We start from the raw sequence: 60,948 nt of genomic DNA, 5'->3' as shown, positions 1-60,948 counted from the left end.
CTGCACTCCAGCCTGGGTGACAGAGTGAGACTCCATCTCAAAAGAAAAAAAAAGAATAAAATTACAAACTCCCGTCCTTCGCCACCCCACCCAATCCCCTCATATCTCTGCTCAGTTTTTCCCTATAGTCATCACATTTAGCAAACTATAGAATGTATATATTATGGTACCACCACCACCACCCCTGCCCCCAGCTTCCCTCCATTATGGGGATTCTCATAATCTAACCCTATATTTCAGCTCTCCAATTATTTTGCTATTGTGAATCTTGCTACAGTAATATCCTTATATTTGCCTCTTTGTGCATATCTGTGTGTATTTTTGTAGGACCCATTCCTAGAAATAGAGTTGCTTGGTCATTAACAGTATGCCCATGTAAGAACTTTTAATGGAAACTGCCACACTTCCTTCCATTAGCACTGCCCCCAACTGACATTTCTAACAGCAGTTTTTCAGATGTCTGTTTTCTACCCCTTCACCAAACGGTAGATGCTATTGATCATTTTCATTTTGCAAATCTTATGGGGAGAAACTGTGTTCTGTTTTAATTAGCACATTTCCTCCCTTTTCCTTGATGTAACACATAGTTTTGTGTGCTTATTGGCTCTTGTATTTCCTCTTATGTGAATTGCCTTTTTACTCTCTTCCTTCCTTCTTTCCTTCCTTCCTTCCTTCCTTCCTTCCTTCCTTCCTTCCTTCTTTCCTTCCTTCCTTCCTTCTTATTTTTTATTATTATTTTTGAGACAGGGTCCTGATCTGTCACCCAGACTGTAGTGTAGTGGTATAGCTCACTGCAGCCTCAAAATCCTGGGCTTTAGCAATCCTCCCACCTCAACCCCCGCAAGCAGCTGGGACTACAGGTGTGCACCACAACGCCTGACTAATTTTCCCATTTTTTGTAGAGATGAACTCTCACTGTGTTGCCCAGGCTAGCCTTGAATTCTTGGCTTCAAGCAATCCTTGCACCTTGGCCACCCGAAGTATTAGAATTTCAGGCATGAACCACTGTGCTCGTCCTGTTTTGTTATTGGGTATGTAAAGTTATGCTCAGTTCTTAGGTGGGTAAATGGAGGCTTAGAGAGGGGCCGTTACTTGCCCTGGTCACATAGCAAGGGGAATCCAGGGCTAGGACCCAGCCCCCACCTGATTCCACAGTCAGAAGGATGGGTGTTTGTTGCTGCTTTGACCTTTGAGTCTAGATGGGTAGATCTACCTCCCTTTGAGCTCGGAAAGGGCAGGGACCAGGCCTGCTGTGTTCACCTGTATCTTCAGCACCCAGCCAGGCACTGGGGTTAGAGCAGGGGACAAAACAGAAAGCAAACCCCTGCCCTACGGATCTTCTATGGTGGGGGTAGGGTAAGGGATAAACCTACGTTTTACTTAGAATAATAATGAATAAAAGTTATTTTTAAAAGTTTTCCAGGAAAAGCTATTGCTTGGCAGGCCCTTGGGAACCATTACTCCAACTTCATTCCATAAAACGGGCAATGGAAGTCAGAAAGGAGAAGAGACTTGTCTAGGGCTACACAGGTCACTTAGTGGCCGAAATGGTTCAAGTAAATATGGATGGGCTTTTAAGATTTTAGTGCTTACAAAAAAATAACAGCTAACACTTATTTGAGCACTTATGGCATGCTGGACTCTATTCCCACCACTTTACACACATTGACTCATTTAATCTTTTCCACCTGTATTAGTCTGTTTTCATGCTGCTGATAAAGGCATAACCTGAGACTGGGTAATTTATAAAGAAGAAGAGGCTTCATAGACTCACAGTTCCATGTGGCTGGCGGAGGGGGGCGGGCTCACAATCGTGGTGGAAGGTGAAAGGCACGTCTCACGAGGTCAGGAATTCGAGACTAGCCTGGCCAACATGGTGAAACCCCATCTCCACTAATAATTTAAAAATTAGCTGGGGGTGGTGGTGGGCACCTGTAATCCCAGCTACTTGGGAGGCTGAGGCAGGAGAATCACTTGAACCTGGGAGGCGGATGTTGTAGTGAACCGAGATCGTGCCACTGGACTGCAGCCTGGGTGACAAGAGCAAAACTCCATCTCAAAAACAAACAAACAAAAATGTATCTGAAGCTCATAGGTGGCAAAGCCAGGATTCACATTCAGGCAGACTATTTTCAGAGTTCATGGCCTTAGTGCCCTACATGGTCTGTTTGCTGGACCCATGATCTTAAAAAGGATACACCAGGAATGAGTCACAGGGAGGGAAGCTGGGGGCGGGGTTGGTGGTGGTGGTACCATAATATATACATTGTATAGTTTGCTAAAGGTGATGACTATAGGGAAAAACTGAGCAGAGATATGAGGGGATTGGGTGGGGTGGTGAAGCAGGGGAGTTTGTAATTTTATTTATTATTTTTTGAGATACGGTCTCACTTTGTCACCCAGGCTGGAGTGCAGTGGCATAACCATGGCTCACTACAACCTTGACCTCCTGGGTTACAGGGATCCTTCTGCTTCAGCCTCCCGAGTATCTTGGACTACAGGCACACACCACCATGCATGACTAATTTTTAATTTTTTTGTAGAGACAGGGTCTCGCCATGTTGCCCAGGCTGGTCTCCAACTCCTAGTCTCAAGCAATCCTCCTGCCTAAGCCTCCCAAAGTGTTGGGATTACAGGCATGAGCCAGTGTGCCCAGCCAAGGGAGCGTGTAATTTTAAGTAGAGTGATCAAGAATGGTCTAATTGAGAAGTTAGTGGCTTACGCCTATAATCCCAGCACTTTGGGAGGCCAAGGCAGGTAAATCACCTGAGGTCAGGAGTTTGAGACTACCCTGGCCAACATGGGGAAACTCCATCTCTACTAAAAATACAAAAGTTAGCCAGGCGTGGTGGCATGTGCCTGTTGTCCCAGCTACTTGGGAGGCTGAGGCAGGATAATTGCTTGTACCCAGGAGGCGGAGGTTGCAGTGAGCCGAGATCGCGCCATTGCACTCCAGCCTGGGTGACAGAGCGAGACTCTGTATTAAAAAAAAAAAAAAAAAAAAAAAAGATCTAATTGAGAAGATAACATTTGAACAGAGACCTGTTGACAAAACAGCAAGGAGGCCAGCTGGAGTGGGGAGGTGAAAAGGAGGGGAGGTAGGGACTGTCACATCGTGGGGGCTTCATGGGCCATGGTGGGAATTTTGGTTTTTACTTCCTGGCACCCATGGGAGAATTCTGAGCATAAAAAAGACTTAGTTTTTAAAGTTTTTTTTTTTGGGGGGGCGGGGGAGGGTTAATAGCTGTATTGAAATATATTCACCTACCATAAAATTTACCCATGTAAAGTATACAGTTCAATGGTTTTTAATATATTGAATATAAAAGACATTCAGTATTTTAGTGGCCAGGCTTGGTGGCTCATGCCTGGAATCCCAGCACTTTGGGAGGCTGAGGTGGGCAGATCATTTGAGGTCAGGGGTTCAAGACCAGCCTGGCCAACATGGTGAAGCCCCATGTCTACTAAAAATACAAAAAAAATTAGCTGGGCGTGGTGGTGCACACCTGTAGTCTCAGCTACTCAGGAGGCTGAGGTGGGAGATTCGCTTGAACTCGGGAGGCGGAGGTTGCAGTGAGCCAAGATCGCGCTACTACACTTCAGCCTGGGCGACAGAGCAATACTCAGTCTCAAAAAAAGAAAAAAAAGGTATTTTAGTATATTCACAGAGTTGTGCAAATATCACCACAATGAATTCTAAAACATTTCCATCACCACCTAAAGAAACCGTGCCCCACAGCTGCCATCCTCCAACCTTCCCAGCCCCTGGCATCCAGTAATCTACTTTTGCCTTCTATAGATTTGCTAGTTCTGGACATATCATATAAATGGAATCATACAATATGTGACCTTTAGTGACTGGCTTCTTTCACTTAGCCCAAGTTGGAGAGTAGTGGTGCAATCACAGCTCCCTGCAGCCTCTACCTCCTGGGTTCAGGTGATCCTCCCACCTCAGCCTCCTGGGAAGCTGAGACTGCAGGTACATGCCACCACGCCTGGCTACTTTTTTGATATTTTTTGTAGAGAGAGGGTTTTGCCATGTTATCCAGGCTAGTCTTGAACTTCTGGGCTCAAGCAACTTGCCCGCCTCAGCCTCCCAAAGTGCTGGGGTGACAGGCGTGAGCCACCGTGCCCAGCCAGCATACTATTTCCAACTTTCATCCATGTTGTAGCAGGTATTAGTACTTCATTTCCTTTTATTGACAAATGATTGATAGTCCATTGTCTGGATAGACCACATTCCATTTGTCCATGCATCAGTTGATGAACGTGTGTTGTTTCCACTTTGGGCTATTACGAAAATTGCTTCTGTGAACATTTTTATATATGATTTTGTATGTTTTTATTGCTCTTGGGTATACACCTAGGAGTGGAATTGCTGGGTCATATGTTAACTCTATGTTTAACCTTTTGAGGAACTGCCAAGTTTTTGTTTTGTTTTGTTTTTTTGAGACAGAGTCTTGCTCTGTCACCCAGGCTGGAATGCAGTGGTGCAATCTTGGCTCGCTGCAACCTTCACCTGCCAGGTTCAAGCGATTCTTCTGCCTCAGCCTCCTAAGTAGCTGGGATCACAGGCGTGTACCACCATGCTCGGCTAATTTTTGCATTTTTAGTAGAGACAGGGTTTCACCATGTTGCCCAGGCTGCTCTTGAACTACTGACCTCAAGTGATCTGCCCACCTCGGCCTCCCAAAGTGCTGGGATTACAGGCATGAGCCTCGGCACCTGGCCTGCCAGGTCGTTTCCTAAAGGGACTTCACCATTTTACATCCCCACCAGCATATGAGGGTTCAGATTGCTCCACATACCCACTTGCTATTATATGAGGACAGTTTGAAACAGGGTCCTTTTGGCTGCTCTGTGGGAATAGGCTGAGGGGGACAGGGAGAAGATAGGATGTCAGTGCAGAGGTCACTGTAATAGTCCAAGCAGGAGGGAACGGTGTCTGGACCCAAGTGGGGACAGCGGAGGAAGTGAGAGGGATTGGATTCTGGAGTTGCTTTGAAGATAGAGCTAACAGGATGTCTTGATGGCTGACTCATGGAGTGTGAGAGAAGGATGGGAGTCAAGGATGACCCCAGCCCGGGTGCAGTGGCTCACAGTTCAAGACCAGCCTGAGCAACATAGTGAGACCCTGCCTCTAAAAGAAATAAAAAGTTAGGCAGGGCACAGTGGCTCACGCCTGTAATCCCAGCACTTTGGGAGGCCAAGGCGGGTAGATCACTTGAGGCCAAAGTTTGAGACCAGCCTGGCCATCATGGTGAAATCCCGTCTCTACTAAAAATACAAAAAAGTAGCTGGGTTGGTGGCACATGCCTGTAATCCCAGCTACTCAGGAGGCTGAGGCATGAGAATTGCTTGAGCTTGGGAGGCGGAGGTTGCAGTGAGACAAGATTGCACCACTGTACACCAGCATGGATGACAGAGTGAGACTCTGTCTGGAAAAAAAAAAAAAAAAAAAGCCGTTTGTGGTTGTGCACGCCTGTAGCCCCAGTCACTGGGGAGGCTGAGGCAGGAGGATCACTTGAGCCCAGGAGTTCAGGCTGCAGTGAACTATGATTGCACCACTGCACTCCAGCCTGGGCAACAGGCAAGACCCTGTTTCAAAACAACAACAAAAATTCAAAGATTTATCATCACTTGAGATGGGTAAGCTTGAAGTAAGAGCGAATGTGGTCGATGGAATCAGCTCAGTATTGGATGCGTTGAGTTTGAGAGACCTTCTAAACGCCCAGGCGGTTGGGTATTGGATTCTGGAATTCACTCTTGCCATTTGTTGATTATTTCTTGAAAAAATAACCTCAGAACGGAATCCAAATCCAGGGCCTCAGTTTCATCCTCCTCCAAAAAATGGGGACCGTAATGCCTTCAAGCGCTAAGTTGTCATGAGGCTGGGGCACAGGGCAGGGACTGAGGTCATCTGCTGCGGTCTGCAGCTCGGGAGAGGAACGGAGGCTGCGCTCGCGGCAGGCAGTGTCTGTCTGTCCGTCTCCCCCACCCCCCAGCTTCTGGCCGCGGTGGAGGAGCAGGAGGGAAGACTGGATCGTCACCCTGTCTTCCCCCCGCTCTGAGCTGGGTTTCCTCCTCAGGGGCTACCCAGGCCAGACTGCTGATGGAAACCAGCTGCGAGAGGCACAGAGGCCCGGCACACGCCCAGGCCCCTCCTCGGCGCCGGCGGACCCCGATGGCGGGGCGGGGAGCGCCTTGGCTCCCCTCCCCTCTTCCGCAGCCGGGCCTGGGGCCCTGGCACGTCCGGCGCGCCTGATGCTTTCCAGATGTGGGCTTGATTTCTCTCCTCTATCTGGCTCCGTTGAGCCCGCAAGGGGAGGGGGGAGGGGAGCTAGGGTCCGAGACCCAAATCTCTACCAGGGACTCGGGTCGGGGTCCCCTTCCCGCCCGACTCCCTTCCCTGTCCAGGCGGTGAAAACCGAGTTAGGGTGGGCTGACCACAGTAAACACGCTCCTCCCCACCTCCACCTCTTCCTAGGGCTCCCGCCTTGTCCAGGTCCAGAAGGAACCCCAAGCCCCATCCATCGGGACACGCCCTCAGGTACACCTAGGGACACGCCCCTTAGAAACCCCGCCCCGGACCCCTCCCCTTCGGTCGCGCCTCTGCAGGCCCCGCCTCCGTCGTCGGGTCCCCACTGGAAGGCGCCCTCTGCGCATCTCTTTGTCTCTCTGGCCGCCTCTGCCTCCATCTCTGTGTGTCTGTGTCTTCGTCCCTGTCTCTGACTCTGCGTTTCGGCTTGGGTGTCTCTCTCCTACCCCCTGTCTCTCTGTGTCCTGTCTGTCTCTGCCTCTCGTGTCTCTCTCTCTGCAGCGCCCTCCCCGTCTCTGCCTCTCTGAGTCCCTAGCTCGCTCACTCTCTTAATCTGTGTCCCTATAGCCCCCTGCGTCTCTCTGACTCTCCCTGCATCTCCCTCCCCTGTCTGTGAATTTCTCAGCGTCCATTTCCTGTCCTCTCCCTCCGGTCCCTGGCTCCCTGCCGTGCTTCCTCTGGTCCCGAGTCTCCCCTTCATCTTCCGCCGGGCCCTCCTCCCTGTGGCCACCTCCTCCTGTAGTCTCGCGGGGCAGGGTGGGCGCCTGGGCGTGCTGCGCGCGCCCTCATGTGGCCGGCAGGGGCTGCGTGTGAGCGCCGAAAGGGGAGTGCTGGGGAGCGGGGGACGCTGGTGTTCGCGGTGACACTGGGAAATGGCGTGTGACACCTGGAGGCTGTGTGAGTGTGGACTGCAGGGAGACGGCGCGTGACATCTGGAGAGTGTGTGAGTGTGCACTGCCGTGATGGTGTGTGACTCCAGGAGATCTGCGAGTGTGTACTGCTGTGAGATGGTGTGCGACGCCAGGACACTGTGTGAGTGTGGACTGCCGGGAGATGGTGTGCAATGGCAGGAAACTGTGTGAGTGTGGACTGCCGGGAGATGGCGTTCGACATCTGGAGAGCGTGCGAGTGTGTACTGCCGTGATGGTGTGTGACTCCAGGAGATCTGTGTGTACTGCTGTGAGATGGTGTGTGACGCCAGGAAACTGTGTGAGTGTGGACTGCTGGGAGATGGTGTGTGATGCCAGAACTAGGACACCATGAGTGTGTACTGCCGTGGTGTATTGGTGAGATGGTGTGTGGTGCTGGGAGTCTGTGTGTGACTGATTGATGTGAGATTATGTGCGACAAGGAGAGACTGAGTGGGACTGCGTATGTCAGAGATGACATGTCGCTGACAGTGACACTGTAAAATTACTGGTGATGCTGAGAGATTGTGGGTGACTGTGTGTGCTGATGAAAGGTTGTGTGTGATCGGGTGTGGGAGAGACACTCTTTGGGGCTCTGTATGGGACATTGAGAGACCATATGTGGGAGTGAGAGATTGTGTGTGACGGTGTGTGTGAGGGGGCAGTGTGTGTGGCTGTGTGCAACATGGTGAGCATATGGTGCTGTGTGTGTCACACAAGCAGATTCTGTGTGAGAGGGAGTGAGGCTGATGACTGGCATACACTGAGAGGTGGTGGACAGGTGTCATGGGAGGCACACAGAAGGCGTCTCATGAGATGGGACAGACGGAATGAGCGTCAGTCTTTGTCGGCCGCACTGTGTGTGGCTTGTGAAAAAGTGCATGATCCGGGCACATTGCTGCAATCCCAGCACTTTGGGGGGCTGAGGCAGGAGGATCCCTTGAGGCCAGGACTTTGAGACCAGCCTGGGCAACATACGGAGACCCCTCCCCACGCCGTCTCTACCGAAAAAAAAAAAAAAAGAAATTCGCCAGGCGTGGTTATGCACCTTTGTGGTCCCAGCTACTCGGAGGCTGAGGTGAGAGGATCGCTTGAGCCTGGGAGGTGGAGGCTGCAGTGAGCTAAGATCATGCCACTGCACTCCATCCAGCCTGGGTGACAGAGAGAGACCCTGTCTCAAAAAGCAAAACAAAACTGTGTGACTATGTGTGACACTGAGCTCGTGAGAGATGGCAGCGTTGTGACAGTGCATGCGAGTGTGCGGCTGTGCAGGGCACTCAGAAGCGAGAGTGTGAGGGAGGCCTTGTGTGTAGAAGGCAAGAGATGATGGAGAGGCGGGAGTGAGTGTGTGAAATGCTGCAAGATTGTGTGGGACTCTGTGAGACACTGAGCCATCGTGGGTAGCTAGGTATGACACCAGGAGATGGGGCGCGTGTGTGTGACAGGGACAGACTGTGTATGGAGGGAATGTGTCAGATGCGTGTGACACCAGGAGACTGTGTGAGAATGTGTGTGGCCTTCCATGGGTGTCACTGGACAGGCAACTGGGTGTTACTATGAAATACTATAAAACAGTGTGTACTTGACAGGTTGCATGGGTAACTGCATGCCATTATGAGACACAGAAAGTGTGAGACTGGGACAGGGTGTGAAACTGAGAGAGAAGTTTAAATGGCATGCAAGGCCAGGCGCGGTGGCTCACACCTGTAATCCCAGCACTTTGGGAGGCCGAGGCGGGTGGATGACCTGAGGTCAGGAGTTCGAGACCAGCCTGGCCAACATTGTGAGACCCTGTCTCTACAAAAAATGCAAAAATTAGCCGGGAGTGGTGGCAGGCACCTGTAATCCCAGCTACTCAGGAGGCTAAGGCAGGAAAATGGCTTGAACCCAGGACGCGGAGGTTGCAGTGAGCCGAGATCACATCACTGCACTCCAGCCTGGGCAACAGTGAGACTCAGTCTCAAAAAAAAAAAAAAAAAAAAGGCATGCAAATGTGTGTGACATTTGGAGACATTATATGTGACACTGTGGCAAACTGCTGGTACGTTTGGGGCTCTGAGATAATTTATCCCATGTGTAGCCCTTGGGGCTGCCATTGGTGGTGGCTGTGTGTGGCATTTGGGGCGACCGTGTGAGGTTGTGTTGAGCAAGGTCATTTGTGAGGTTGTGTGGTGCTACCATGTGACAGGGCAAGACAGTTTGTGTCTGTGTGAGGGACAGTGAGCATGAGGCTGGGGGGTAACACTGAGGTGGTGAGTGTGGCTGAGTGAGAGGCTCTGTGGGACACACTGGAGAGGTTTGTGTGACTGTGGATTAAATGCACCCAGGCCGGGGACCCACCTAGACAGACTGTCTTTTCTAGTGAAGGTGAGAGAGGCACAGAGTCCCACAAGAGGACAGCAGCGGCAGAGACACAGGGAGAGGGACAAAGATAGGACTGACAGACAAGAGAGAGGGCCCAGAGAGGCAGCCCCAAGGCGGCGGGGCGGCGGGGCGGCGGGGAAGGTGGCTCCCGGAGGAGGCGGGTCCGTAGGGCCTGCGCCCCAGGGGAGGGGGCGGGGCGGGCCGGAGGGACCCAGACGCTGCCTCCCAGCCTCTGTCACCGCCGCCAGCCCGGCCCAGAGCAGCAACAGGTAGGAAGCTCCGGTCCCGGCCCCACAGCTGGTCCCTTTGCCTGCTCCGTGGCCACCGTCTCTTCGCCTGAGAATGATTGAATGAATGAGTGAATGAGTGAGTGAATGAATTCTTCTACGTCTTCATCAGCCTGTCTCTCGCTTTGTTCCTCTCTCCCACTTTCTGGTTCCATCTCTCCCCAACCCCTCCATCTCCCTCTCTTTCCTTCCCTTCTTGCCTCTGTCCCTCTATCTCCTCGTCTCTGTCCCTTTATCCCCTTGGTGTCTCTCTGCTCTTTCCTCCATCCCCCCTTCCTCCATTTCCCCTTCTCTCTCCTTTCTCCCTCCCTCCATCACCCCATCCTCTCCCACCCCATCCGTCCATCTCCTCCATTCTCTCCCATCCCACACCGCCTCTCTCCATCTCTCCATCCTCTTCCACCCCATCAGTCCATCTCCTCCATTCTCTCCCATCCTACCCCACCTCCCTCCATCTCTCCATCCTCTTCCACCCCACACCTCCTCCCTCCATCACCCCATTCTCTCCCACCCCATCCGTCCATCTCCTCCATCCTCTTCCACCCCACACCCTCTCCCTTCATGTCCCCATTCTCTCCCACCCCACACCCCCTTCCTCCACCTCCCCTGCTCTGTCCCCTCGGTCCCTTTGTCCCCTCGGTGCCAGTTGCCTTGTATCACCCTGTTCCTTGCTCCCCCCTTCATTTGTCCCTCTATTTTCTCCTCCATCACTTCATTCCTTCCCCAGTCTCTTCCTCTCTCTATTCCTCCCCGTTTCTTCATTTCTCCAGTGCCTCAGTCTCTCCCTCCATTACTTTGTCTCTGTCTCTGCGCGCCCCGTTGTCCTTCTGTCCATCCGATAGGCCTCTCCTCGGTTGGGCTCCCCCAACCCTCTCCCCTGGCTGCTAATGAGCAGAGGAGCCTTTGAGGTGGCCAGGGCTGGAGTGGGGGGGCTCCCTGAGGGGGGCGGAGGGGGCAGCTGCTGCCAAGGCCCTAATGAGTCCCCCTCTGTGCCCCTCCCGCCGCGATCTTAATTCCCAGTTCTCCCTGGAGCCACTGCTAATTGGCCTGAGGAGGGGCCCCCCTCCTGGCTCTTGCTCTGCCCCCGGGGGGTGAGGACACCTGGATTCTGATCCAGCACCTGTGGCCCTGTCCTTCTGTCTCAGCCTCCCATCTGTGCGCCCCTCCTTCCCTCCCTCGCCCCTCCCCGTTCTCTCCCACCTGCCTTAGGTACCTCCATCCGTGCACCCCTGCATCGCTCCTCTTGTTCCTGTCCCCCTCATCTGTCCCTCCCTCCACCAGCCCCTGGCCACCCCATTCGCGCGCCCTTCCACCCTCGCACCTGTTACCGGGTCCGTCTCCTCACCCCTGCCTCGGGACCCAAACGTATCCTAACCTACTCCCACAGCCTCAACTCCTGCGCGTCTTTTAACCCCTTCCCCGCCGCAACCATGTCCAACAACATGGCCAAGATTGCCGAGGCCCGCAAGACGGTGGAACAGCTGAAGCTGGAGGTGAACATCGACCGCATGAAGGTGCTGGGTCAGGGTAGGGAGCAGGGCGGGGATTCTGGGCCTGCGGTCTGTCCCGGGCTGTGTCGGCCGGGAGCCATAGTGCAAGGATGCACCTGGGAAGAGGGCTGGGCAAGGGGCGGGGCAGGGCAGGAGGAGGGGCCAGGACGAGGGGCGGGGCAGGACAGGGGAGGGGCCAGGACGAGGGTCGGGGTAGGACAGGGGGAGGGGCCTGTATGAGACGGGGCAGAGTGGGAGGAGGGGACCGGGCAAGAGGCGGGGCCTAAGTGGGCGGCTCTGAGGAGCCGAGCAGGGCGGTGACATCTCCACCCGGGTGCTCGCAGGTGTCCCAGGCAGCAGCGGAACTCCTGGCTTTCTGCGAAACGCATGCCAAAGATGACCCGCTGGTGATGCCAGTACCCGCCGCGGAGAACCCCTTCCGCGACAAGCGCCTCTTTTGTGTTCTGCTCTGAACCCTCCAGACAGCTTACCCTCCCCTGCCAAAGTATGGATCCAATAAACTTGGTAACTGTGGTAGTGCCTGTGCTTTCAGGGAAACTGAGGTACGCACAGAGCTTGGGGCCACCGTGGGGGAAGCTGTGTCCGTTCTCATTCCTTCTGAGTGTGTGTGTTGGGGGTAGGGGTGGACGTGGAGTATGACTCCACCAAAGCCTCAGAGGAGATGAGTATTCAGTGCTGTCTCCTCCACGATCGATCCTGAACTTAATGGTCCCGACGGCCCCAGAAGGCAGCTGACTACTTGTATGATACCCATGAGGAAACTGAGCCAAAGGAAGTCCTTTATTCAGAGTCGCAAAGCTAGGAGGTAACAGAGCGCTGACGGGGGTACTCCAGTACTCCCTGAACCCCTCCACTAGCCTCTCTCCTCCCCACTGGGTTGGGCATTCTTAGGGTCCCCAGTCCCCATCCCACACTTCTCACCCCCTGAACGACTTCTTTTTTCACACCTGGTTTCCCTGTACCGCAGGCCCGCTTCTGTCCTAAAGTCCTGCACTTTTTCTCTGCTCACTCGTTCATTCATTCATTCATTCACTCATTAACTCTTCCAAACACTCCCTGATACCTACTTTCTGACCAGCGTTGGGCAATGCTAGGGACATGGCTGTGACCAAGACAGCCCTGGCTCTGCCCTGCCCTCTTGGGGCTCAGAGTCCAGTGGGAGAGAAAGACCTGTCCCCAGATGGTAAAAACCCAGAGTGGGCAGTGCTGAGTCGGGGAGTGCAGAGGGAACTCCTGACTCAGCTTGGAGGTAAGTGTGCTTCCTGGAGGAGGTGACATCTCAGCTGGAACATGGTGGTAATAAAACTTGGGGACTCAGAGAAGAGAGAAACATGGCTAGAGGGAGGGAGAGGAAATAAAATAATGAGTACATTCCTTCATCCTTCCTTTATTTTGTCATTGTTCTGGAGATACAGGGGTGACTGTGACGGCCCTGGTTCTTGCCCTCTGTTTTCCAATTCACATACTACTGGCCTGCAGGACATATGTAGCTTGCAGATATATATATATGTAGAGAGAGAGGAGATAAAGAGAAAGACAGACAGAGAGAGTCTCACTCTGTCACCCAGGCTGGAGTACAGTGGCACAATCTCGGTTCACTGCAACCTCCGCCTCCCAGGTTCAAGCAATTCTCCTGCCTCAGCCTCCCAAGTAGCTGGGATTACAGGCATGCACCACCACGCCCAGCTAATTTTTGTATTTTTAGTAGAGGCGGGGTTTCACCATGTTGGCCAGGCTGGTCTTGAACTCCTGACCTCAAGTGATCCGCTCGCCTCAGCCTCCCAAAGTGCTGGGATTACAAACATGAGACACCTGCCCGGCCACAGTTAAATTTTTATGGCTTTACATGATGTTTAAAGATGTTCTTGACTTGGCTGCCAAATTGAAAAACACAGATATTTGACATCAAAGTCCATATTTCTCTGGAATTGCAGTCTTCTCTGAAATTGTAAGGTCTGGTGACTCACAGGCTGTAAGACAGGGCCTGGGTTTTCCAGCTCACCAAAATCCCCACCATGCCCTATTGTCTCCTGGTCAAGGAAGCTGGGGACCAGTCGCCATTTAACCTGAAGCCTGTGTCGGGGGCTTCTTACAGAGGAATGAGAAATAAAATGGCCGGGCGCAGTGGCTCACGCCTGTAATCCCAGCACTTTGAGAGGCCGAGGTGGGCAAATCACTTGAGGTCAGGAGTTCAAGACTAGCCTGGCCAACATGGTGAAACCCCATCTCTACTAAGAAGACAAAAGTTAGCTGGGAATGGTGGCACGAACCTGTAATCCCAGCTACTCGGGTGGCTGAGGCAAGAGAATTGCTTGAACCTGGGAGGTGGAGGTTGCAGTGAGCCAAGATCACACCACTGCACTCCAGCCTGGGCAACAGAGCAAGACTCCATTTCAAAAAGAAAAAAAGAAAAGAAAAGAAAAATAGGCCGGGCGCGGTGGCTCAAGCCTGTAATCCCAGCACTTTGGGAGGCCGAGACGGGTGGATCACGAGGTCAGGAGATCGAGACCATCCTGACTAACACGGTGAAACCCCGTCTCTACTAAAAAAATACAAAAAACTAGCCGGGCGAGATGGCGGGCACCTGTAGTCCCAGCTACTCGGGAGGCTGAGGCAGGAGAATGGAGTAAACCCCGGAGGCGGAGCTTGCAGTGAGCTGAGATCCGGCCACTGCACTCCAGCCCGGGCGACACAGCGAGACTCCGTCTCAAAAAAAAAAAAAAAAAAAAAAAAAAAAAAAAAAAGAAAAATAAAAAGTTCTGTGTCTCCATTGAAAATGGGGAGGGCTGGGCGCGGTGGCTCATGCCTGTAATCCCAGCACTTTGGGAGGCCGAGGTGGGCAGATCACGAGGTCAGGAGATCGAGACCAACCTGGCTAACACAGTGAAACACTGACTCTACTAAAAATACAAAAAAAATTAGCCAGACATGGTGGTGGGCACCTGTAGTCGCAGCTACTCAGGAGGCTGAGGCAGGAGAATGGCATGAATCTGGGAGGCGGAGCTTGCAGTGAGCCGAGATCACGCCACTGCACTCCAGCCTGGGCGACACAGCAAGACTCCGTCTCAAAAAAAAAAAAAGAAAATGGGGAGAATGCAGGCCAGGGAAGCTGTGGGTTTGGCCAATTATTTTATCTGGTTGGTCCAAGGGCCTGAGGATCACTCCCTCTCCTCTCCCTCATCTCCTCTTATCTTGTCTAATACTCAGGCTCCCCAGCTCGTGGCTGGTGGAGGCTGGACCCTGGGTCTGGCTGGAGGTGGCTTGCTGGGCCTCCCCTCCACAGGGGAAATGTGCACAAGTCTGCTCCATTATTCACACTGGATTAGGGTCCCCCGGGTGCCTAGTCTGAGTCTCCTGTAGGATCCAGGCAGGAGCGTCTGTAATTACATCTCCCTCCTGCTTCCCACCGCCGAGCCTGCTTGGCTCGGGCCTGGTTGCATCATGTCTGTGGGAGCCCCGGGGGAGACGGGGGACAGGGAGTGAGCCAGAGATGAGCTAGGGTGTGGAGGAGGAGCGGGGAGAGAAGCTGGGCAGGAAGGAGCTAGAAGGATTCCAGAATTCACAGATCCTGCATCCTCATAGCTCAGAACCTGAAATGCAAAGGAATCTAGGATCCCAGGACCTCCGAGGGCTGGAATTCCAGCATCTTTCAATCCTATGGGGCCAAGATCCTGGGGTCCCGCGCCCTAGGATTCCAGAGCTCGGCATATCAGGAGAAGTGTAAGGAGTTCCTGAGCCTAGGCTCTTGGGAGCTAGATCCTTCGAGCGCTGGAATGTCGGAGCTGCGTAGTGCAAACCCTTCCTCCTTCCCATCCCTGGTCTTGGGGGACAGAAACTATGGAGATGTAAGCGGTTGAATGGGACCTGGGTTGGGGGAAGGGAGGGCCGGCGGGAGTGGGACACAGAGGGGACCAGCAGGAGGTGTCTTTCTGGAGGAAGAGGAGGATGGGGAACTGGGGCTGGGGGAAGGAGAAGCCAGGAGTCACAATCCAGAAGGGACAGGGCAGGTCCCCGTGTGCCCATCCTCCATGAGAACAGATCCGAATAATCTTATTAGATTTACCGCCTCGTAGCAGCACCAGCTTCTGGTCACCAGCTGCTGCTTCCTGCCACCCCCAGAGGTGAAGTCAGCTCTGGGGCCAGGCCCAGGCTGGGGTCAGAGACAGGCCAGAAGGTAGAGGTGGCTGCAGGGCGAGGTGCTTGTTCCTCCAGACCCCAAGGGCTCTCAGCTGCCCTATTCCAGGCTGTCTTCCCTCTGCACCCCCATCGCAAACTGCACCTCAACCCAGGGGCTCAGAGCAGCGCATGGCCTGGCTGAAGGGGTAGGGCAGGGGACGGAAAGCTCAGAGCCAGCAGGAGCTGCAGTCTTGGCCATCACTTCCTAGGGGAACGGTTCAACAGTCCCATCTTGCTCAATGCTCACAGTAGCCCTCAAGGGGACTCTGTTTATCCCCATTTTACAGACAAAGAAAACAGGCCTGGGGCCCAGCGCAGTGGCTTATGCCTGTAATCCCAGAACTCTGGAAGGCCAAGGCAGGCGGATCATTTGAGGTCAGGAGTTCAAGACCAGCCTGGCCAACATGGTGAAACCCTGTCTCTACTAAAAATACAAAAATTAGCTGGGCATGGTGGCGCGCACCTGTAATCCCCGCTACTCGGGACAGTGAGGCACGAGAATCGCTTGAACCCAGGAGGCAGAGGTTGCAGTGAGCCGAGATTGCACCAGTGCACTCCAGCCTGAGGACAGAGCAAGACTCCATCTCAAAAAGAAAGAAAGAAAAATAGGCATGGAGAGGTAACCAGCTGGGGTTTGAGACTGGAATGGGAGGATCGGATGGATGACCACTCTGGACAGGTTCAGGGGGTGACAAGGAGGCCTTGAAGACTGGGAAATGAGGGGATCCCCAGGTGAGGGGCATGGCCCATTCAGAGGCAGGAGACTGGGTTATGCCCCCTGGAGCAAGGTGAGATGCAGCCACAAGAAGGTAGGCTAGGGCCTGTTTGCGGTGGAGGGCGGTGAGTGGTTAGAGAAAGGAGGCCTCTGGCTCTGGATGCTGGAATGAGTCAAGGCGAGACAGGTCTGGGACACGTAGCAGTTTCTCAAAGCAGTGAGAGGGCACAGCAGGCCGACGGCAGGCCTGGCAGGCACGAGCAGCTGGTGGTGCGTGTGTGCAGAACATGAGATAAGGCCTGCCTCCTCCCAGGGCCAGTGCCAGGAAGACGGAAACCAGGGAGTCCGGAGAGGGTCAGGCCCAGGGCAAGCCAGGATCTTAGGTCTGCGGCACTTCCAGATGCAGGCCTGGGCCGGGTGTGGTGGGTCAAGCTTGTAATCCCAGCACTTTGTGAGGCTGAGGTGGGGTGGTGGGGGGGGGGGGGAGATCACTTAAAGTCATGAGTTCGAGACCAGCCTGGTCAACATGGTGAAACTCTGCCTCTACTAAAAATACAAAAATTAGTCAGGCATGGTGGCGGGCACCTGAAGTCCCAGCTACTCAGGAGGCTGAGGCAGGAGCACCGCTTAAGCCTGGGAGGTGGAGGTTGCAGCAAGCTGAGATCTTGCCACTGCACTCCAGCCTGGGTGACAGAGTGAAACCCTGTCTCTAAAAAATTAGGTCACACACAGTGGCTCATGCCTCTAATGCGAGAACTTTGGGAGGCTGAGGTGGGCAGATCACCTGAGGTCAGGAGTTCGAGACCAGCCTGGCCAACATGGTGAAATCCCATCTCCACTAAAATACAAAAATTAGCTGGGCGTGGTGGCGAGTACCTGCAATCCCAGCTACCTGGGAGGCTGAGGCAGAAGAATCACTTGAACCCGGGAGGTGGAGGTTGTGGTGAGCCGAGATCGCACCACTGCACTCTAGCCTGGGCAACAGAGTGAGACTCCGTCTCAAAAACAAAACAAAACTACAACATAGCTGTGTGCCCATGTGGACGCACAGAGTCCCACAAGCTCACAATACACACATACACACAATACTCACACACACAAACACAATCACAGTGCTGAGAAAAATGCTCACTTAGGTCACGTGGGCCACACTAACTATGCAGAGTCACAATCCAGTTACACACCCACAGTTCCCCAGCACATTAGCCTCGATGTCTCTCCCCTCCTGGGTGCTGTGTGTCACTTGGTCCGTCCCTAATCTCGGTGGTCTCTGAGCTGTCCTTCCTCTTTTTCCCTGCTGCCTCGGGGTCCTCCCCAGGGAGGCCTGGTTCTTTTCCTCGCCATGGGTGGAGAGAGGGCGAGAGGAGGGCTGCTGACTCTTTCCGTAGCTCCGCCCACCCTGGAAGCCGCCCCTGGCACAACGCACTGTGGGTGATTCCTCACCCCAAGGCACCTGGCCGGGGAGCAGAACCCCCTTGTGGACACTGCTGTGGGCTTGGCCCGGCTAGCTGGGGCCATGGCCAAGCAGGAGGCTGGGTTTCAGGGGAAGGTGACTGAGGCATGTCTGGCACCAGTACGGACTCTGGGGAACTCAGTCCCCTCATTAGGAGGGAGGCACAGTCACTGCCACCCCTACCTGCTCCTGATGCAGGAACACAGAACCGATGCTGGGGTTGCCAGGGCTCCTGGCTCCTAGTGGCATCAGCGGGGAAACTGAGGCCTGAGGCCAGGCATGGTGGCCTATAATCCCAGCACTTCGGCAAGTCGAGGTGGGGAGATCACTTGAGTCCTGGAGTTTGACACCAGCCTGGGTGACATAGTGAAACCCTGTCTTTACAAAAATACAAAAATTAGCTGGGCATGGCAGTGGGTGCCTGTAGTCCCAGCTACTCAGGAGGCTGAGGTGGGAGGATTGCTTGAACCCCGGAGGTGGAGGTTGCAGTGAACTGAGATTGCAGCACTACACTCCAGCCTGGGTGACAGAGCAAGACCCCATCTCAAAAACAAACAGCCAGGCATGGTGGTTCACGCCTGTAATCCCAGCACTATGGGAGGCCAAGGCAGGCCGATCACCTGAGGTCAGGAGTTCAAGACCAGCCTGGCCAACATGGTGAAACCCCGCCTCTACTAAAAATATAAAAATTGAGCGCAGGGGCACATGCCTGTAATCCCAGTTACTTGGGAGGCTGAGGCAGGAGAATCACTTGAACCCGGGAGGCGGAGGTTGCAGTGAGCTGAGATCAGCCACTGTACTCCAGCCTAGGTGACAGAGCGAGACTCCATCTCAAATCAAAAACAAGCAAAGAGAAAAACAACAACAAAAAAGAAACTGAGGCCTGGAAGGGACCGGGGGTTTGACCGCAGTCCCACTGGGCATGGGAGCAGAGGGGACTTCCTGAGTGTTAACCGTTCTTGTAACAGGAAGCGAGAGAGAGGGAGGCTCGGGGAACCAGAGGCCACCCGGTTGAAACAAGACGCACGCCTGCCAGGCATCATCCTTCATTAATACGATATAACTTCCTGAGTTCTCTCTGGTCTGCCTGGGGACCAGACAGCCTGAGGCGGGACCACGTGGCAGGACCTGGAGCCCACATGCACAGGCACCCCTAGAGCAGGGCTGTGGGGTCCCTTAGGGAGCCACAGTAGGGCTGGTACTTGGGCGTTCATCCTGCTGGAAGCTGCGGGTGCCAGCTGGGCATGGGTGATAGGGAGATGGGGGGAAGGGGCAAAGGGGTTGTGGTCACACGCCAGGGTACAGAGAAGGCAAGACTGCAGCTGCCCACAGTCCAGTCCTTGGGTTGGACACATCCCTCCTGGCCTTGGACATGAGACATCTGCACAGGCTCTCTCCTTGTTATAGAAACCAATCTGGGATGTGCTGCAGGCTGAGGGCAGCCACCAGGTCGGTGAGGCCCGTGTTACCTCACGCACAGAGGAGGCGGCTGAAGTCTACCAGCTCCCTCTCCTCGCCTGGGTCCATCACGCAGCAAGGAAAAAGGTGGTCAGACGGAAACAGGAAGTCAAGTCAAATGGATTTGAGACTGCCCCCCGATAAACAGCGGGGCTCAGAGAGGGTCTCCGAGGTTTTATCTGGCCCTTTGGGGCTGGGAGGCTGCCTGGGAAGCCACGGACTCCGTGGGAAGGGAGACAGGTGAACGCTGTGCGGGCAGTGGGAGCACGTGGGTCTGTCGCACTGGCCCGAGGCTGCAGCGGCGGTGGCTTGGCTGTGTTTGGGGAGGGTGGGGGACGCATGGCAGCAATGTTGGAGTTGTGGACAGCTTCCTGTGATCAAAATATGATTCCTGAAGGTCAAGGTCACCAGGGGCCTAGGGGTGCTGTGCGAGAAGTCAGAGGGTGGCCCAGTGCTACCCTTCCATGATGGGCCGTGGAAGTCGCCCAGGCCTGTTCCTGACAACTGGACACCAAATACGCCCCTTCATGCTTCCTTCTCGGGTCTCTGCAGGGTGAGCTGGGTGCCCAGGGACAGGCTCGAGGGACTGGCATGTCTTTCTCTGGCCAAGCCTCCTTCCTCAGTTTTCTGGAAGGAGTGAGTTTTGTCCAGGGACTAGAACTCTCAGTGGTGTCTGGAAAACACTACATCAGAGAGGAATTTCCTGGTCATTTCTCAATCCCCGGGCAATGTCCTAAGCCCCAGGGCCTGAAGCCCAGAATAGATCCCAGAGGCCACCCTGAGACAGCCCAGGCCAAGGCCACCCCATTGAAGCCCGGTCAAGTGTGTGCCCTTCAGGTCCCTCCTAGCGGTCGCCTACTACCCCAAGAGGCTCCAAGCCTAAGTGATGGTGACTCAGGAATTTCCCACCCAGGCCAGAGAGGGAGACACTGGGGGAGGGAGGAGTCCTGTGTGTGGGGAGGTGGCAGGTGGCTCAGTGATGGGAACCAAGAGAGGATGTGGGGAGGACAGTGCAGGCAGCAATGGGAGATGGATGTCCTGGGTTGGGCGGGTGGATGGGGAATGGGGAGTGTGCCAGGGGGCCTCTGGAGAACAGTGAGGGAAGGCGGGGCAGAGAGAGGAAATGAAAAAGCTGGGGTGAGCAGGCAAGCTGAGGAGGGTGGGAGGGAGGGAGGGAAGGAGGGAGGAGGGAAGGAGAAGCTGACACACAGACCGACACAGGCAGCGAGAGACACACGGAGCAGAGCAAGTGAAGGGACAGACGCGTGGGACAGGAGAGCCTGGGCAAGACTGGAGAGGTGCGGTGAGGGGCTGGGGAAGCAGCAACACAGAGCAGGAGCGGGTAGAGGGTGTGGGGTTAGAGGGAGAAAGGTACGGGGAGGACAAGGACAAGGGAGGGGACGGAGACAGGGAGATAACAGCAAGAGACCGAGAGACAGAGAAGGAAAGAACTGGTGATGCCCGGATGTTCTCTGTCTCTTTAATGGCAGAAACAGAGCTAGAGAAGGAAAGAAATAGGAGGTGGGGGGGTGCCAGCCATGGTGGCTCACGCCTGTAATCTCAACACTTTGGGAAGCCGAGGTGGATAGATCACCTGAGGTTAAGAGTTCGAGACCAGCCTGATCAACACGGTGGAACCCCATCTTTACTAAAAATACAAAAATTAGCTGGGCGTGGTAGTGGGCGCCTGTAATCTATCTACTCCAGAGGCTGGGGCAGGAGAATTGCTTGAACCCAGGAGGTGAAGGTTGCAGTGAGCCGAGATCATGCCATTGCACTCCATCCTAGACAACAGAGTGAGACTCCATCTCAAGAAAAAAGAAAGAAAAGAAAGAGAAAAAGAAAGAGAAATAGGAGGGCGGGGAGAGACAGAGACAGAGAGAGATATGGGAGAAGCCAGAGGCGAGAGGACTACATACACATACACAGGAGAACTGGGGGTTGACTGGGAGGCCCCAGCTGCCACAAGGACTGGCCAGTAGGGACACCTGAGTGGGCTGGGTGGTGGGGCTAGTCTTGGCTCCCTCTGACCCCACACCTTCCACCTTGGGAACCCTCCAGCCCAGACCTGGGATGGCAGATTCGTGCAGGAACCTCACCTACGTGCGGGGCTCCGTGGGGCCGGCCACCAGCACCTTGATGTTCGTGGCCGGCGTGGTGGGCAACGGGCTGGCCCTGGGCATCCTGCACGCGCGGCGACCGGCGCGCCCCTCGGCCTTCGCGGTGCTGGTCACCGGGCTGGCGGCCACCGACCTGCTGGGCACCAGCTTCCTGAGCCCGGCCGTGTTCGTGGCCTATGCGCGCAACAGCTCCCTGCTGGGCCTGGCCCGGGGCGGCCCCGCGCTGTGCGATGCCTTCGCCTTCGCCATGACCTTCTTCGGCCTGGCGTCCATGCTCATCCTCTTCGCCATGGCCGTGGAGCGCTGCCTGGCGCTGAGCCACCCCTACCTCTACGCGCAACTGGACGGGCCCCGCTGCGCCCGCCTGGCGCTGCCAGCCATCTACGCCTTCTGCGTCCTCTTCTGCGCGCTGCCCCTGCTGGGCCTGGGCCAACACCAGCAGTACTGCCCCGGTAGCTGGTGCTTCCTCCGCATGCGCTGGGCCCAGCCGGGCGGCGCCGCCTTCTCGCTGGCCTACGCCGGCCTGGTGGCCCTGCTGATGGCCGCCATCTTCCTGTGCAACGGCTCGGTCACCCTCAGCCTCTGCCGCATGTACCGCCAGCAGAAGCGCCACCAGAGCTCGGTGGGTCCACGCCCGCGCACCGGAGAGGATGAGGTGGACCACCTGATCCTGCTGGCCCTCATGACGGGGGTCATGGCCGTGTGCTCCCTGCCTCTCACAGTAAGTCCCCCCGGAGCTGGGGGGAGTGGGGAGAGGAGGAGGGCAGCTCTGTGGGTTGTGCCCATGTCACAGATGGGGAGACTGAGGCTCAAAAGAGGTCAGACTTCGTGGGCATGGTGGCTCACGCCTGTAATCTCAGCATTTAGAAAGGCCGAGGCAGGACTGGATGCGGTGGCTCACGCCTGTAATCCCAGCACTTTGGGAGGCCGAGGCGGGCAGATCACGAGGTCAGGAGTTCGAGACCAGTCTGGCCAAAATGATGAAACCCTGTCTCTACTAAAAATACAACAAATACATAAATGAAAAGTAGCCGGGTGTAGTGGCACATGCCTGAAGTCCCAGCTACTTGGGAGGCTGAGGCAGGCGAATCACTTGAACCGAGGAGGCGGAGGTTGCAATGAGCTGAGATCGTGCCACTGCACTCCAGCCTGGGTGACAGAGTGAGACTCCATCTCAAAAATAAATAAATAAATAAGAAAAAAAAAAAAGAAAAAGAAAGGCGAGGCAGGAGGATCACTTGAGCTCAGAGGTTTGAGACCAGCCCGGGCAACATGGTGAAACCCCATCTCTATGAAATATTTAAAAATTAGCCTGGCATGATGGCCTGTGCCTGTGGTCTCAGCTACTTGGGAGGCTGAAGTGGAAGGATTGCTGCAGCCTGGGAGGTCAAGGCTGCAGTGAGCTGTGATTACTACATCCCAGCCTAGCTGACAGAGCAAGACCTTGTCTCAAAACGAAAACAAAGAAAACAAAAACAAATCGGACAGAGGCTTGGTCCCCAGTCAGACAGATCCTGGCTTTCTGGAGAAGACTTTCTGCATCTGACTTCTTCTGGTACCTTGTCTCCCAGCTCAGGCATCCTGTGCCCCCCGTAATAAAATGCATCCCCCCTCCTTCCCCTACCCCTGTAATGAAAAACCACCACTCATTGAGCGCTTCTCTATGCCTACCTCGTACTTAGTGGCTTACAGATACTTCCTAAGACAATTTTCAAAATGATCACAGCCACCCATTCCACAGCATTTGGCAGGAAACCAAGAGAACGTTCTCTCTCATCCCCGTTTTTACAGATGAGGGGCAGTGTCTCTCGCCCACAGTCACACAGAGCCTGGTCTCGGTCCTGGGTCCTTCGATTGTAGAGCCTGATCTCCCACTCACCTGGCTCCCCTCTGCCTCAGAGCAGGCCCCACCCTTGCCTCCGCACCTCGGTTTTCTTCCGGGACTCCCGTCCTGCCCCTCCCCAATGGGAGTGCCACAGACCCCAGTACCTACTCAGTGTCTGTGACACCTGGTCGTGCCACCTTTCTTCTGAGCCTCAGTTTCTGTTTCTGTAAAATGCAAGAGGCTGGGCTGGATTGGGGGGTCCTTAAATCTTTTTTGGGGGTTACCCTGACTCAGAGACTCAGATGCTGTGGACAGATACACACAGGCACCACAACAGCTCTGCAGCAGATTCAGGGGGCCCAGCTGGGCGGCGCCGCCTTCTTGTAGGGACATTATACTCAAAAAATCTGTGGAGCCTGGGGGTCCTCCCAGCTTCTAAGGTTGGGGGGACCCATATACCTGGCCCCCATTCCTCTCCCCTTAGGCATCTCTGGCAATTTCCTGGGACTTTCTCTCCCTGTGTTCCCCAGATGCATTTGTTACTTAGTTTTTATCTTCTCTCCTTCCCCTCTGACATGCCGCCCTTACCTCATCCCTGGTAAGCGAGTGGGAGGGGGGAGCCAGGGTGGGGAGGCTGAGGACTCCTGGGTGCTTCTTGACGCCCTCACCCTGCCCTCAGATCCGCTGCTTCACCCAGGCCGTCACCCCTGACAGCAGCAGTGAGATGGGGGACCTCCTTGCCTTCCGCTTCTACGCCTTCAACCCCATCCTGGACCCCTGGGTCTTCATCCTTTTCCGAAAGGCTGTCTTCAAGCGACTCAAGCTCTGGGTCTGCTGCCTGTGCCTCGGGCCTGCCCACGGCGACTCGCAGACACCCCTTTCCCAGCTCACCTCAGGGAGGAGGGACCCAAGGGCCCCCTCTGCTCCTGTGGGAAAGGAGGGGAGCTGGGTGCCTTTGTCGGCTTGGGGCGAGGGGCAGGTGGCGCCCTTGCCTCTCACACAGCAGTCCGGCGGCAGCACCGTGGGAGCGTCGTCCAAAGCAGAAGCCAATGTCGCCTGCTCCCTCTGCTGACATTTGGAGCTGACCCTGTGATCCCTGTCTTCGAGGGACAGGAACCAGAAAATCAGGGACACGGCTGATGGCTGCGGATGCTGGAACCTTGGCCCCCAAACTCTGGGGCCGATTGGCTGCTGTTTCTCCTGCGCAGGGTAGTCGCTGCTGGCTCTGGGAAGAGAGTGCGGGACAGAGGAAACATTTATCCTGGAGCGCAGAAAGAATGGTTCTCTCAAAATAGCCAGTGGCCTGGCCGACCTGCTCTGGCCCTGGATTCCCCATCCATCTCACTGTCTAAATATTTAGCAGGCGGAGAAGTTCCCAGAGGCTTCTGTACACTCAGGTCTGCTCTGGTCTGAGTGCTGGCTCCAATCTACGTCCACTTAGGGGGACCAGCTGCCCACCCCAAGTCCCCAGGGGACGGCCCTCCCCTCTACCAAGCCACTCCAAGAGCCAGCCCCTCTCTGCTCCACAAAAACCAGGGTTCTTGGAAAAGCTCCCTGCCTCCCCTTGCCGCTGGTCCCCCATCAGGCTTGGGAGCGCTGGCATCCCAAAGAGGCAATGGGAGAAAGGGGAGGCTGCTGCATTGTAGGTGACAACGCAGGACATGTGCTTGGTACAAAAAGGGCCTGAGACCTTCCACCTAGCTTGATGGGCTGCGAGATGAGAACTGTGAGGGTGCAGGTGGCGGGGAGACAGATGGAGAAGCTGACAGATGGCTGGGGATCCCAGGGACTGCCCCAGAACAAAAACCTAAGTCCTGTGCCTGTCCCCAGGGTCCTGAATAAATAAATGCCTCCTTACAGAGCCTGACCTCATGTTATGTGTCCTTGGAGCCCTCGCAAAGATTTCATTCATTCATTCATTCATTCATTCATTCATTCATTCATTCAACAGATACTTGACTGGGCACCATAGCACATGCCTGTAATCCCAGCATTTTGGGAGGTTCAGGTGGAGGATCACTTGAGCCCAGGAGTTTGAGACCAGCCTGGGCAATATATCGAGAACTTGTCTTTACAAAAAAATTTTAAAAATTAGCTGGGTGTGGTGGTGCACACCTGTAGTCCCAGCTCCCAGGGAGGTTGAGACAAGAGGATCACTTGAGCGTGGGAGGTTGAGGCTGCAGTGAGCTGAGATCCTGCCACTGGGTGACAGAGTGACACTCTGTCTCAAAAACAGAAACCAAAAAACCCTCAACCTCCCCCTGAAATTCAGCAGCGCTGATGGCCTGGTGTTAAGGACACAGACAAGCCTCCGCTCCACCCTGGGCCCCACTGGGGTGATTTCCAGCCTGCCATCCCACTCGCTTCTCATAACCACTCCCTGCCCTCAGAGAGGCCCAGGATGGAGGGTGCCCAGGGGTGAGCTGACTAGCATGGAAGGAAGTGAGTAGGCGTTTCGGGTGGGGGAGGGTGAGTGGGAACTCTCCCCACCCAGCCCCACTGCACTGCCGGTCCCAGTTCCCCTTTCCCACTCTCCCTCTGTGTTAAAACAAAAAATCCACACTGGGAGACGGGCGCGGTACGTGAGGCCTGAGCCTCCCATGAGGACAACAGCAGCCAACTCCTCCAGGGGTGAGCGGCGCTTCCTCTCACTCCATCCACAGGGCAACCTATCATAAATCCTTTCCTTCCTTCCTTCCTTCCTTCCTTCCTTCCTTCCTTCCTTCCTTCCTTCCTTCCTTCCTTCCTTCCTTCCTTCCTTCTTTCCTTCCTTCCCTCTCTTTCTCTTTCTTCCCCTCCCCTCCCCTCCTCTCCCCTCCTCTCCCCTCCTCTCCTTTTTTGAGATGGGAGTCTGGCTCTGTCGCCCAGGCTGGAGTGCAGTGGCCGGATCTCAGCTCACCGCAAGCTCCGCCTCCCAGGTTTACGCCATTCTCCTGCCTCAGCCTCCCAAGTAGCTGGGACTACAGGTGCCCGCCACCTCGCCCAGCTAGTTTTTTGTATTTTTTAGTAGGGATGGGGTTTCACCGTCTTAGCCAGGATGGTCTCGATCTCCTGACCTCGTGATCCACCCATCTCGGCCTCCCAAAGTGCTGGGATTACAGGCTTGAGCCACCGCGCCCTTCCTTCCTTCCTTTTCTTCCTTCCTTCCTTCCTTCCTTCCTTCCTTCCTTCCTTCCTTCCTTCCTTCCTTCCTTCCTTCCTTCCCTTTCTTTCTCTCTTTCTTTCTCTCTCTCTTTCTCTCTCCTCTCCTCTCCTTTCCTTTTTGAGATGGAATCTTACTCTGTTGCCCAGGCTGGAGTGCAATGGTACCATATTGGCCCACTGCAAACCGCCTCCTGAGTTCAAGTGATTCCCCTGCCTCAGGCTCCCAAGTAGCTGGGATTACAGGTGTGCGCCACCACCCCTGGCTAATTTTTTTTTGTATTTGTATTTTTATTTTTATTTTATTTTATTATTATTTTTTTTTGAGATGGAGTCTTGCTCTGTAGCCCGGGCTGGAGTGCAGTGGCCGGATCTCAGCTCACTGCAAGCTCCGCCTCCCGGGTTTACGCCATTCTCCTGCCTCAGCCTCCGGAGTAGCTGGGACTACAGGTGCCCACCACCTCGCCCGGCTAGTTTTTTGTATTTTTTAGTAGAGACGGGGTTTCACGGTGTTAGCCAGGATGGTCTCGATCTCCTGACCTCGTGATCCGCCCGTCTCGGCCTCCCAAAGTGCTGGGATTACAGGCTTGAGCCACCGCGCCCGGCCATTTTTTGTATTTTTAATAGAGACGGGATTTTGCCATGTTGGCCAGGCTGGGCTTGAACTCCTGACCTCAAGTGATCCTCCTACCTTGGCCTCCCAAAATGCTTTACAGGCGGGAGCCTCTGAGCCCGGCAATAAGTCCTTTCTATGGAGGTTGGAGTCCAGGTCCAGAGATGATAATCCACCTGTCCCAGCTCACATGGCGAGTGGGCGTGGGCGTGGAGCAGGCCCATCTGTCCACTCGGGGGCACCTCGATTTCCTTTTGATCATAATCTAGCAGTTAGTTTACACGGCGGCTTTGGGGATTAAGCAATTCCCTCTGAAAAGCAAGTTATCTCAGGGCGTGGAATAAAGCCCATAAGAAATGTCACTATGATTGCCATTGCTGTAGCTGTTGCTATTGTTATTTGGGCAGATACAATTTAAAAACAAACCACCTCCCAGCTCTGGCTCTGGTGTTTTGACTTCTTTTTCCCCCCAGTAACCATGTTTCAAATCACAATAAAGCAGAAAAAGGGGTGTCTGGGAGAGTTAAAAACAGGTCAAGGTGACCCACGAATGTGCTGAATGAGCTTGGGGTTCCCCTATGAGATGATGACAATGTCCTGGGGCCGGGCGCGGTGGCTCATGCCTGTAATCCCAGCACTTTGGGAGCCGAGGCGGGCGGATCACGAGGTCAGGAGATCGAGACCATCCTGGCTAACACAGTGAAACCCCATCTCTATTAAAATTACAAAAAATTAGCCGGGCGTGGTGGCGGGCGCCTGTAGTCCCAGCTACTCAGGAGGCTGAGGCAGGAGAATGGCGTGAACCCAGGAGGCGGAGCTTGCAGTGAGCCGAGATGGCGCCACTGCACTCCAGCCTGGGCGACAGAGCGAGACTCCGTCTCAAAAAAAAAAAAAAAACAAAAGAAAATGTCCTGGAATTGGATAGTAGTGAGGGTTGCTCAACAGTGTGAATGCACTAAATGCCACTGAATTGTAACTTTGAATGGTTAAAATAGCAACTTTTATGTTATGTGTATCTTACTGCAAGTAAAAACATTTAAGTAAGTAGGCAGGGCGAGGTGGTTCCCACCTGTAATCCCAGCACTTTGGGAGGCTGAGGCGGGAGGATCCCGTGAGTCCAGGAGTTCAAGACCAGCCTGGGCAACATATCAAGACCCCGTTTCTACAAATAATAACAAACAAAATTAGCCGGGTGCTGGCCAATCATGGTGGCTCACACCTGTAATCCCAACACTTTTTGAGGCCAAGGCAGGAGAATCACCTGAGGTCAGGAGTTTGAGACCAGCATGACCAACATGGTAAAACCCATCTCTACTAAAAATACAAAAATTAGCCAGGCATGGTAGCGGGCGCCTGTAATCCCAGCTATTTAGGAGACTGAACCATGAGAATTGCTTGAACCCAGGAGGTGGAGGTTGCAGTGAGCTGACAGCGCCATTGCACTCCAGCCTGGGCGACAGAACGAGACTGTCTCAAAGAAAAAAATAAATGTGGCACTGAAAAAAAAAAAAAAAAAGGTGAAGTAAAAAAAGGTGAAGTATTTAGAATCTTTTATAGCAGCCTTTTTTTTTTTTAATTTTTTAATTTTTTGAGATGGAGTCTCGCTCTGTTGCCCAGGCTGGAGTACAGTGGCCTGATCTCAGCTCACTGCAAGCTCTGCCTCCCGAGTTCACGCCATTCTCCTGCCTCAGCCTCCCGAGTAGCTGGGACTACAGGTGCCCACCACCACGCCTGGCTAATTTTTTGTATTTTTAGTAGAGACAGGGTTTCACCACGTTAGCCAGGATGGTCTCGATCGCCTGACCTCGGATCAGGCTGATCCGCCCAACTGATCCGCCCGCCTCAGCCTCCCAAAGTGCTGGAATTACAGGGGTGAGCCACCACGCCCAGCCCTTATAGCAGTCTTGCAGAGTAATTATTATATTGGTTGAATTTAATAACAAAAAAAGTCGGCTGGGCATGGTGGCTCATGCCTGTAATCCCCACACTTTGGGAGGTCAAAGTGGGTGGATCACCTGAGGTTAGGCATTCGAGACCAGCCGGGCCAACATGGTGAAGCCCCATCTGTACTAAAAATACAAAAATTAGCTGGGTGTGGTGGCGCATGCCTGTAGTCCCAGCTAGTCAGGAGGCTGAGACACAAGAATTTCTTGAACCTGGGAGGCGGAGGTTACAGTGAGCCGAGATGGTCACTCCAGTCTGGGCCACAGAGCAGGACTCTGTCTCAAAAAAAAAAAAAAAAAAAAAAAAAAAATCCACTTGTTAAAAACAAAACACAACAGGTTGACAAACATGATTGGGACCTGTCTTTGTCACCAAGACTGGCCAAACCTTGGCCAACCCTCCTACCCCCAACAGAGGATGGTGAGGAAGGGATGGGGGGTTCTGGAGAAGGGCATTGAAGGGTGCTCACCTCCTCTCTCTGTGTCACCCCTGAAGGTGGGTCAGTTCTGCCCATCTGACCTCTGAGGTCTCACTATATACCAGGCAGAGCTGAGCGTTGGAACCACAGCATCCTTGCTTGTGGTGGGTGCTGCTCTCATTTCCATTTTTCAGATGAGGATTAAAGGAAGGTGAGGATGCAATGTAGAAGCTGTGGTTCTGCAGGCTCTTACCCCCCCAGGGCCTGACATATCACTGTTTACTGCAGACCCCCTCCCCTCACCCCACCTCTGACCTGGATGTTTACACTAACAGGCCAGAGGTTTTCAGACAATGCCCCCCATCTACCCTTTGCCCCTCGGGGGTGATTTGGAAACTCCTCCTAGCTGGGATCCTGGCCCCTGACTGCCCAAGTTCATCCTCTCTGCCAGCTGCCCGGGTCCTGTCCGTAGAGCTCTATGTGGCAGTCACTGCCAGCTTTGGACAGCTCCCAGGGCTCAGGCACCAGCTGGAGGCTCCGGGCCAGCCCCGCACTCCCACTCCCCTGCAGGCCTTGGCTGAGGCCGCGTCAGATGACTGTGGTTTCCCTGTAGAGGCCATGACGTTTTGGGTCTCCACATCTTTGCTCTTCCTGGAACCGTTTTTTCCCTTTTCCATCCGTCAAAGACACACTTGTTCTTCAAATTCTTTCTTACATTTTTCTTCCTTGAAGACACAACCACTCCTCCCTCGAAGGCCCTCAGCACTTTTTCGGCTGCACGATGGCACTGGCCGCAGCCTGCCATGGCAAGGACATGTGTCTGCTCACCCGCTCTGCAGGGTCTTGTTGAGGGACTATTGTATGTCAGGGCTTGTCCCTGTGATGCTGGTGACATGGCAGTGACAGAGATAGACCTAGCCCTGCCCTACTGAAGCTCAGAGTTCGGTGGGGGAGACAACCCTGTCCTCAGAGTGGGCATGAAGCAGGGTGGAACGGTGTCTAGGCAGGAGGGCGTGGTGGCTTACACCTGTAATCCCAGAGCTTTGGGAGGCCAAGGCGGGTGGATCACCTGAGGTCAGGAGGAGGAGATGGCTGAGCAGGGAACTGAGGTTTAGAAGAAAGTGAACCAAGTTAAGAGAAGTGTTTCTGACCAGGCGCGGTGGCTCACACCTGTAATCCCAGCACTTTGGGAGGCCGATGCAGGCGAATCACAAGGTCAGGAGTTCGAGACCAACCTGGCCAATATGGTGAAATCCCATCTCTACTAAAAATACAAAAATTAGCTGGGTGTGGTGGCAGGCACCTGCATTCCCAGCTACTTGGGAGGCTGAGGCAGGAGAATCGCTTGAACCTGGGAGGCAGAGCTTGCAGTGAGCCAAGATCACGCCACTGCCCTCCAGCCTGGGCGACAGAGCAAGATTCCGTCTCAAAAAAAAAAAAAAAAAAAAAAAAGTGTTTCTGCCGTGCTTACACCTCCAACTGGGGCATCGAATGCCTCCCTTCTTCAGCCTCCTGTGTATTCGTTAACTCAACATACGTTCCCTTAAGTTACTCTGGTCTGGACCCAAGGCTGCCTCGTGCCCACTGGGAATATAGTGCTGACTGACATAGCCTTGGCCCTACCTCATTCATGATCCGCTTGGGTGACTGAATAATCACATAAAAATGTGTTACAAAGGTCGGGTGCAGTGGCTCACGCCTGTAATCCCAGCATTTTGGGAGGCTGAGGCAGGTGGATCTCTTGAGCCCAGGAGTTCAAGAGCAGCCTGGGCAATATGGTGAAACCTCTTTGCTACAGAAAATACAAAAATTAGCTGGGTGTGGTGGTGCGCGCCTATAGTCCCAGCGACTTGGGAGGTTGAGGTGGGAGGATTGCTTGGGTCCGGGAAGTTGATGCTACAGTGAGCTATGATCATACCACTGCACTCCAGCCTGGGTGACAGAGCGAGACTCTGTCTAAAAAACAAAATGTTCTATAATAAGCAGCTAAGATACAAAATTACAAGCTGTACTAAGAAGGCACAGTGAAAGGATCTGTGGAAATATACACAGTCGTCCCTCATTATCCTTGGGGGATTGGTTCTAGGACCCTCCTGGGATACCAAAATCTGCGGATGCTCGAGTTCCTTATATACAACGGTGTCATATTTGCATATAACTTACATATGTCCTCCTTTATACCTTAACTCATCTCTAGATTACCTATAACACCTCAATGCAAATGCTATGTAAATAATTATACTGTATTGTTTTAAAATTTGTATATTTTGTGTTTTTTGTTTTGTTTTGTTTTGTTTTTTGAGACAGAGTCTTGCTATGTTACCCAGGCATGCAGTGACGCGATCTTGGCTCACTGCAACCTCCACCTCCCAGGTTCAAGCAATTCTTGGGCCTCAGCCTCTTGACTAGCTGGGATTACAGGAGCCCACCACCACACCTGGCTAATTTTGTGTGTGTGGGGGGGGGGGGGTGGGGCGGACAGGGTCTCACTCTGCTGCCCAGACTGGAGTGCAGTGGCTCCATCTCAGCTTGCTGCAACCTCTGCCCCCCGGGTTCAAGCGATTCTCCTGCCTCAGCCTCCTGAGTAGCTGGGACTACAGGTGCGCACCACCACCGCCCGGCTAATCTTTGTATTTTTAGTAGAGATGGGGTTTCATTATGTTGGCCAGGCTGGTCTCAAAGTCCTGACCTCAAATAATCTACCTACCTTGACCTCCCAAAGTGCTGGGATTAGAAGCGTGAGCCACCGCTCCCAGCTTACCTGGCTAATTTTTGTATTTTTAGTAGAGATGGGGTTTCATTATGTTGGTCAGGCTGGTCTCAAATTCCTGACCTCAGGTGGTCCACCTACCTCAGCCTCCCAAAGTGCTGGGATTATAGGAGTGAGCCACCGCACCCTGTGTGTTTTGAATATTTTTCATCTGCAGTTGGCTCAAACCAGCAGACACAGAGGGTGACTGGTTTAGGCGCCTGCCCTAGTCTGGGGTGGGGCTCAGGAAGTGATGTGCTGGGAACGGGGGACTCAAAGGAACTTGATTCATTTTACGATTTATTTCTTTTTATTCATTCCCATCTCCCTAGCACCCGACCTGCCCCACAAATGGGACTTAAACACCGGCGCACACACACATATACCGTGGGCTGGGCCTGGGAGTTGTAGCTCGGAAGGGTCTTCCGTGGTCATTGCCCCACCTGCTGGTCACACTGGGAGTGACACTCAGGAGTGGCCCCAGAGCCACCCTCTGGGAAGTGAGGGGATCCTTGCGAGCCCTCAGGCGGCCCTGGTTGGGTAAGTCCCCTTGTCTGGTCACTTTCTCAGGACAGGTTTTGAACTGGTCTAGTAGCCCTGCGAGGCTGAACTGGAAATGACTCCCGGTCCAGGCATTTCTCCGCTTTGGGCTGGAGCCGGCTGCTCTCGGTGCTTGCCCAGGGGCCATTAGAAGCTGAGTGCGCTCTGTGGGTCTTTGATTAGTAAAAAATGGGAAGGGAAGTCATGATTATTTAATAATGTAGCCTGTCTGGGAGTAAAAGTCTTTCAAAACATAGGGCCCAAGGGGGAAACTACTGATAGGCAGCTGAGAAGCATGGGCACCGGGATGCGGTGGGAGAAGGCGTTGGCGTTGGGATCCGAGTGCGCTGGGCTTTGAGACCCGGCTCAGCTGCTTCCAGGAAGGGTGGTGTGATGCAAGAGGCTTCACCTGCCGGGCCTCCACTCCTCTACGGCCAGATTTCTCCAGTGACTCATGCCGGATGCCTGGGCAGGGTCTGCACACCTTGAGTGGGTGCTGCGTTTTAGTGTGAGTCCATCCAGCCTGGGTGTGAACTAAGTGAAATGATGTCTATAAAGTTTGGCACGGCCGGGCGCGGTGGCTCACGCCTGTAATCCTAGCACTTTGGGAGGCCGAGGCGGGCGGATTGCCTGAGCTCAGGAAACCACCCTCTCTACTAAAATACAAAAAAATGAGTGGGGCGTGGTGACACGCGCCGGAGATCCCAGCTACTCAGGAGGCCGAGGCAGGAAAATTGCTTGAACCCGGGAGGCGGAGGTTGCAGTGAGCCGAGATGACACCGCTGCACTCCAGCCTAGGCGGGGGTGGGTTGGGGGGTGTGGGGGGGTGCGGAAGAGAGAGAGAGTTTGGCATCCCAGCACTTTAGGAGGTTGAGGCATACTGAGGTCATTTGAGGTCAGGAATTGGGAGACCAGCCTGGCCAACATGGTGAAACCCTGTCTCTACCAAAAATACAAAAATTAGCTGGGTGTGATAGCAGGCACCTGTAATCCCAGCTACTCGGGAGGCTGAAGCAGGAGAATCGCTTAAACCTGGGAGGCGGAGGTTGTAGTAAGCTGAGATTGTGCCACTAATCTACAGCCTGGGCAACAAGAGCAAAACTCCATCTCAAAAAAAAAAAAAAAAAAAAAAAAAAAAAAAATGCAGGCTGGGCATGGTGGCTCACACCTATAATCTCAGCACTTTGGGAGGCTGAGGTGGGCAGATGACGAGGTCAGGAGCTCAAGACCAGCCTGGCCAACATAGTGAAACCCCGTCTCTACTAAAAATACAAAAAATTAGCCAGGTGTGGTGGCGTGTGCCTGTAATCCCAGCTACTCAGGTGGCTGAAGCAGGAGAATCGTTTGAACCTGGGAGGCAGAGGTTGCAGTGAGCCGAGATCGCACCACTGCACTCCAGCCTGGACAACAGTGTGAGACTCCGTCTCAATAAATAAATAAATAAATAAAATCAGAAATACAAAAAATAGGCCGGGCACAGTGGCTCAAGCCTGTAATCCCAGCACTTTGGCAGGCCGAGACAGGCGGATCATGAGGTCAGGAGATCGAGACCATCCTGGCTAACATGGTGAAACCCCGTCTCTACTAAAAAATACAAAAAACTAGCCGGGCGAGGTGGCCGGCACCTGTAGTCCCAGCTACTTGGGAGGCTGAGGCAGGAGAATGGTGTAAACCCGGGAGGCGGAGCTTGCAGTGAGCTGAGATCCGGCCACTGCACTCCAGCCTGGGCGACAGAGCGAGACTCCGTCTCAAAAATAAATAAATAAAAATACAAAAATTAGCCAGGCGTGGTGGTGGGCACCTGTAATCCCAGCTATTGGGTAGGCTGAGGCAGGAGAATCACTTGAACCTGGGAGGTGGAGATTGCAGTGAGCCGAGATCACACCACTGCACTCCAGCCTGGGAGAGAAGAGTGGGACTCCATATCAAAAAAAAAAAAAAAAAAAAAAAAAAAGCCAGGCGTGGTGGCTTACACCTGTAATCCCAGAGCTTTGGGAGGCCAAGGCGAGTGGATCACCTGAGATCAGGAGTTTGAGACCAGCCTGGCCAACATGGTGAAACCCCGTCTCTACAAAAATACAAAAATTAGCCAGGCATGGTGGTGCATGCCTGTAATCCCAACTACTGGGGAGCTCAAGGCAGGAAGGCAGGAGAATAGCTTGAACCTGGGAGGCAGAGGTTGCAGTGAGCTGAGATCACGCTATTGCACTGCGGCCTGGGCAACAGAGTGAGACTCTGTCTTAAAAAAAAAAAAAAAAGTTTGACACAACCCAAGTTGGTGGATATTTGTATCATCTTCCCTTACAGATTATCATTTGCCATTTTGCAGACTTGTAAACGCAGGCCGAGGGAAGTGAAATCGCTGCTCCAAGGTTATTGAAGTGGCAGTGGTGGCCCCTTGGGACTTAGTGAGCAAAAGGTTCATTCTTGTGAGTGAGTCTCAACCTGGAATTTGAGCCCAATCCTGTGGGAAACCACAGCCCATCTTTGACTCAACTACTAGACCAGAATTTTCCCCGGGTACCCTGACTGCTAAAGGGGCAGCTCCCATTTCAGACCCCACCACTGGGACGCCAGCCTTAGCCTGGCCTCTCCACTGGCTCTGGCTCTGGCCTGCCTGAAGGCTGTCTGTTTTTAAACTATCATTTACCCTAAAGCCCAGCTGTTGGGCGCTTGGACTCCTCAGGGTCAGATCTGGTTCAGATTCTGGGTGTGTTCCTACTTCATAACCTTGCAGTAGTGACTTCACTCCTCTGGGCCTCAGTTTCCTGGTCAGCAAAATGGGAACGAATGGCATCCAGCCCGAGTGGTTGCTTTAAGGCTCTGATGAGCTCATGGATGCAGAGATTCAAAGGCAGCCCGTGAAGCAGGAAGCACCCAGCCAATGGTGGCAGGTGCTCACCGAACACTTCCTGAGCACCGCACACCCTCCTCCTTCCTGTAGGCTCACCCAATCCTCAGCTCAGCTCAGGAGGCCGGTACCATTATACCCCCATTTTGTGGACAGGGTCATCTAGGTCCAGAAACTCTAAGGCCTCAAGGCAGGTGAGTACTGGAACTGGAATGCTAAGGCAGGTGCTTGTGCCCAGACCCCAAGTTGTTATCCATTATACTCTGTCTTTACTGCACCACCAAATACCAAGCCACGACCACGTGGCAGGAAAAGGGGGCCCAGAAGCTGGGGCTCTGGAAAATGGCTTGCCACTCCCAACGTCTCCACCCATGCCGCTGGCTCTGGTGACTGGGATGCACCAGGAAAACCCAGCCAAGGCCTGATCTCTCTGCCACAAGGAAGGCCGGGGGGTTGGGCCAGGCTTCCCCTGCCCTCTGAGGCCAAGTGCAGATGAGTGGAAGGACCTCTTTTCATTCCACTGACTTCTCTCTCTGCTCCACCCTTGCCCAGCTTCTGTGGTTGTGTGAGAAGCTCAGAAGTTAAAGACGATGCTTATTAACCTGTCATTCTCCATGCCCCCGAGGGAGAATGAGAAAAGCCCCTGAGGATTCTGACCCATCCCTCCACTATAGCCCCACCGGACTGGGAGGGTCTTGCTATGTTGCCCAGGCTGGTCTTGAACTCTTGGGATCAAGTAATCCTCCTGCCTCAGCCTCCCAAAGTAGGAGGATTACAGGCATGTGCCACCGGCTGCTGTTAAGGAGGCTTCTTCCTCACATCCCCACTTGCCATGAGGAAGTTGAGCTTTCTGTGGTTTGTAATTTGGCTGTGACCACATAGTGGTTTGTACTCTGCCTTGTGTGGTTTGCAATTGTTTTGGGCTTTTTGTTTCAAATCTTCAAACCAACACCAAGTCCCATGCCCTCCCTGTGAGCTCAGGACCATGCCTTTCTCACCATTGCAGATCCAAACTTGCCATGTTTTGGCTGCCTGTGAGACTAAAGCAGTGAATGCTATCCCTCTCCCCAAAGCATCAAGAGGCTCACCCACTGCAAGGCCCACCCCTGCCTTCCTCTCTTCGCCCATCTGGGCTCCAAGCTGCTCGGGGATCTCACCCAGCCTCGTTGGATTTCCTTCAGTTCCTAGGTGTCCAGGCTCCTCTTGCCTCAGGACTTCCATACATGTTGTCCCCCTCAACTGGAACGCCCTTCCTTCCTCTACCCAGCTAGGGACTGTCCATCTTTCAGGTAGGTCTCAGCTCAGTCCTGCCACTGGACTGGGCTGACCCCTTCTCTGTGTGCATGATGGGGCTGCCTCAGACAGAGCCTTCTCAGCACTCCCCTTTCAGTCCATTTGCATGACTATCTCCAGGCCAGGACCCTGCCCTTGACAACCCTGTGGTCTAGCTGGGATCAGAACTGTGGTTCAGAGGCGTCCACTGGGCTGCACTGACCGGACACAGCTTCAGAGCCAGCTTGGAGGAGAGGCTCTTTCACATCTGGGCCAAAGGAGTCAGCATGGGGGTTGGTGGGGTGGGGGGGCAGGCCAGAAACTGAGACACGAGGGGAGGAACCAAGTCAGGTAGTCACTGTATTTTATTGGAAAACATTGATATATATTTTTCTTCACAGCTTGAACTGAACACAATATTGCCCGGTTTAAAAAAAAAACAAAACCAAAACATTCCGAAAATGTCCACAGCCTCACGCCTACCTGCCCTTACCCTCAGCTCTTGGCTGGGTCTCCCACTATGCCCCGTCCCTCCTTCCCTCAGAGGCTGGGTGCCAGAGGGTGGATGAGAAGAGATTCTCAAAGCTGGGCAGGTCCCAGGAAAAGCCACTTGATCGACCTGGGCAGTGAAGGGAAGCAGGGGGGCGGGGAGGGGTGGGGGTTGGTGGTGGGGGGAGCCAGATGAAATGAACAGAAAGGGGAAAAAACCCAGACGACTGAACTGCCCACATTGACTTACTTGTCCCAGAGGCGAAAGTCAGAAGCAAGGGCACGGATCATGCTCTCCGCTGGGGGAGTATGGGGGCAGGCAGGTGGGCGAGGGGAGAGGCAGGGAAGAGGGCACGGAGCACAGATGTGAGGAAGCGGCACCAAGTCACCACGGAGAAGCGGGAGGTGCTGGCGGACCAGGACGCAGAGGCTGCCGTAGCTGCTGTCCCCTGGGCAGCTGGCCGACAAGACTGTTTTATTGCAGGTGCGTTCTCTTGAGAGCGTGGTGGGGCCCATCTTCCCTCTCCCCACCCTTTAGCTAGCCCAGCATGGTTCTGAACAAAATGAAAGTTTTAAGGGCCATAGAGGGGAAAGAAAAAAAAAGAGAGAACCAGCACATTACAAAGCGACCATCCCCACATCCATTCCTAGGACGGGCCCTCAGGGCGGTGGGTGCTTTGTGAGGAGGGAGCGGCATGGGATGTTAGCACCAGGTATTTACAGAACAGCTCGAGAGCGCTTCAGGAACGCGGGCAAGTCCAATTTGCAGAGTGGCCAAATGAGCGGTCCCCACCCAGCCAAACCTCAGAAAGCCAATCGGATGGTTGCAGAACAGCAGCCAGTGGGATGCAAGTGTTGCCCACTGTCAGTCCCCTTCTGTGAGTCGGCCCCCTCGACCCCCTCCTGGGCCACATCCAGTCAACGCCGCAATTCCTCAACGCCCCTCAGTCCTTCTGGAATGCCTCTCTTGGCACCCCTGCCCCAACAGGCTGCTGGGATCTGCACATGGAATCACAGGGCTGGTTGCATGCAACGGCAAAGGGCATGCTCTTCTGCCTGGGGGAGGGCCTCTTGTCCCTCCCAGCAGGTCCCGGGACAGGGCTGGCAGCCACCCCAGCACCCAAAATAAGATGACAAACAAGAGGAAACAAACCAAAATGGAGGAGAGCCACCCGGGCTGGAGGAGGGCAGAGGCTCCCCAAGGGGATCTGGGGAGGGCTTCATCTTATGAATGCATCAGGCCTTGGAAGACATGGATGGAAGAGGCGAGGGCAAAAGGAAGAGATGAGGGGCATGGAGAGAGACTCAGGGAAGAAGGAGAAAGAGCAATCATGCAGCTTGGGACAAATCTTTTGTTGCTTTATCAGATTCTCAGTCAATCAATTGGTGTTTGCTAGAACCGGGGTACGCAGGGGAGTGTTGAAGAGAGAGTGCGCGCGCGAGAAGAGAGAGATCAAGAGAACGGGCATCGCCAGCTGCCCGGGGGGCCTTCACTTTGCAGTCATCATCTGTACAAACTCTGTGGAGTGAAGCAGAGAGAGAGGAGGTCAGGCGGGCAGGCTGAGTGGTGAGCGGCCCTTCCCAACATGAGGGATCTGGGGGCTTGTTCCTGAAGCTGCGATTCTCTTCTTGTTCGGGAGATCAAGCCTGGCCTGGACTCACCTTCATAATTGACCTGGCCATCTCCGTCGATGTCAGCCTCTCTGATCATCTCATCCACCTCCTCATCGGTCAGCTTCTCCCCCAGGTTCGTCATTACGTGACGCAGCTCTGCGGCGCTGATGTAGCCGTTCCCATCCTGGGGGTTGGGGATAAAGGCTTTCACTGGGCACTTCTCCCGGCGGGGAGAGAGGCAGTGAGAGGGGTGGCTGTCATCACCATCCCTCGGCAGTGAGCACAGTGAGGGAGGCTGCCTGAGGTGGCAGAGCAGGTTGGCAGTGAGGCTGGCACCGGGACGTGGGCCTCCTGGAAGTGGTAGCTCCATGGATCCAGTTCTGTCTGCCTGCCTGAAGGCTGGTGTCAGTCTCAGAGCCGCCCCTGGAGGGTTGCTTACCTTGTCAAAGACACGGAACGCCTCTCGGATCTCCTCCTCACTGTCTGTGTCCTTCATCTTTCTGGCCATCATGGTCAGGAACTCCGGGAAGTCAATGGTCCCGTTCCCTGGAAGGTAGGGAAAGGATGGAGAATGCTCTGGGCTTGGTCCCTGGAAGATGACCCTGGGCCCTGATAGATATGGGCTCATCCATCACCCTGAGGGAGGCTCCCTGAAGTCACTCAGGGTGACCAGGAGCGGGGCTGCCCACACGCTCTGTGGGGCTCACCATCTGCATCCACCTCATTGATCATATCCTGCAGCTCTGCTTCAGTGGGGTTCTGTCCCAGGGATCTCATCACTGTCCCCAACTCCTTGGTGGTGATAGTGCCATCTCCATCCTTGTCAAAGAGGGAGAAGGCCTCCTTGAACTCTGGGGAAAGAAGGGGAAGGAGTCAGAAGTCACAAGGCCCACAGGAGAATCCTTACCTCTGGATGTTGGATGCCTTCCCTGGAGCAAGGCCAAGGGTGTCAGTCCCACCTAAAGAAACTGAGACAGACTTCAAGTCCCATGCAATCAGTTCGCTTTCCTCAGTGCTCAGGGCAAAGCCCTTCCAACCTTCATTCAACAGTTATTCAACATCAACACTGTGCTAGGTAAAGCTATTTTTCTGGCCAGCCAGTGAAGACGGTGGGGAAAAATGGTCTGACAGCTGTCCTTAGATGATTCTACATTTCTGTTTGGTCCCTGGCTTTGGCTTCTCCCTCAAATGATGAAACGGACCAAAGTCACGGAGTGAATGAGAGCCGAAAGGATTCTTCATCTGAGTGTATTAGCCAGGGTTGGTTGGCTGGGACGAGGAGGGGAGGCTGCAGAATGCCTCTGGCCAGCCTGAAGAGGAAGTGCAGACATCCACTCCCTTCTGACTGCCAGCCCTGTTCCCTGCCGTGGGTGCTACCAGCTTCCAGAGGAGCTGAGCCACTGTGGTGAGCGTGGGGGTGGTCGACAGAACATGGCTGACGGACGGTGCGTGGGGTGAGTAGGGGGATGGAAAGTGAGGGGACGGCTGCCAAGCCAGGAGGATGAGGAGCTAGCGGTGCTGAGTGGGAAGGCCACAGCTGGGGCCGCATCAGGAGCAGGGAGAGAAGCACATGGCTCTTGCCCTCCCACTGGGCCCATTTTGGCACCTGGTGCTCCTCTACCCCCAAGCCCTCAAAGAACAGATGCCTGGCAGCTTATTCCCAGAGGGTGTGGGCTGGGGTGAGGCGGTGGACACTTTGCTAATGGGGACAGAGTGAAAAGCAGACTGTTTATGTTGCACAAGACCAGAGTTGGGAGATGGGTGGCAGGTACATTGGGAGGGACATGCACAGCTGGGCAGCTGTGGTCCTGAGCCTCTGGGCCCTGGGGACATGGCAAGAGTCTCCTTGGGGAGGCTGGCACCTCTCTGTGCTGAGGCCTTGTTGTTCTTGGGGAGGGCAGGGAGTGGGTCATGGGGGCACCCCGAGCTCATGATCACTAAACTGGGCCATCCTCTGGCTTTCCTCAGGGGTCTCCATAGCCACCTGGAGCCAAAATTTTGAAGCTGCAAAGATGATTCTGTGTTGGGGGTTGAGGGGAGAAAGGAGACAAGGCAAGTCCATTCCTGTCTCCTCCCACTGCAGAAGCTGGGCCTTCAGCACTTGTCACACAGCCGGCTGAACCTGACAGCAGAGCTGGGGGCTGGGTAGCTGGTGGGGAGCAGAGGCCCATTCTCTGGATCGCTCCTCTGGTCTACTGTGTGCTGGCCCCTGGCTATGGAGATAAACCAAGAGTTGCTCTTTGTCCTCGGGCAGCTCAGTATGGGCGGGTAGGCAGGCAAGGATCCATAATTACACAATAGTTCCTGTAGCTGACCATTATGGGGTTTTGGAGGGGTTAGAAAAATGAATTAGATGGGATCCAGGGATTTCTTCCAGCTTGCTGAGAGAGAGATGATTGTTTAGCCAGCAAAAGTTTGCAGAGGACCTACTATGTTCTAGGCAGGCACTGAGGCTATAGCAGAGACCAACAAAACCAAGTCCCAAACTCAATGGAACTCACATCTAGTAACAGGAGATACAACAGGTGAAGACAAAAGAAAATAATTTCAGACGGCGAGAAAGGTTACAAAGAAAATAAAGTGATGTGAAGGACGGTAAAGGAAGGCTGTGTACTTGAGGTGGAGGTCAGGGAAGGCCTCCCCGAGGGGACATCTGAGCTAAGGGATGGGAAGGAGCTGCCCATGCCAAGCGCTGGGGAGGCACTTCCGCCAGCAGAACAGGCAGGCGCAGGCACATGCGAAAGGAAGTGCAAAGCGCAGGCAAGTGCAGAGGTGGGAGTGACGAGCCAGCTCCTGGGCGGCTCCTAAAGTGGGACAGGAGCTCTGCAGGCCCCACATGGAGGCAGGGAGCTCACCTTCTAAGCCAACCTGGCTGAAGCTGGGAGAGTGAGTTGGGTTTGTCCTACAGCCACTGATTATCAAGCCCCTAGATGACCCAGGCCCAGGAGAAGAACACAGCCTTTGGTGTCTGGTAAAGGCCTGTCTCAGGGCCATGGGGCTTGGTGTCATTGGGACACTGGTGTGCTCTTACACACATTTATCAGCATTCTAGGCACAAGGCATAGTGTTAGGTGACACAAGGGATACAGAGGTTCACCCATCAGATGTCACTTCTCGGTGGCTAAGATTTGGCTGGGGATGTGGAGGCTTTCCTGAGCTAAGATGAGGGGGATAGCAGACTCACCTGCGATCTGCTCCTCAGTCAGCTGGTCAGCCTGGAAAAGCAGGAAGGGGAAAGTCAGTCACCAGGCTGGACAGCACGGACGCATCTTCCTCACTCAGCCCAGGCCCCCGGCCCCAGTGAGGTCAGCTTCACATGGCATTCCTGCCGAGCCAGGGAGGAGCATGCCAGAGTCAAGGTCTGAGGCAGAGCCAGCGCCTGATGATAAAGTCTGGTGATTCAGAAAGCTGGGTACCAGGGTTGGCTGGACACTCAGGCCTGCCGGACGCAGGGCCCGATGAAGCTGCCCAGACCCACGGGCTTCCAATCTCAACTCAGCATGTGGGAGCCACAGGGGCAGAAGAAATGCCTGCCCTAGCCCCAAACCAGCGGCACAGGTTTGCATCTCATCAGTGGGAGCCCCAGAGGCTGAGTGAAGGGAGTGATTGCCCTGGAGGCCTCATCAAGAAGCTCTAGAAGGCTCCAAACTGAAGCAGGCCAGTCCTTGGGTAGGGCAGAGGGACGATGTCTGGGGCTATCTCTGCTAGTTTCTGTGTCACCTATTTGGAGGCGCTTGGCTCAGGCAGAGTTGACCCGAGTGGCAAAAATTCTCCTAACTGGCAGGCCCCAAGTTGCTCAAGCGCCTAAAGAACTCTGGTCAGGCTGGAGGCAGGCGCTCCACCCCCTGCACACAGTGAGGGCACAGGGCACCATTCTGTTGTGTTTCTTTTGGGCAGAAGGGGCACACGTCAGGGAGAGGGCTGCGGCGGGCAGCAGCAGAGGACTGAAGTCAGCTTGCACTGCAGTTTTTAACCCTTTCCAGCTTGGGCACTCTGGGGACTGGCCAGTTGGTGGCAGGCAGCCCTTGCTGCATGCGGGGTTTGGGGGTGGGGAGGAGATGCAGGGACTGGCTTCTCCTGCACTGGTATGCTGGGCATCAGCCAGGCATAGTGATCCTAAGGGGCAGGAGCTGGGCTCGGGGGTTGGGGAGGCTGAATCCCAACATTTAGCTTTAGCAGCCAAAAGACAAATTTTCCCTGGTTTTTGCTGATGCTGTTAAGAAGGCACCATCATCCCAGGACCACGGTGGGTCTGTTCCCCTTCCTTTCACAATCAGGCAAAGGGGCTCCAAGTCTACAGCAGGTTCTAGTCTTGAGTCTGAGAGCCTCAGAAATGGAAGCAAACTATTATTATGTGAATTTGCAGTATTCTATCGAGAGGTTCCAGAGGCTAGGAACAAACCACCGCCTGCCTCCCCTATCCCCACCCCCGTCCCAAATATTAACAATCACTGATCTAAAAAAGTTAGAAACAAACAAACAAACAAAAAAACCCCAAAAAAACTAAGGGAAGAGGAACTTGAGGCCAAGTCCCAAATAGGCAGAATGGGAGGGGTAATCAAAGTGATGATCGCAGAGGGGAGAGGGCTGAGGGAGGGAGAAAGAGGAGGGTAAAGAAGGAAAATGGCACACATGCACTTTCTGGAAAAGTCCAAAGTGTAAAGGGGAGGTGGGGAGGCCAAATGAAGATTCTTCTGCATTGCCTTCAAAAAAGACAGGGTGGTTGGGCTCCTAAATGCCAACCTGGCAGCCCCAGGCCCAAGAGCCCCTTGCTCCACCCACCCCCCACCTCCCACCATCGGCAAAAAAGCCTGGGGCCATCCCTTAGGTCCTGACACCTGAGGAAGAGGCTTGGGGAAAGTGAGAAGGGAGGATGGGCTTCTGGTTACTGAGGCCAGGCAATGCCCGGGGAGGGGCAGGGGAAGAACAGAGAGGAGGGCAGCAGTGTGGGGAGGCGGCTGCCATCCCATCTGCTTTTCATTCTTTCCCCTGGCCTAGAATGGAAAAAGCGAGCCCAGTCAGGGCCTTCCCACCCCACTGCTCCGCCCTGCAAGAAGTCCAACTCCCCCGACCTTTGGGCAGCACTATAAGGGGCTGGGGGTGGGGGCGAGGAGGCTGTGACAGGCTGCAGACTGCCCTGAGCGGCTCTGAAGGCCAGCGTTTGCCAGTCTCCACCAAAACACTGGAAGATGCAGACGAGGCACTGCCATGTTCAGTTCTGTCACAGGGTTGCTGCAAATAGGCGTGGCTCTGCATGGAGGGCCTGTCAGACGCTCTCCCTCTCATGTTGGAGACCCACTTCCCTGCTTGGTCAAGGAAAGGTACAGATCTCAAGCAAGGTTGCCGCCCAGAAAACCGACTGCCTAAGAAGAGATCATTGATCCTTGCTCAAGGTATCTTCCCTTTCTAGACCTGAAGACTAAACTTTCAACAGAAACTGTTGCCAAAATAACTCAGCTGGTCTCCTGCTTCCTTATCCCTCATCTTAGGCTCCAGCAAGGGGCTGGACAAGAAAAAAAAACATGAGGTGGGGGAGGGAAGAGGGTATGATTTCTCTGCCTTGCCCCAGCCCCCAGCCAATGCCAGAGAACAGTGTTAGATGAGATCAGAAACCAAGGCCAGGGCCCCTCACCCGGGCCAAGGAGGAGCCACAGAGCTCAGGCCAAAGTCCAAGGCCAGTTAACAGTGACTTGTCCCACCTCTACCTTGCTGATTACAAACGGAAAGAGAAACTAGTTGTGGCCAAAGCTCGGGTCCTATTCTGGAGGTAGGGGGCCCGCTAGTGCTTCAGGGCTCCTTTAGCCAGGTTCTGCTGGGGGAAAATGGGGTAGCGGCAAGAGGAGCCATCAGGTCTGTGTCAGCAAGTATGAGATCTGATACACGGCAGCGGCTGCCTGTTCTCCCCAGCCTTGCCAGGGAGGATGGCTGCACACGGTTCCCAGGCTCAGCCTGGGGGGGCTGTGGGTGTTGTGGGTGGCAGGGAGTAGGAAAGAACTAGTCTGCTGGTTTTCTCTCAAAGCCCTAACTGTGAATTAACAGACACGCTCAGTGAGGGTCCTGAATGGAACAAGTGGTCCTCAGGCCAATCAAAGGGTCTCCCCAGAGGCACTCTCTGATCAAGCTCTGCAGCCCCCACCTCGAGGGCACGGGAATAGGCATCTGATTGTCACTGACGCCACACTGTACTGCACTGTCATTTGGCACAAGTGAGGAGGTGCAGCATGGTGCGTGGGGCTGGGGATCATGAGAAAACTGGCGCTCCTGTTGGGAAAAGGCAGTGCTCTTGGCCTGAAAAGGCCAGCAACGGAGTGAGGCTTCTAGGCTTGAAAAAGCTGGCTCATTCGAGGCACCCCAAACTTTGATCTCCCATCCCCATTTCATGAGGCTTCAGTGCGCAATAGGGGCCTGAACAGCTCCGCCCACCTGCTCCCACTGCCCCGGTGCCTTCTGCCCAGCCACGTTCTTCCTGGGGAAGGAGGACAGGTAGAAAAGCTTCCTCCGGCCCCTGCAGCCCACTCCCAATCCACACTGAGCTGTCTTTGTCCTGGCCTGTCCCTGGAGACTGGCAGGGTGCTACCCACATCCACCCCCAAACCTAGGCCCCCCCTGACTGCCATTCATTTTCTCCCTCCACCTCACCTCCCAACCACCCAAGCTCCCCCACCCCTCTCCTTGGAAATCCATCTTCTCATGGACCCAAACACAACACTCTTACCCCATTTAAAAAATTCTGTCTTTCTAGAGCAACAGTCTTAACCCACTAGTAACCTCGGAACCTTTTTTAGCTACTTCCAAATTAACCCCAAGGGCCCCTGTCCCCCGACTACTGGCAAGCCCCACTCTCACCATCCCTTTTCACCACCTCCACGACCCCGATCCTTCTCCGTCCGGAAGCCTTCAAGAGCATCTTCTAATCTCCGCTGCCACCCACCCCAGGCTCTTCCTCCCGTAAGCTTGCACCTCACCCTCCTCCTCCTCTGCAGTGCTGGGCTTTGGAGACCACCCTCCCCCACCCTCGAGAGTCTCATCTGTAGAAGTGACCGCCCATCCCTGACCCTCTCCTCTGCCCCACAGGAGCCCAGGGGTCGCCCCTCCCCGCCCAGGCCCAGCTACCCTCCACCACCCCATCCAGGAGCAGCCCAGCCTCCCTTCGTCCCCCGTTCCCCGCATCCTCTCAGGACCAAACGCCTTCATCAGGGCCTAAATAGCTCCCCTCCCCAGCCCATCTTTCTCATTTCGTCCCCTGGGGTCCAAACACCTCCATTCTGAGACCCAACGCCCCATCCTGGGTCCAAAATCCTTTTAAGCGGTCCCACTGAGGGTCCCGATCCTCCATCCGGGGTTCAAATGTCCCCTTTAGGGACTCAGATAACCATTTGTGGGCTTAAACATCCCATTTGGTGCTAAAGTCGCTTCTGGAAACCTTTGGGGATTCAGACGTCCCGCTCTGGGTTCAACGGCCCCCAACAACGGGGGTAGAAAGCGGTCCCGAGGCTCTCGCCGGGCCCGGACGCCCCCCACTCTGGGCTCCATCGCCCCCTCAGGGGTCCTGCCCCGCTAAGCCCGCCTCAGAGCCCGCAGCCTCGGCGGCCACCCAGCCTCACTCACCATGGCGAGGCCCGGGGTGTCCGGAGCACGGGGATCAAGGTTCCTCCGGCGGCGGCAGCAGCTGCAGCAGTTCCAGCTCCGCCGCGCGTCCGCGCCTCCACACTCACTGCCCGCAGCGCGCGCGCCGCCGCCGCCGCCGCCGCTGCCGCCCGCCCCAACGGTCCCTCAACGGCCGCCGCGCGCGCCCCGCCTCGCTCGGCCCCGCCCCACCCGGCCCGCGCGCCGCCGCACTGCGGCTCCCACGGATCCCTCCGCGCCCAGCTCCACACCAACGGGACCGCGAATCTCTCGTCCCCACCCTGCACAGGAACTGGATTTGCCACCGGGCGCGCGCGCGCGCTCGCTCCCGCCGCCGGACTACTTTTCCTCACCGCGCGCCCCGCCTCCCGGGCCCACTCCACTTTCCCCCTCGGCGGAGGGGCACGGCTCGGCGGTGCGTGACGCGTCCCTCTGTGAGCCGCGTCACTATTGGGCCCGGCCCATGGCGGAAATGAGAGCGTGGCGCCCATTGGTCCGACCTTCCCTGCAATGCGTCAAACTGGGGCGAGCCACTGCAAGGTGGTGGTGGGGAAGTCTGGACTCTGTGGCCACGTGGGGCTTTGAGGAGTAACGAGGCGAAGGTGGATACGGTGTGGCCGTTAGAGAAGCAAATACATCGTTACTGTGGCCAGGGAGTGGTAAAAAGGCTGGCGACAAATGCAGAAGGGCTTTCTCGGCTCTCCCCTTTAACCGCTGGAAGATGGTTCAATCCAAAATGCTAGGGTTTAGAAGCTCCGCCCCTAACTGGGCCCTTCGTGGTGGCGGGGTCTCCAAGGTGCCACCTAACGCCCAAAGGTTCTTCCCTCCCTGGTCTTGTCTCTGCGTCCTAAGACGCACTCAGCCGGTGGGCGGGGCCCCTGGGCCCGATTCATTCTTGATCCGCTGAGGGTCTGTGAAATTAGGACCATCCCAGGACAGCCTATGGGAACAGGGTATTCATTCAGTCATTCGTGCTATAAGCATTAATTAGGCCCCTGCTGTATGCAGGGACCCGAGCTTGGCTGGGCGGGGGAGACCATACTCCCCAACCAGTCTCTGCAGACAGACGACCTCATTCCTTATTCCAGTGTTCCAGCCATAGGAGGAAAAAGAACTGAAACATTGTTTATAGGAGCTCAGAAAATGATCGCCTCCCCTCCTCCCCGCTTTAGGATAGGAACTGACAGTCTCCTGCGTGTCCCCTCCCCACCATGGTGATGGGTGAGAGATGGGCAAGCGAGTCAGGCTGGACCAACCATTATGCTCCACCTGGAACAGAATGGAGACTGAACTAATGAGAGTCCTTCCCTGGGTTTTTGGATCTGCAGCCTGGGCACAAGAAGCCTTTTCTCTTTGGGTGGGTCCTTCCCACAGGTTCTGACTATGGTCATTTTTCCACTCTGCCCCCTATCTTGAGGAAGAAAGTGTCTAGAGAAGAAGAGAATAATAAAACTGACACAGTGGAGAGGTAAAGAAGATGGAGCGAGAAGCCGGACGCGGTGGCTCATGCCTGTAATCCTAACATTTTGGGAAGCGGAGGTGGGCAGATTGTCAGAGCGCAGGAGTTCGAGACCAGCCTGGCCAACATGGCGAAACCCCGTCTCTACTAAAAATACAACAATTAGGACAGGACGCGGTGGCTCAGGCCTGTAAATCCCAGCCCTTTGTGAGGCTGAGGTGGGTGGATCGCCTTGGGTCAGGAGTTCGAGATCAGTCTGGCCAACGTGATGAAACCCCATCTCTACTAAAAATACAAAAATTAGCCGGGCATGGTGGGGTGCGCCTGAAGCCCCGGCTATTCGGGAGGCTGAAGTGGGAGAATCGCTTGAACCCAGGAGGTGGAGGTTGCAGTGAGCCGAGATTGTGTCACCACCGCACTCCAGCCTGGGTGACAGAGAGAGACTCTGTCTCAAAAAAGGAAAAAACAAACGAAAAACCAAAACAAAAAGCCACAGATTTTAACTATTCACTTCAATAAGCTTTGATAATTGCATACACCCATGTAACCACCATCCTAGACAATATTATTGCTATAGAACAATTCCATCACCCCAGAAATCAGTTCTCCTGTGACCCTTAAAAAGTTAATTATTGCCCTCTTCAAGCAAGCACTGTTCTGACTTCTGTCATTTTTTTATTAGTTTGCCTCTTCTAGAATTTTATAGAATGAAATCAAATAACGTGTACTTTTTTGTGCCCAGCTTCTTTTGCTCAATATAATATTTTTGAGCAAAAATTGCATGGGGGTATACTTAGGTACAAACTTTTCTTTTGTTATTTATCTGAAATTCAAATTCAGTTGAGCATTCTGTATTCCTATTTGCTAAATCTGGTAACCCCGGTCTCAAAGCTACTCTTTTCCAGGGTTGGGAAATGATGTTATGGACCTACCTGGGATTTCCTGGCTTTCCAGTCTTCAAAATTGTCCTGTACAGTTAGCCAAGAGTCTCAGTACCTTCTGAGCTTTAGGAACGACTGATAAACTAAGGCTGTACCCCACTGTAATCAGGGAAATGTAAACTAAACTCCCAATAACACACCAGTTTCTATCCATCAGCTGGACAAACACTACGTCCGGCAATATTATTTGCTATTGTACCCACAGCACAGTCTGATGACCCCATTATTTTTTATTTTCTATTTTTATTTTTGAGATGGAGTCTCGCTCTGTTGCTCAGGTTGGAGTGCAGTGGCGCAATCTCGGCTCACTGCAACCTCCACCTCCCAGGTTCAAGCGATTCTCCTGCCTCAGCCTCCTGAGTAGGTGAGATTACAGGCACCTGCCACCATGCCCGGTTAATTTTAGTATTTTTAGTAGAAATGGGATTTCACCATTTTGGTCAGGCTGGTTTCAAACTCCTGACCTCGTGATCTGCCCACCTTGGCCTCCCAAAGTGCTGGGATTACAGGCGTGAGCCACCGCTCCCAGCCCAACCCCATTAATTTTTTTTTAACTCTACCTCCCTAAGCACACTCTGCCACCACTCACTCTGTGGAGTGCCATCGGCACTTGAACACTTCTGGCTGGTTTCTGTTATTTCCCCTTCATCAAATGCTCTCCCCATAATCCCTCCGTGGCGTGGCTTATCCCCTCCTTAACATCAAGTCTTTGTTCAAATGACACATTCTCAATTGTGACTTACCATAATGATGCTATTACAAATTGCAATCCAGGAGGACTCCCAGTTCCAAAATGGTGGTAGAAGCAAGCTGGCTGATATGGTTTGAATATTAGTCCTCCTAAAATCTCATGGTTTTTTTTTTTTTTCTTTTGAGATAGGGTCTGTGTCACCCAGATTGGAGTGTAGTGGCGCTATCTTTTTTTTTTTTTAGACAGAATCTTGCTCTGTCACCCCGGCTGGAGTCCAGTGGCGCGATCTCCGCTCACTGCAAGCTCCGCCTCCCAGGTTCACACCATTCTTCTGCCTCAGCCTCCCGAGTAGCTGGGACTACAGGCGCCCGCTAATTTTGTGCATTTTTTTTTTTTTTTTTTTTTTTTTTGAGACGGAGTCTCGCTCTGTCACCCAGGCTGTAGTGCAGTGGCCGGATCTCAGCTCACTGCAAGCTCCGCCTCCCGGGTTCACGCCATTCTCCTGCCTCAGCCTCCCGAGTAGCTGGGACTACAGGCGCCTGCCACCTCGCCCGGCTAAGTTTTTTTTGTATTTTTAGTAGAGACGGGGTTTCACTGTGTTAGCCAGGATGGTCTCGATCTCCTGACCTTGTGATCCGCCCGTCTCGGCCTCCCAAAGTGCTGGGATTACAGGCTTGAGCCACCGCGCCCGGCCCTAATTTTGTGCATTTTTAATAGAGACGGGGTTAGCCAGGATGGTCCAGATCTCCTGACCTCGTGATCCGCCCAGTTTGGCCTCCCAAAGTGCTGGGATTTCAGGCGTGAGCCACCGCGCCCGGCCAGTGGCGTTCTCTTGGCTCACTGCAGCCTCCATCTCCTAGGCTCCAGCAATCCTCCCACCTCAGCCTCCTGAGTAGCTAGAGTAGCTTGCTCCATCATGCCAGGCTAACTTTTAAACTTTTGTACGGATGGGGTTCTCACTATGTTACTCAGTCTCAAATCTCAAATCTCATGTTAAAATATGATCACCAATGTTGGAGGTGGGGCCTGGTGGGAGGTGTTTGGGTCATAGGGGTGGATCCCTCATGAATGACTTGGTGCTGTCCTCATGGTAACGAGTCAGTTCTTATTCTATCAGTTCACACAAGATCTATATTTTTTTTGAGATGGAGTCTTGCTCTGTCACCTTGGCTAGAGTGCAATGGCATGATCTTGGCTCACTGCAACCTCCACCTCCTGGGTTTAAGCGATTCTCCTGCCTCAACCTCCCAAGTAGCTGGGACTACAGGCACCCACCACCACACTCGGCTAATTTTTGTATTTTTAGTAAAGACAGGGTTTCACCATGTTGGCCAGGCTGGTCTTGAACTCTTGACCTCAAGTGATCTGCCTGCCTTGGCCTCCCAAAGTACTGTAATCAGGTGTAAGCCACTATACCTGGCCAAGATCTGGTTGTTTAAGAGAGCTTGGCACCTCCTCCCTGTCTCTCTTGCTTCCTCTCTTTCTCTCTCTGTCCATAGAATGTGCCTGGTCCCCCTTCACCTTCCATCATGATCAGAAACTTCCCGAGGCCCTCACCAGAAGCAGATGTCGGCACCATGCTTCCTATAGAGCCTGCAGAACTATAAGCCACAATAAACCTCTTTTCTTTATAAATTACCCAGTATCAAGTATTCCTTTATAGTAATGCAAACAGATTAACACACTGACTTTCCTCCCCACACCCCCTCAGAAAACCAAAAACAAATATAGAGTGCCAAAATTATTGCCAGCAATATCCCAATATCCCAGAACCCAAATATGAGGGTGAAACAGTTCCTGGGACCACAGAGAAAGGACAAAGTCTTCTGAGCAGACAGTAAGAGAATAATTCTTCCATATCCATGACATTCCTCTCTCCAATCTGCATGACACCAAGTGGGCAGGAAATTCCCCCTCCACTCATGGTTTCTCCATGGGAAAAAGTGAGATCGAGGTGAATAACCAACTTCCCCACCATCTTGGGTTCCCTGGCAGGCAATCTGTCCCTGCCTCAACCTACAGGAAGCATCAGGAGTGCCTGAAGGGAGAAATATCCTCTGAGAATAGCCACAGACAAAGTAGGGAGGTGGGACTACCATCCCGAGCCCTGGAAACTCTCTATACTCTGTAACTTGGCCAAAGGAGATGCCAAATCAGAGTGGCTGTTCATTAGCACCATGCTGTAGGAGGTTTCCACAGCTCCCCTGGGAATGAACCCCTAGCCAGCCTTCCTAAACTACTGGGATATCCCCTTTGGGACCTCCCCAATTCAGGATGGGTGACACTCTGATATTTAATAGAGCCAAGGCAAACCTGGGTTTAAGGTGTCACTGAGTGCTGAAAAGGAGGCAGTGACCTAGCAGAAAAAAAAGAAACCAACAGGTCAATTACGAAGAATCTGTAAGCAAACAGAGCCACTAAAAGCCAAAACAATCCAGACAGAGAAAACTGGAATAAGTGACTAATCCTTCAGTGCAAAGGCATAGATGTACATTAACAATAAGCAAAAGCAAACAGGGAACCATGAGCTCCCCAAATGGACAAAGTAAGGGACCAGTGACTAAACCTAACAAGACAGTAATATGTGAGCTCTCCGATTAAGAATTCAAAATGGCATTTTTAAGGAAACTCAGTGAATTCCAAGATGACATAGAAAAGCAATTCAGAAATTTATCAGTGAAATTTAACAAAGATTGAAATAATAATAATAAAAAAACCTAAACAAATCTTAGAACTGAGAAATACGTTTGCTGAACTGAAAAGTTCATTGGAGGTTCTCAACAGCAGAGTGGATCAAGCAGAGGAAACAATCAGTGAACTTGGAGATGGGCTGTTTGAAAATACATAGATAAGAAAAAAGAATGAAAGGAATGGAAATCACCTACAAAATATAGAAGACAAAATCTAAGAATTATTGATGTTCAAGAGGGAGCTAAGGAGGAGCAAGGGGATAGAAAGGATATTCAAAGAAACAATAGAAGACATTCCAAATGTCCAGGTACAGAAGGGCCAGAGAACACCAAATAGATTTGACCCAAATAAGATTACCCCAAGGCATATAATAATCAAACTCTCAAAGGTCAGGAACAAAGAGAGGATCCTGAAAACAGTTAGAGAAAAGAAGGAAATAACACTTAAAGGAGTTCTAATTTATCTGGCCACAGACTTCTCAATGGAAACCATATAGGCTATCCAAGAATACTGTATCAAGCAAAGCTATTATTCAAATATGAAGAGCAGATAAAGTTTTTCCCAAATAAAAGCAGAGAGAATTCACCACTACCAGATCTGTCTTATAAGAAATACTCCCTTGAAGAAAGAGAGTTCCAGAGAGTTCCTCAATCTGAACAAACAAACAAACAAAAAACATTCAGAAAGAAAAAAAATTTTTTTCAGACAGGGTCTTGCTCTATCACCCAGGATGGAGTGCAGTGGCTCAATCATAGCTTACTGAAGCCTCAAACTCCCAGGTTCAGGTGATCCTCCCACCTCAGCCTCCTGAGTAGCTGGGACTACAGGTGCACACCACCATGCCTGGCTAATTTTTGTATTTTCTTTCTGGTAGAGACAGGGTTTTGCCATGTTGCCCAGGCTGGTCTCGAATTCCTGGGCTCAAGCAATCTTCCCTGCTTGGCCTCCTAAAGTGTTGGGATTACAGGTGTGAGCCACCATTCCTGGCCAAAGAAAATATTTGAAGGTATAAAACCCATTGGTAAAATTAGGTACACAGAGAAACCCAGGATACTCCAATACTGTAATTGTGGTGTGCAATTCATTCTTAACTCTACCATAATAAAGCCCCAAAGACAAATCTATCAAAAACAATAATATTGAACTGGGTGTAGTCTTGGCTACTTGGGAGGCTGAGGCAGGAGGATCACTTGAACCTAGGAGTTTGAGGCCAGTCTGAGCAACATAGTAAGACCCCATACTTAAAACAAAGCAATAACAGCTATAGCAGCTGGTTGAGAGACAAGCAAAATAAAAATATGTAAATTGAGGAAACAAAAAGTCAAAATGTGGGAGGGAAGCAGATAAAGTGTAGAGTTTTCATTGTTTCTATTTTTTTCTTTATGATCTAAGATGTTATTGCTTTAAAATAACTTGTTATAAGATTTTTCTATAAGCCTCAAGGTAACCACAATGCAAAAACTTATAATAGATTCAATAAAAATAAAAAGTAACAAGTTAAAACATACTACCAGAGAAAATCACTTAACCACAAAGGAAAACAGAAAGGAAAAAAGGGGGCCAGGTGAGGTGACTCACACCTATAATCCCCGCACTATGGGAGGCCAAGGGAGGCAGATCACTTGAGGTCAGGAGTTCGAGATCCACTTGGCCAACGTGGCAAAACCCCGTCTCTACTAAAAATACAAAAATTAGCTGAGTGTGGTGGCGCGTGCCTGTAGTTCCAGTTACTTGGGAGGCTGAGGCAGGAGAATCTCAGCTATGCAGGAGGCTGAGCGGGGAGAACTGCTTGAACCCAGAAGGCAGAGGTTGCAGTGAGCCGAGATCACACCACCATACTCCAGCCTGGGCGACAGAGTGAGACTCCATCTCAAAAAAAAACAAAAAACAAAAACAAACCAAAAAAAAACAGGTGTGATGGTTAATATTGAGTGTCAGCTTGATTGGATTGAAGGATGCAAAGTGTTGTTCCTGGGTATGTCTGTGAGTGTGTTGCCAAAGAAGATTAACATTTGAGTCAGTGGACTGGGAGAGGCAGATTCACCTTCAGTCTGGGCGGGCACCATCTCATCAGCTGCCAGCATGGCGAGGATAAAGCAGGAAGAAGAAAATGGAATGAGCGGACTCGCTGAGACTTCCGGCCTTCATCTTTCTTCTGTGCTGTATGCTTCCTGCCTCAAACATCAGACTCCAAATTCTTCAGCTTTTGGACTCATGGACTTACACCAATGATTTGCCAGGGGCTCTCGGGCCTTTGGCCACAGACTGAAGGCTGCACTGTCAGCTTCCCTACTTTTTTTTTTTGTTTTTTTGAGATGGAGTCTCACTCTATCACCCAGGCTGCAGTGCAATGGTGCCACCTCGGCTCACTGCAACCTCCGTTTCCCGGGTTCAAGCAATTCTCCTGCCTCAGCCTCCTGAGTAGGTGCGATTATGGGCGTGCACAACCACGCCCGACTAATTTTTGTGTTTTTAGTAGAGACGGGGTTTCACCATGTTGGCCAGGCTGGTCTTGAACTCCTGACCTCAGGTGATCCACCTGCCTTGGCCTCCCAAAGTGCTGGGATTACAGACATGAGCCACCACACTCAGCCGGCTTCCCTACTTTTGAGGTTTTTGGACTCGGACTGGCTTCTTGCTCCTCAGCTTGCAGACGGCCTGTTGTAGGACTTCACCTTGTGAGCATGTGACTCAATACTCCTTAATACACTCCCCTTCATATATACATCTATCCTATTAGCTCTGTCCCTCTAGAGAACCCTGACCAATACAGTGGGCAAAGGATCTGAATAGACATGTCTTAAAAGAAGACATTCAAACGGCTAAGGGATATATACAAAAATGTTCAACATTGCTAATTGTCAGAGAAATGCAAATCAAAACCACCATGAGCTATCACCTCACCCCAGTTAAAACGGCCTTTATAAAAAGGTGGATGCTGGCGAAGACGTAGAGAAAGGGGAACCCTCGTACACTGTTGGTGGGAATGTAAATTAGTACAGCCACTCTGGAGAACAGTATGGAGGTTCCTCAAAAAATTATAAATAGAACTACCATATGATCCAGCAATCCCATGCTATGTATATACCCAAAAGGAAGGAAGTCAGTGTATCCAAGAATTAAACAAAAATCTATTGAAGACTCAAATCTAAGATCTGAAACTATGAAACTACCAGAGGAAAACACTGGGGAAATGCTCTTTGCATTCACGTGTTTATTGCAGCACTCTTTGCACTAACCAAGATAATGGAGTCAATCTAAATGTTCAACAATGAGTGAATGCATAAAGAAAATCTGGTATATGGCCCGGTGAGGTGGTTCACGCCTGTAATCTCAGCACTTTGGCAGGCCAGGACAGGTGGATAACTTGAGGTCAGTTAAAGACCAGCCTGGATAACATGGTGAAACCCCGTCTCTACTAAAAATACAAAAATTAACTGATGGTGGCTCATGCCTGTAATTCCAGCTACTAGGGAGGCTGAGGCATGAGAATTGCTTGAATCCCAGAGGCAGAGGTTACAGGGAACTGAGATCGCGCCACTGCACTCCAGCCTGGGTGACAGAGCGAGATTCTGTCTCAAAATAAAAAAAAAAGAAAAAATTGTGCTATATGTACACAATGGAATATTATTCAGCTATAAAAAAGAATGAAATTCTGACATTTGCAGCATCATGTTAAGTGAAATAAGCCAAGCACAGAAAGACAAATATCGTATGTTTTCATTCATGTGTGGGTGCTGAAAAAGTGGATCTCAGGAAGATAGAGAGTAGATAGGTGATCCCTACCGGAAGCCAGGAAGGGTAGGGTGGAGGGGGGAATGAAGAGAAATTGACTAATGGGTCCAAATGTATAGTTACACTTGGAAGAAATGTAAGATAGAAGAAATAAGATCTGGTGTTTGATAGATCAGTAGGGTGAGTATAGTTTACAATAATCTGTTGTACATTTCAAAAATAGGTAGAATAATAGAAGAATTCATGTTTTTAGCATTAAGATGAATATTTAAGGTGATGAATATCCTAATTACCCTGATTTGATCTTTTTTTTTTTTTTTTTTGATGAAGTCTTGCTCTGTCGCCCAGGCCGGAGTACAGTGGTGCAATCTCAGCTCACTGCAACCTCCGCCTCCCGGATTCAAGCAATTTTATGACTCAGCCTCCCGAGTAGCTGGGATTACAGGCGCCCACCACCATGCCAGGCTAGTTTTTGTATTTTTAGCAGAGACAGCGTTTCATCATCGAGGCCAGGCTGGTCTTGAACTCCTGACCTTGTGATCCACCCGCCTCGGCTTCCCAAAGTGTTGGGATTATAAGCATGAGCCACCATGCCTGGACCCCTGATTTGATCTTTACAAATTATATAAATGTATTAAGTTACCACATGTTCCCTGAAAATATGTACATCTGTCATGTATCAATACAGAAATAAAATTTAAAAAGAAAAAAAATTGCAATCCAACGCTCCCAATTCCTTTTACCTGGCTTTAATGTTTTTCACAGCAGTGACCACCTGCTAAAATACAATATTATCTTCTTTTCCATTATATTTATTGTTTGATTCTTTTTTCTTTTTTTTGAGACAGAGTCTCTCTCTGCCGCCCAGGCTGGAGTGCAGTGGCCGGATGTCAGCTCACTGCAAGCTCCGCCTCCCGGGTTTACGCCATTCTCCTGGCTCAGCCTCCCGAGTAGCTGGGACAGCTGGGACTACAGGCGCCCGCCGCGTCGCCTGGCTAGTTTTTTGTATTTTTTAGTAGAGACGGAGTTTCACCCTGTTAGCCAGGATGATCTCGATCTCCTGACCTTGTGATCCGCCCGCCTCGGCCTCCCAAAGTGCTGGGATTACAGGCTTGAGCCACCGAGCCCGGCCTATTGTTTGACTCTTTCGCTGGAATATAAGCTCCATGAGGTCACAATTTTCTGTCTATTTTGTTTGCTGTTGTATCTCCAGTGCCTGAAATAGACCCAGGAACATAGTAGGTGCTCAATAACTATGTTTTTTGAGTCAGTGTCTTGCTATGTTGCCCAGGCTGGAATGCAGTTGGTGCAATCTTGGCTCACTGCAACCTCTGCCTCCCAGGCCCAAGCAATCCTCCCACTTTAGCCTCCCAAGTAGCTGGAACTACAGGTGCATGCCACCATGCCCAGCTATCAATAACTTGTTTTTTTTTTTTTTGAGATGGAGTCTTGCTTTCTTGTATACATCCTTAGTGGCTTGAAAACAGAAGGCAATGCTGTGTATTAGAACGTTTACTGGCTTGGGAGTCAGGAGACCTCACTTGTAGAAATGCAGTGTCCAACGTGGTACTTACTAGATACATGCGATCATATGAATTAAAATTCATTAAGATTAATTGCATTAAAAATTTGAAGTCTCGGCTGGGCATGGTGGCTCATGCCTGTAATCCCAGCACTTTGGGAGGCCGAGGTGGGCGGATCACAAGGTCAGGAGATCGAGACCATCCTGCCTAGCATGGTGAAACCCCATCTCTACTAAAAATACAAAAAATTAGCCAGGCACAGTGGCGGGCACCTGTAGTCCCAGCTACTCAGGAGGCTGAGGCAGGAGAATGGCATGATCCCGGGAGACAGAGCTTGCAGTGAGCCGAGATCGCCACTGCACTCCAGCCAGGGGGACAGAGCGAGACTCTGTCTCAAAAAAAAAAAAAAAAAAAAAAATTTGAAGTCTTAGTTGCACTAGCCACATTTTAGGTGCTCAGTACCCACATGTGGCTACTGTGTTGGAGAAGACAGAAGAGCATGTACATCATCACAGTAGGTTCTTACTGGACAGCACTTTGTACAACTAGCTGCACCATTCACACCGTCTCTGTTGACTCCAGCTTTCACATGCGTAGAAGGAAATAGTTACACCAGCTGCATCAGCATCAACTGTAAGCTTTTGAGAAAATCCAATTTCTGGGCCCCACCCCAGACTTACTAAATCAGAAACTCTGGGATTGGGATCCAGCAATATGTTTTGACAAGCCCTCCAGATGACTTGGAAACATCCTAAAATTTGAGAATGTTGTTAGACTATCTTTAAGACCAATTCCTGCTAGCTTTAGACTTCTACAACTCAAAAATGTAGGATACTAGAGGCTGGGAAGGGATGGGGGAGACTTGTTAATGGTGTGATCCAAAAGTATCCGAGACAGGTTGCAATCAATTTAGAAAGTTGGTTTTGCCAAGGTTAAGGACACTCCTGTGACACAGCCTCAGGAGGTCCTGATGACACGTGCCCAAGGTGGCTGGGGCACAGCTTCACTTTATACATTTTAGGGAGACACGAGACATCGATCAATAAATGTAAGATGTATATTGGTTCTGTCTGGAAAGATGGGACACTTGATGCACCTACCAGGGTTGGGGGGTGGGGTGCTTCCAGGTCACAGTTAGATAAGAGACAGTTGCATTCTTTTGAGTCTCTGATAAGCCTTTCACTGAATACACAATTTACATGTGAGACGCCATAGAGCAGTAGTCACTTATGCCTGAGTCTGATTTAGTGAATCTGCAGTTTTACATAAACAACTGGGCAGAGGAAGCCATCAGATATGCATTTGTCTCAGGTGAGCAGAGGGATGACTTTGGGTTCTGTCTGTCCTTTGTCCCCCATCTGTGAAGATAAGGTATCGGCTATCAATTTACATTGCCAGGGTGAAATTCAACAGAACTGTTTTAGGGTAAAGATCTTGAGGCTCACAAGAAATTTCCTTTCTGACAAATTTTGAGGGAGCTGTGTAGCTTCGTAAATCTTTGTAGTTAACTTATTTGGGAATAAAATGGGAGGCATGTTTGCCTGATGGAGTTCCCAGCTTGACTTTACCCTTTGGCTTAGTGATTTTGGGGTCCAGTAGATTTATTTTCCTTTCACAAAGGACATGAAATTACCCTGCTCTGATCATTATACATTTTCTTTATTGAAATATCACTGTGTTTCCCATGAATATATGCAATTATTTATCAATAAACAAACAAAAAACCCAAACAATAAAAATGTATTGTCCACAGGAGATTTGTAAGAGTAACATTCCCTTGCCCAGGGACCGTGGAGGGGGAAGATTTCATTTGATTGGTGGGTAGTGGCCACCATTTTAGTCCATCCATTTTCTTTCTTTTTTTCTTTTCTTTTCTTTTCTTTTCTCTCTCTCTCTCTCTCTCTCTCTCTCTCTCTCTCTCTCTCTCTCTCTCTGGCTTTCTTCTTCTTCTTCTTTTTGAGACAGAGTTTCACTCTTGTTGCCCAGGCTGGAGTGCAATGGCACGATCTTAGCTCACTGCAACTTTTACCTCCCAGGCTCAAGCAATTCTACTGCCTCAGCCTCCTGAGTAGCTAGGACTACAGGCGCCCCCCAACATGCCCGACTAATTTTGTATTTTTAGTAGAGATGGAGTTTCTCCATGTTGGTCAGGCTGGTCTTGAACTCCTGACCTCAGGTGATCTGCCCGCCTCGGCCTCCCAAATTGCTGGGGTTACAGGTGTGAGCCACCACGCCCAGCCCATCCATTTAATTTCTTTAATGACTAATGATGTCGAGTATATTTTTATGTGCTCCTTGGCCATTTGTTATCTTCTTTGGAGAAATGTCTACTCAGATCTTTTGCCCATTTTTAAATTGAGTTATTTATCTTCTTGCTGTTGAATATATAAAGTGCTCTTTATATATTCTGGAATCTAGACACTACTTATCAGATTGTATCAGATGATTTGCAAATCTCCCATCCTATAGGTTTTCTTTTCACTTCATTAATAGTGTCTTTTGAAGCACGAAAATTTTAAATTTGATGAGGTCTAATTTATATGTATTTTTTTATTGCTTGTACTTGTGATGTAATATCTAAGAAGCCAGGATGTCATATCTAAGGTTGTGATGATATACAGTTGTGCACCACATAATGTCATTTTGGTCAATGATGGACCACATACATGATGGTGGTCTATAAGATTATGATACTGTATTTTTACTATACCTTTTCTATGTTTAGGTATGCAAATACCCATTGCGTTTGCATTGCTTACAGTATTCAGTACAGTAGCATGCTGTTCAGGTTTGTAGCCTAGTAGCAATAGGTTTTATCCTCCAGTCCAGGTATTCAGTAGGCTCTACCATTTAGATTTGGAGAAGTACACTCCATGATGTTTGCATAATGATGAAATCACCTAACGATGCATATCTTGGAATGTATCCCCATTGTTAAGCAACACATGACTGTACATCTATGTTTTCTGAGAGTTTTCTAGGTTTAGCTCTTAACATTTAGGCCTCTGATCCATTTCAAGTTAAATTGTATACATGGTGTGAGGTAGGGGTCCAAATTCCTGTTTTTGCCTGTGGATATACAATTGTGCCAGCATCATTTGTTGAAAATGCACTGAATTTCTTCATTGATTTTTTTTGGCACCCTTGTTGAAAATCAATTGACTATAGACATATGAGTTTTTAAAATAGACTCTCATTCCTCTGTGTTTATGTAAGTACCAAAAATCTTGATTATTCAGCTTAGTAGTAAGTTTTAAAATTGGGAAGTATAGGTCCTCTAACTTTGCTCCTTTTCAAGATTATTTTGACTATTCTGGATTCCTTACATTTTCATATAAATTTTAAAATTAGCTTGTCAAATTCTACAAAAAAGGCAGCTGTAATTTTGATGTGGATTGTTTTGAATCTGCAGTTCTATTTGAGGAGTATTGCCATCTAAACAATACTAAATCTTCCAATTCATAAACACAGAGTGTCTTTCCATTTATTTATGTCTGTTAACATTTATTTTGATG

At 52.2% G+C, this 60,948-nt stretch overlaps 3 protein-coding genes across 9 annotated transcripts; 2 read left to right on the top strand and 1 right to left on the bottom strand.

The window, feature by feature from the left end:
- The first annotated feature begins 758 nt into the window (after positions 1-758).
- On the top strand, positions 759-11,902 carry LOC105478587 (G protein subunit gamma 8). 6 transcript variants are annotated; one of them, XM_024791844.2, is made up of 4 exons: positions 759-1,031; positions 6,488-6,550; positions 11,266-11,392; positions 11,713-11,902. In XM_024791844.2, the coding sequence occupies exons 3-4, from the start codon at positions 11,309-11,311 to the stop codon at positions 11,839-11,841; spliced, it is 213 nt and encodes a 70-aa protein (XP_024647612.2). In that variant the 5' UTR covers positions 759-1,031; positions 6,488-6,550; positions 11,266-11,308; the 3' UTR covers positions 11,842-11,902. The 6 variants fall into 6 exon arrangements, with proteins under 6 accessions (XP_024647612.2, XP_070943334.1, XP_070943332.1 ...); XM_071087233.1 differs by lacking the exon at positions 759-1,031 and adding an exon at positions 6,023-6,277; XM_071087231.1 differs by lacking the exons at positions 759-1,031; positions 6,488-6,550 and adding exons at positions 6,602-7,128; positions 9,590-9,860.
- An 8,469-nt stretch (positions 11,903-20,371) lies between these two features.
- On the top strand, positions 20,372-25,003 carry LOC105478586 (prostaglandin I2 receptor). Of its 2 annotated transcripts, XM_011736044.2 has the most exons (3): positions 20,372-20,489; positions 21,253-22,032; positions 23,816-25,003. In XM_011736044.2, exons 2-3 carry the CDS (start codon positions 21,265-21,267, stop codon positions 24,206-24,208), a joined length of 1,161 nt encoding a protein of 386 aa, XP_011734346.2. In that variant the 5' UTR covers positions 20,372-20,489; positions 21,253-21,264; the 3' UTR covers positions 24,209-25,003. The 2 variants fall into 2 exon arrangements, with proteins under 2 accessions (XP_011734346.2, XP_024647608.2); XM_024791840.2 differs by having other exon boundaries at positions 20,372-22,032.
- Positions 25,004-37,011: 12,008 nt separating this feature from the next.
- Positions 37,012-46,532, bottom strand: LOC105478585 (calmodulin 3). The gene is made up of 6 exons (XM_011736043.3): positions 46,376-46,532; positions 41,952-41,982; positions 39,475-39,618; positions 39,207-39,313; positions 38,816-38,951; positions 37,012-38,672 (listed from the first exon to the last, which is right to left on the bottom strand). The coding sequence occupies exons 1-6, from the start codon at positions 46,376-46,378 to the stop codon at positions 38,644-38,646; spliced, it is 450 nt and encodes a 149-aa protein (XP_011734345.1). The 5' UTR covers positions 46,379-46,532; the 3' UTR covers positions 37,012-38,643.
- Between the last annotated feature and the right edge of the window lie 14,416 nt (positions 46,533-60,948).

This window comes from Macaca nemestrina, chromosome 20 (genome assembly GCF_043159975.1).
Source record: "Macaca nemestrina isolate mMacNem1 chromosome 20, mMacNem.hap1, whole genome shotgun sequence".
In the NCBI taxonomy this organism is placed as follows: Eukaryota; Metazoa; Chordata; class Mammalia; order Primates; family Cercopithecidae; genus Macaca; species Macaca nemestrina.
Note: the sequence above shows the minus strand (reverse complement) of the source record. Positions and strands in the feature narration are given on the sequence as shown.

Excerpts from the sequence above, each read along its gene's own strand:
- LOC105478587 (XM_071087230.1), top strand. The coding sequence starts at position 8,270 with ATGCACCTTTGTGGTCCCAGCTACTCGGAGGCTGAG. Across the intron at positions 8,306-9,594 it reads CCAGCTACTCGGAGGCTGAG|GTGAGAGAGGCACAGAGTCC; the intron begins GTGAGAGGATCG and ends TTTCTAGTGAAG. Across the intron at positions 9,861-11,265 it reads CCGGCCCAGAGCAGCAACAG|CCTCAACTCCTGCGCGTCTT; the intron begins GTAGGAAGCTCC and ends CTACTCCCACAG.
- LOC105478586 (XM_011736044.2), top strand. The coding sequence starts at position 21,265 with ATGGCAGATTCGTGCAGGAACCTCACCTACGTGCGGGGCTCCGTGGGG. Across the intron at positions 22,033-23,815 it reads TGTGCTCCCTGCCTCTCACA|ATCCGCTGCTTCACCCAGGC; the intron begins GTAAGTCCCCCC and ends CCCTGCCCTCAG.
- LOC105478585 (XM_011736043.3), bottom strand. Across the intron at positions 39,314-39,474 it reads CAATGAGGTGGATGCAGATG|GGAACGGGACCATTGACTTC; the intron begins GTGAGCCCCACA and ends CCTACCTTCCAG. Across the intron at positions 38,952-39,206 it reads CGTTCCGTGTCTTTGACAAG|GATGGGAACGGCTACATCAG; the intron begins GTAAGCAACCCT and ends CCCAACCCCCAG.